We start from the raw sequence: 60,948 nt of genomic DNA on the forward strand, positions 1-60,948 counted from the left end.
GGGCGTAGACTGACATGGCAAAATCGACTGAGAATTTTATACTGATCAACACTTTATGGGGTCGCAAATGATTACCCGCCATTTACCTCCAACTTAAAATTCAACAAGTAAAAGCTGCGTTAATTTCTGTCGGGCCAAATTTGGTATACCTCAGAATTGTATTGAAGTAGAATGGAAAAAAATGCCTTTCATTTATCAAAAGCTGCATTAATTTCGATCGGGCAAAATTTTGTATACCTCCGAATTGTATGGAAGTAGAATGGAAAAAAATTTCCTTTCATTTCTCTGCCACGTTAGGGCTTATTCGTACAGTCTACTAGCCTCCTGTTTTTATACCCTACACCACACTGTGGTAAAAGGGTATTATGTCTTTGTGCATTTGTATGTAACATAAGAAAATTTTCATAGTTAAAAAATTTTTCCACAAATACACATTTTCATTCTCTTCCCATATTACAGGCTTTTCCTCCCCCGATAGGACATGTAAGCATGGTTTAATTAAAAAGGTTAGCTAAAGCTATCTGTCAGTTTAAATTTTTTCTTTCGAGTGTTCCTAAATAGGGATACGTAAAATCGATTTCGGTTAATCGATTAATCGATTATTATAGATTATTCTTAATCGACTTTCGAAAGACGGAGTCAACTATTATTCGTAGTCGAGCATTAGTCATATTCCATTATTATTCGTTGTCGACTATTAATCGTGGACGACTATTAGTCATAGTTCACTATTGGATGTACTAAAACCGCGTAATGGGCCGCACTTTTTATACATATAAGGTGTGTACGATAACTTTCCCAGCAATAATTACTCAGTCAGTTCCAGCAACCTCTCTCAGTGAATTTTAGCAAGAAAAATTGCAGAAAGTTATCGAACAGCATTTTGCAAAAACTTGCAAGAAAATCAGCTGTTTCCGAAAATGTATGAAAATTGTTTTTGTTTCTTTTGATATTTTAAACCAAACGGAACAAAAACATAAATTTTAAAATTGCAGTTTACTTATTTAATGCTTTAATCCTATCCACAACGCTTTAGAATCTAAAAAAATGTGCAATTGTGAAATTTTCTTGGTCAAAAATGTTAAAATTTCGAATTGTTTACATTGAACAGGTGATTAAAAGTCAGCTGATCAGACTTGCAAATTTTTGCGGGACAAATTTTCCCAGCAAAAATTTGCAAGTTCTCAGTCACAAAACTCTCCAAAAATCCCTCCAAACTCGCTCTCTTTTGATGGATAATTTTGTTATCGAACAGCATTCAGTAAAAATTTGTACGAATTTGTACAAATTATTGGGTTATCGTACACACCTATATACATCATGGTCGTTTATAGTCGTTTATAATCGAAAATCGAGTTTTAAGTTTTTCACGAAAACCGTATAATCGAAAAACCGATTATTGCATTTCACTGCGTATCCCTATTCCTAAAACTTCAAAATTATATACACAATAGCTTTGTTCCCGTACTTTCTAATAGTAAAACTCGTAAAAGAGAGAAAAATTGTTGTCACACAAAAGTTTTTTGAAAAAGTTCGTGAACGCAAAAATGGAAAAAACGTCAAAAAAGCTGGAACAAATGTAAAGGTCTGCGTACCAGCCAATCAGACGCCGGCATCCATGTTACTATTTTTTACACGCTCAAATTTGTCGAGTAAAAAGTTTTTAAAGAGAGCGTCATTCAGCGTCATTTTTGTTTAAAGAGAAGTGAACACTTTGCAACTTTTTTGTGTATGGGAACGGGTTTTCGGGTAAAATGTGCAAAAGTCGTAAAAATTGTAAACACTTTTTAGTTCTGGAACAAAGCTAATCTGTGTATGTGTGTGTGCTGTTTGAAAAAGATGTCAAACAATTTTAAAAGCAATAGAATTCAATGATTTTTAAAATTGTTTTTAGAACTTTTGTATGGAAGAAATTCTTCAGCTTTGCATTGAAACAATAATTTCGTCATATCCACAATGTGGAGAAACTTTGACACTTCATTCATTTTTCGCGTTTTTATAAAATGCTCAAAAAATGTATTGTAAACAAACCCACTTGTTGCTTTTATGTTTAGTAATTTTGACGTTTTTTTCGAAAAAAAAACGAAAGAAAAGAAAAACAAACCCCTCTAAAGTTGACGAACCCCGCAAACGTTTTAAGGACCATGATCTGCGAATCTGCACCTGGAATGTTCGCACTCTTTATGGAGAAGGTGCAGTCTTCGCATTGGTAAACGTACTTGAAAAGTACAAGGCCGATATTACTGCCATACAGGAAATACGATGGATTGGGAAAGGCGTCACAACAACACCTAAAGGTGACGCACTGTATTATAGCTGCCATGACGTAAAGCATGAGTTTGGTTGCGGATTCGTAGTCAATCGGAGACTAAAACATCTGGTATCCAGCTTCACCCCAGTGAATGAAAGACTTGCTGCAATTCGAATAAAAGCTAAATTCTTCAACATCAGCTTTATTTGCGCTCATGCTCCCACTGAAGAAAAGGACGAACAGACCAAAGATATATTTTACGAGCGCTTAGAAGAAACATATGACCGTTGCCCTGCCCATGACATTAAAATCATTCTAGGCGATTTTAATGCCAAAATTGGAAAGGAGAATATCTTTGGCCCAACAGTCGGGAAATTCAGTCTCCACAGTGAAACATCTGACAATGGTATGAGGCTGATAGACTTTGCAGCTGCAAACAACATGGTAGTTAGCAGTACCAGATTTAATCATCTCGATATTCATAAGGGCACCTGGCTGTCCCCAGATCAAAGAACAAGTAATCAAATTGATCATGTTGTGATAGATGGAAGACATTCATCCAGCGTGTTGGATGTACGATCGTTCCGAGGCGCAAACATTGATTCGGACCACTATCTTGTTGCAGCAAAGGTACGTACCCGTCTAAACGTTGCAAATAAAGCACGAACAGACACAACGCTGAAGTTGGACCTCGATAGGCTGCAAACACAACAGATAGCCACAGCATATTCCACTCAACTAGCTTAACGCGAGCACTCCTTGTCCCGATAACATAACAACACAATGGCAAAATATTGCCCACTCCATGCAAACAGCCGCAAAATCCATACTTGGATTCCAGAGGAATTCACCACAAACGAATTCATGGTATGACCAGGAGTGTCGTGCTGCTACCGAAGATAAAAATGCGGCATATAGAGCTACTTTACAATCAGTAGCAACGCGTAGCGCACGAGAGAGATATCGGGAGAAAAGGAGAGAAGAGAAACGTCTTTTCCGCAAGAAAAAGAGAGAAATGGAAAAGCGGGAGTGTGAACAAATAGAGATGTACAGGAGCCAGAATGAAGTCCGAAAATTCTACCAAAGAGTGAAGCATCAAACAGATGGCTTTGGTACAGGCACATCCTCCTGTAGAGACCAGCAAGGTAATCTGGTATGGAATGTATACCACCCGGCCAAGATGAGGTAAAAACAGCAATCAACCGGCTGAAGAATAATAAAGCAGCAGGAGCCGATGGCTTACCAGCCGAGCTGTTTAAAACCGGAGGCGACGCGCTGATAAGGTGTATGCATCAGCTAGTTAGCACCATCTGGCAGGAAGAACGCGTACCCGACGATTGGAACCTGAGCATCCTATGTCCCGTCCACAAAAAAGGAGATAAGACTGTATGCTCCAACTATAGGGGCATAAGGTCATGTTTATATTATAGCCTTTTGCAGGGTTAACCTTCTTTATGAGGATTTATTTGAAATATAAGCAATGGAATTGACATTTTAAACCCAGTGGGTTTGTTAAATCCGGTTATATATAAACGTACTATAAGTCTACTCCCTATTGCCTATAAGATAGTGTCAGGGATACTGTGCGAACGAATAAAGCCTATGGTCAACGAGATAATTGGACCATACCAATGTGGCTTTAGACCTGGCAAGTCCACCATTGACCAGATATTTACCCTGTGGCAAATCCTAGAGAAGACCCAAGAGATGCAGATCGACACATTTCATCTTTTTGTCGATTATAAAGCAGCATTCGACAGTCCCCTCCGATCAAAGGTATTCCATGCAATGTCCGAATTTGGTATTCCCGCAAAGCTCATCCGGCTTTGTAAGATGACTCTAACTGATACTAGGTCCTCAGTTAAAATTGGAAAGAACCTCTCCGAAGAATTTTGTACCAAAAGAGGTTTCAGACAAGGAGACAGCCTTTCGTGTGACCTATTCAACATTTTGCTGGAAAAGGTAATACGAGATGCAAATGTCAAAAGAAATGGCACAATTTACACCAATAGCCACATGTTACTTGCCTATGCTGATGACATAGACATCATGGGACGATCAGTAAAGGAAGTAACTGATACCTTTAGGAAGGTCGAAGCAGAATCTGCGAAAGTGGGTCTGGCGGTAAACGGCGAAAAGACCAAATTGATGGTGTCGACGCGCAAAGCGTCCATAGAGCTCGGACCAACCGTAGAAGTTGGTACCTACAATTTTGAGGTAGTATAAGACTTCGTCTACCTTGGCACTGCCATAAACACAACAAACAACATCAGTTGTGAAATAAGAAGAAGAATTGTATTGGCCAACAGATGCTACTATGGATTAAGTAAGCAATTTAAAAACAAAGCCACATCTCGTCAAACAAAAATAACACTATACAAAACGCTGATACTACCCGTGCTAATGTATGGCTCCGAAGCATGGGTACTTGCGCAAGCAGATAAGGCAGTGCTTGGTGTGTTTGAGAGGAAAATTCTTCGAAAGATCTACGGGCCGATTTGCGTTGACGGTAAATATCGACGTCGTATGAACCACGAGCTATATAAGCTATACAAAGACATGCATATAGTTAAACGTATCGAGATGCAACGATTGCGTTGGCTAGGCCATATCATGAGAATGAGCGATGATGAACCCGCTAAAAAGGCGTATGAATACATGCCACATGGCGGTGCACGCAGAATCGGCAGGCCTAAGCTTCGATGGAGTACACAAGTGGATGAAGAAATGGAAAGGCGCGGTATTCCAAAAAGTCAAGCGAAAAACAGAGAGGAATGGAGATCTTTTCTTAGTTCGGTCTATGGAACAAATGTTCTGTAATGGGCCAACTAAGTAAGTAAGTAATTTTGACGTTTTAGGATTTCAGGAAATTCATTTAGATCTACCTCTTTACTTATACCATACATGTAAGCCTTACATAATTTACTTAATTTTCTTCTATTGATCTCATTTTCCAACTTTATAAAAATATTACAGGTGATTTGAAAGAAATTAACACGGATTTTTGCAATTTAAATAAAGTGTTTTATTTATATGTCAATTTAAAATCAGCACTGCTTTTACAAAATATTCAATGCTTCGCTTTCAACTGTCAATTCCTTTACGTATACGTCAAATAAAAACTCATTCGAAATCCATTGGATTTCATTTGACGTTTAAGCAATGGAATTGACAGTTGAAATCGAGTGGATTTCGTAAATGTAAACCAAGCATAACGATAAATAACCCAGCAAAAAGTTTGCATCCGCGGATGCAGTTGAATCACTACAAGTGTACAGTACAAGTGCCGTTGGAGTACATCTTTTTCTATTAATTCCATGGTTTAATAAGAAAGGTTAGCCAAAGCTTTCCCAGCAAAAAGTTTGCATCCACGGATGCAGTTGAATCACTACAAGTGTACGGTACATTTGCCGTTGGAGTACATCTTTTCCTATGAATTCACTTATGAATTTTACAAGAGAGCGCGCAGCTAGGATGCACTCCGTTTCGCTTCTACAGCACACAGCTAGGATGCACTCCATTTTCGATCCAAATCACAACTTAAGATGCAGTGCTTTGGATTGAATTTATATGCATTCTTCGGATTGCATTTTTAAACAGTCTAAAGATGCAATTAAAATGCAAGCCTTTGCGAAATATCCCAAAATAAAATGCATTTATTATTTGTGTAAAACAAGAACACAAAGAAATTTATTATATAACACACAAATTAAAAAAAGTTTCCATTATATTCAATCACATTTGAGCTTACTTCCTCCGTTCTCGATTTAATCCAAGTGCATCTGATTTTCATTCATCATCCTAAAGTTTTTTTATGTTGCCTTCCCATCACTAGTTCAGCTTTCGACATGGACTCCAACTCCACTCCATTAAGAATGTCCGTTTCCAACCCCACTCCATCTCGTGAATTACCGCAAAAATGTTCGCAACTTAAGTTGTTATTTTTTATTTTATAACAAATTCTTCGAAATGTATAGACTCTTGTTTATTTTTTGAAGAAATGTGTAGGGATCAACCAACTGTTTTTTCTGTAGGGATCTCTACAGCAACTGCTTTAAAATGTGCATGGGTATGGATGCACCCAGCAAAAAATTTTGGAAGTTGTGCAATTGGAGTTATGATTTCACAACATCTTTCGACGTAGTCCAACAGAGTTATGAAAAAAGCACTTCGTTCGATACATTTTAAAAGCAGTTGCTGTAGAGATCCCTACAGAAAAAATCAGTTGGTTGATCCCTACACATTTCTTTAAAAGACAAGCAAGAGTGCATGGTACAAATACACAGGTAGCCGCATCGGCAATTGTTGGTAACATAAGGTGTCAAAATTTGACATCAATTCAATGCAGTTGACACATTATGTTACCATTAGCTGGCATGATAATGATTATTGTACCATGCAAGAGTGTATATATTTCGAAGAATTAGTTATAAAATAAAGAAATAACAACTTCCCAGCAAAAAATTTGGAAGTAGTGCAATGCAGAGTTATGATTTCAATACATCTTTCGATGTAGTCCACACGGAGTTATGAAAATGCACTGCGCTCGATACATTTTGGAAGCACTCGCTTAATAATCCCTAGCCAAGCAAGCCAATTTTTTGATCCCTACAGTCGCAGTCTTTTTTTTTAAATTCTAATGCCGGGCATACACTATGGGCATGCAGGACAGCATTTGTAATAGTATTAGTAAATTTTGAAGTTTTTGTCAATGTATTTGGGAGTAGTTTTGGCAGGATTGAAATCAAAATAGTTTTGATTTTGTAAATGAACCCCTTTCAATCCGATGAATTTTGTTTATTTTCCAAGTAACCAACAAATAATTTTTGAAAACAACAAATATTATTTGTGAGGAAATTAAAAATTTGGAAAACTTCAACCCAAAATCGAGTTCTAGAGGAAATTTCATCATTTTTGCAATATGGATTGAAGGAATGCCACACACTATTCAATCACACACTTACACAAGGGTTCATCGGTTGCTGTCCTGCATGCCCATAGTGTATGCCCGGCATAAGAATTTGTTTTATAAAAAATAAAAAAATACAAACTAAAGTTATGAACATTGCTGTGATTCACGAGCCGCAAATTATTTTTGAAGTGGAGTTGGAGTTTTTCGGAAATCTTAGCTTAAGTAGGAGGAAAAATGAAAAACCATTTGGATGATGAAGCAATATCATTTTCGATGTCATAAAAAGCAGAGTAGAGGAAGTAAACTTAGTTACGATCAAATTTAATGGAGAATTTTTATAATTTGTGTTAATGTAATAAAGTTAATATTCTTGTTTTACACGAATATGCAATGTATTGTATTTATTTTGGGATATTTGCAATGGCTTGCATTTTATAACATCTTTAGACTGCATTTAAATTTAATCCAAAACACTACATCAAAGGCTGTGATTCGGATCGAAAATGAAGTGCATCCTAGCTGTGTGCCGTGGAAGCAAAATGGAGTGCATCCTATCTGCGCGCTCTCTTGTAAAATTCATAGGTGAATACATAGGAAAAGATGTACTCCAGCGGCAATTGTTCTAGTGATTTAACTGCATCCGCAGATGCAAACTTTTTGCTGGGTTAAGTTGAGAAAATTTTTGCGGTAATTCACGAGACGGAAATTTCTATTGGATTGGAGTTGGAGTCCATGTCGAAAGCTGAACTAGTGATGGGAAGGCAACATAAAAAACATTAGGATGATGAAAGAAGATCAGATGCGCTTGGATTAAATCGAGAACGGAGGAAGTAAGCTCAAATGTGATTGAATTTAATGGAAACTTTTTTTAAATTTGTGTTTATATAATAAAGTTCTTTGTGTTCATGTTTTACACAAATAATGAATGCATTTTATTTATTTTGGGATATTTCGCAATGGCTTGCATTTTAATTGCATCTTTAGACTGATTAGACTTTAAATTCAACCCAAAACACTACATTAAAAGCTGTGATTTGGATCGAAAATGGAGTGCATCCTAGCTGTGTGCTGTGGAAGCAAAATGGAGTGCATCCTAGCTGCGCGCTCACTTGTAAAATTCATAAGTGAATTCATAGGAAAAGATGTACTCCAACGGCAAATGTACCATACACTTATAGTGATTCAACTGCATCCGCGGATGCAAACTTTTTGCTGGGTGTATTTAAGAATTCCTCATTTTAAAGTCAGCGCTCTACATTTGCGCTAAGCAAGTAAATCGATCTGCAAAATTTGACAATTCGTTTGAATAGAATAACATTTTTTGCAAACACAGAGTTAAACTTCTTTATGAGAATTTATTTGAAATATAAGCAATGGAATTGACATTTGAAACCCAGTGGGTTTGTTAAATCCGGTTATACCCCGGTTACACTTAACCGGATTAACCCAGTGGGTTTGGATTTCAAATGTCAATTCCATGGTGGAATAAGAAGGTGTTACATCAAATCATGTCAAACGTCAAATTTGCTCACAATAATGCATTACTGTGAATTGCTTGTTTACATTTTGTATGTGATTTTATTCACAATAACGCATTTTGACAACTGGTATGAAGATCAGCTGTTTTTGGAGTTACACCTTATTATTCCACCATGGTCAATTCCATAGCGCAAACGTCAAATAAATCCTCTAGTGTAACCGTACTATGTCCTAATTTACATTAGGCGAGTTTACTTGCGGCAAGTCTCAGTTTGTAGGACAGACACGTAAGGGGTATGGAAGTGAAACAGAATTGCCTTTATAAACGCAAGAGGCAAGTTTAAAGGAAAATCACAAGGAAAATCGTTTAATGTAAATCGGGACTATTATATATAAATGTACTATAAGTGTACATTTACACTGAAGCTTCAAACACCTGTTTTAGGAATTCAAGGTAGTATGTAAATGCGTTATAACACATAATATACTGTACATTACTATAACTTCGTTCCAGAACTAAAAAGTTTTTACACATTTAACACATTTTGCACATTTTTTCCCAAAATGCGTTCCGGTACACCAAAAAAGTTGCAAAATCTTCACTTCTCTTTGAACAAAAATGGCGCTGAATAGCTTTCTCTTTAGAAACTTTTTATACGACAAATTTGGGCGAGCGAAAATGTGCAACATGTTTGCCGGCTTCTGATTGGTTGATTCGCCGACTTTGACATTTGTTCCATTACGTTCCGTACATTTCGGAAAAATGTGTATGTGGAACTCATTTTCAACAGTTTGCTCTTTTGACACTTTTATCATTAAAAAAGTACTGGAACGAAGCTTATAACTTTATGTACTGTATCGACATATGACATGCGTTGCACTCAAGTTTTGTTTACAAAATTTTCTAAAATATAACGGTAAATAGAATTACAAAAAAAGAGGAAATGTCAAATAGCTTTCTTACAAATCTTTTATATTGTAAATTACACTTTGATGAACATATATAATATTTTGAAATAAATGGAAATCTTCGTATCTTCCAAATGGAGTTACGAAGTTCACGTAAACGCAATGAATATAAGGAACTGCAACTGACCCTCAATGGTAAGTTTCAATTGAGATGTTTCCGTTTTCCCACTTTCTTATTATGCCCTTATCAATAGGTATGGGTTTCTATGAAGAGGGCATGGAATTGCAGGAAATGCGTCAAATATTAGATGCTCTACATCAGTCTGTGACAGATGGAGAAACGCGATTTTTTGATGACGTTGATATGGAAAGGGCTTTAAGAGTGAGATTACCATATTTTGGAGATTACAGAGTTCTAATAATACATTCGTTTTTCCCATTATTTCTTTTTATAGGAGAGTGAAATGGATTTCATGCCATCGAACAATGGAGGATTGTGGAATTCCACTATGTTAAGGTAGGCAATAATGGAAATGACCACTTAAATGACCTGTTTTATTTATATTTTATATTGTTCATTCCCTTTGTATTTTTTTTTTTCCTCATAGATCCAATCGTGGCCCTTCACCTTGTAGTAGTCCGGAAATACCATCCCAACAAATTATTGTACATGCTGAGGTTCATCATCCATTCGATTGGAGTCCACAACGTCCAGAACAAGATCGTTTACGTCGCAAACGTTTGGCATCAACACCTGAAAAACGCGATGGTGAAGTTCTTCAATTCCTCGAAAATTATAATGAAGTGCTACAACCAATTGTTAAAAGGCTAAATCAAAATGAATTAAACTCACCAGCTAACTCAAACGAACCTGACGAAAAAGCTAATGAAGAAATGCAAGGAATGGAAGAACTATCATATGCATCGGCAACTTCTTCACCGCATCGCCCTATTGCAGTTGTGGGTCCAATATCTATGAGAGGGCCTTGCAATGATTCTGGTGTCAATTCACCACATGAGGTCAGTAATACGTCGTCGCCTTCCAGCAGTAACCACAATCATGATAATGATACAATGCCAAATGTTTCGAACTCTTCGTCTTCATCACAATCTTCCAATTATAGTCACATAATTGTGGGTCCAATTTCTGCACGCCGTCCAATAAATGATTCTGGTATAATATTAAATCATGAAAATGACAACGCGGACTCTTCAACATCATGGAATTTCAATGATAATTCTAATGAAGCAAGAGTAAATGAATATTTCCAAAATAATTCTTCCTTACAGTTTAGAAATGTTTACAATGATGATGATGAAGATTTGGAACATTCTGAGCCTTCAATGTAATTAGCAGTTGCATTTGCTTTTATTTTCTTTTGAATTTGTTGTTGTACATTATTTAAATTTATACATTTATTAAAGATTTTTTCAATATACATATAAAAGATCTGTAGTGTAATTACACTGTGCAACATTTTTAAGGTGATCATGTGCAAACAATTCGAACTGAGGATTTTTTGACACTACAGACCCAAACGACAAGAAACCCAAGTTGGGTTTTGTTATGTCAGATCCAGCTCGGATTTAATGGCCCCATCTAAATATGGTTAAATATTGAGTTTTTAAAGAAATTCGGGGTTATATCTCTGAAACCAATGCGAATCTTCTTCTGACCTCTGAAGCAAATTTGTAGGTAAGGACAAGAATAAAATATTTGGAGAAATAATGAGCTCGAAAAACTACATTCATTGTCTCAAATTTCAAAATATATGCAAAAATGACACAATTTTTATGCATTTCGCACCGTATCTCCAAAACCAATAATTTTTTCTGAATATTTTGTTTTGAAAAAATATTCCCTGGAATGTAATACACAACCCTTGAGAACATATCATTGTTGTAAAATGCCTCTCTCCCGTTATTTTCAGTACATTTTTCAACGACGACTTAATAAAAATGTCAATGCGAGAATAAACTGTTGGTGTGAAGTGTGTTTGAAATACGTGCTGTAAAAGATATGATGCAAAATACCGCTGAAACAACATGAAGTAAGCATTTTAGAGTTTCAGAATGTTCTAAGGAATTGTAGAGAACTTTATTTGGAAGATTTTTGCGAAGGATTACTTGGTTCAACTCCCAATAGTTTAGCCGATACTGACCAGAATTTCAGCAATTATGTAAATTTTTCTATATTTTATAGAGTTTGATGCCCTAGATGGAGTTTTTCTTATGTAGTTTTTTCAAAAGATAAGTTCTACTAGTTTAGGGGTACAATACTGCTAAAGACAGCAAGGCCAAATTCCTATTCGTTTCTGAGATAAAGGCCTGATAAATTCAAAAAAATGTAGATTTAGCCCGGTTTAGATGAGGCCATAAAATCCGATCTGGATCTGACAGGGCAAAACCCTACTAGGGTTTTTGTAGTCTAAATATGTACTTTCAAAAACTGCATACTAGAAGTTGTTTGCATTTTCAGTATTGCATAGTGTTATCTAACTTTATTTTTGAGTTAACAAAAAAATCGGTAAAATTAAAATGCTTATAAATTCGGTAATTAACGATATTATTCGGTAACTTATGTACTGCAAGAATCTACTAACTTTTACTATATTCTTCGATAACATAGACGAAAAATTGTTATCTTACCCCCTGTTCCCGTACTTTATAAATTGGTAAAAGTCGTAAAAGTTGTAAAAGTCGTAAACGATTTTCATATAAATTTTGTGTACGGGAACGCAAAATGTGTAAAAGTGGTAAAAATTGTAAAAACTTTTTAGTTCTGGAACAGAGCTATAGTAAAAAATTTTTGGGTTTTAATATTACCGATTTTTGTCGGTAATTTAAAAATGTGTTAAAGAATCGCCGTACAGTTAAATTAGTATTTAATAGTTTGTACAAACTTTTACAAACTGCTGTTCGATAAAAAACTTGTTCAGTTAAAGAGAAATGCAAGTAGTTGCAAGAACTTACAAGTACGTTTTACTTACGAATTTATCAAACAGGCTTAATATTTGTACTGGATTTATTAAATCCAGTTGAGCTATAATTTCATTTTATGTAAACGCAGCCTTATAAAAGGCACATCCAGTAATGTAAATACGCCTTTAATGCATGCCGATGTTTACGAATGAGAGATGGTGGATTACTATGAAAATTGTATAGAATAAGAATAGAAGGAAGAAAAATTGTTGTTAAAGAAAAGAAATTGATTTATTTTTCCTTTCCATAAAATGTTATTTGATGAAAAATTAATAGAACTTGTGGAGAAAAATGATATACTATACAACAAGAATAACAAATGCTACCTAAGTATTTCACTGAAGAGAAAAGTCTGGGAGAAAATAGCCAAACAAATGAAGACCCCACGTAAGTCACAATCGGTCAATTTTCAAAATTTTCCAGACTGACAAACTCAATTTTACATTTCAGAGGAAGATGTTATAAAACGCTATCGTGAACTGCGGGATCGTTATGTACGCTCTAAACGTGTTGAACTTATTACTGGGGGAAAACAGCCAGTTGCTCCTATTGTTCAGCGAATGAACTTCTTGGAACCGCATATTTTTAATAAACAGTAAGATATTTTTAACTTAAGATATTGAATTAGACCAACTATTCCCTATATCTTGTCCCCAAATTTACAGGAGCGATACAAAAGTAACATGGAATGGTGATGTTCCAGTTACAACTCCTGCTCTACAAAGATCACAAGAAGCTTCAAAGCCGCAAATGTTTGAGGAAACTTCCTCCAATAGCTTATTTGATACTTCATGTTCATCATCGAAAACAAATGGATATGGTAACAAAAATGCTGGAAGTAATATTAAAAAGGAATCAACAGATTGGAATGGCGAAGAAGAAGACCATACACTTAGCGATGATGAAAGTGAATATGATTATTTAAATAATTCCGAGTCCGACGATGATGACGATGGTACATTCTATCAAGCAGTACATACATTTAAAGATTTATGTAAAACACAAGAACAATCTAGCGGTAATAGTGCAGCTATTGATGGTTTCTTACACATGATAATGTCAATCATAGAGAATATGAGCCCGAAGAAACGTACAAAAGCCATGCTTAAAGTAATAGAAGTTTTAATGCAAATAAAACAAGAAGATGACTAGAATAGAAGCGGATTTAATTATTCTTTTTATCGAAAACTCCAAAACAATATGGATGTGTTGGGTTTGTATTACGTTACATAATGCTGAGAACTTCTGAATTTAAAGTTCCAATAATTGCAACCACAGACGCATGTTGCTGTACCAACATTTGATAATACATCTTTCATGCAATTAAATTCCAAAGGACTCCGAGGTAAGATTGAGTAGACTGTGTTGAATATAATCTATTTTGTTTAAACAAGATTCTAGTGACATGTATGGCATACAGCGTGAAAACAAAAAGTAATGATGAATAATTCATTTAATTATATCGGTCTAGGGAGTATTATTTAGAAGGAAAGCAAGCAAACATTGTATCGGTGTCGGAACCATTTGGAAATAGATTTTCCCCATTCTATTTTTCAGTTATTTCGCTTTGCAGAGCGGAATAAAAGCTTCTAGCATTACTTGATGCATGAGGATACCCCAGCCAGATTAAGTCGAGAATGTTACAGTTCGCCAGACATTACCATCGTGTTACCTGCTCTGATAGACGATATTACCCGTCCTCTGCTGCGATATACGGCGGATGTTCTCCGAGGACCGCATTCACACTATAGTTGTTTATGGCATCTGCGACTGCATCCGTGTGAATGCTATTTAAACCTGCTTGATAGGCTTGTTGATCTCGCGTGAAAAAAGGGGTAAAAACACTCAAATAGGAGTTCAGCCTTTCACAAATGACATCAATTTCAATGCCTGCTGGAGGGGATGGAATGTTGGAGAGGTAGAGGTTAAACAGTTCCGGAGATATCACCCAACCTTGGGGCTTCTTGTTCCTGAATTCCACGTACGGCTGATGTCCAAACATATAATTGATTATCCAACTTTTCAAACTTTGCCGGAGGGTAGTCTGCTCGATGTCCTCAAACAGCGTGGAGTGCTTTACAGTAACAAAGTATTTTGATAAGTCAAGCACCACCATCACTGTTCTATTACACGGCTTGCTCTGGTTGAGTCCTCGGCTAATATGTGCGTAGATGGCATGCAGCGCTGTTGTTGTGCAGTACTACTTACGGAACCCATGCTGATGATCGGCAACTAAATATCTATTTCTGACGATGAGGCAACAAAAGCGAAATCGGCCAGTACGATACACATTTACTGGCATCCTTACCTGGGTCCAGTAGCGGGACCATCTTGCCCATTTTGGACACCCCTTCGGGTGTCGCAAGCGTGATTGAGGTCCTATCTTCATTTTTCCCGGGTTCGAGGATGACTTAACCGTTGCCCACAATTCACTCATTCCGGCTCCAATGTTGGAACCCTTCAGACGATTTAATCACTTGTTCAGTTTATGCTTGCAAACCGACTAGGGCCATCTCCCTGACTGTAGGGTCACTGGGGTTGCCGCGACAAAACTCATCACTATCATTTGCTAATCCTGTCGCCTCTGCTGGGAAGTTTGATATCACTTAGAGTATTCGACCAGCAGTGATCTCGGAACGTCCTTTATGCTACCTGATCATCAGAAGGTTTGGGCAGATCTCTGAAGCGGTGATTAGTGAATTTGTTCACATGTCTGTACTGCTCGGATCTACAGCTACGCTGTGACAATCGGCCGATGCCAGATGGAATGTCGTCCTGGGTTTCAGGGATGTATCCTCGGATGTCCTAGTGGTGGGAGTACTTTGACTGATGACAAGCATGAAGGTCATGTACGGAACCAATTTGCCTTGCAATTTCTAGATTTCGTCAAAATATTTATTGGGGTTATTCTGAACGAAAATTCCCCGTCATTTTTTTCACATTCTTCCTTAAGTTGAAACGGCGGAAAAATAAAAACTCGCGGGGAATTTTCTTTCAGAATAACCCCGTACTTTTGTTGGGAAAGGGAAGGATGTGGTTGAAAGTGACACTTTGGATTTCTGGACAGTGAGAATAGTCCATATTTCTATTCGAAAAATGGGTGCTAAAAACTTCATGTTTTGTATTTTCCTTTCATTAAGGTATCTTTGAACTTAAGACGAGATTCCCCGGCTACCAGATTATTCAAATACCAGGTTTTTTAGTTGATTGTGTATTTATTATATTTCTGTTGTCATAAACCTATACCTCAAGCATTTCCGGTTGAATCTCTGCATGTCCTTCACGATAAAAATGTTCAACCAAAATATTTCTCAAATCATTTGCCGCTTGACTTGATTCACCACCATATTCACTTATAGATTCTAAATGTGAACGATATTGTACCGTATCGACATTAATCCATTCGGTATTTTCATCCACATTATGTGGGAGTTCAGCATTTACTGTTCCATCAGCATTATTCCAACGATCACCACCATTTAACATAACAAAATTATACAGGACTATACTAGCCATAACAATTGATTCACAATTTAGAGGTGATAAATCGAAAGTCGTCAGCAATACCTTCCACATTGAGCTAAGCATTATGAAGGTGTTTTCCATAATACTTTGACAGAGAGATAAACGATAATTAAAGTATACCTCTTTATCATTTGATGTATTTGTTGTGCTACTGTCGAAGGGACACATTAAATTCGTTCTCAACGGGAATGATGTACTACCAATATAGTAATAAGGAAAATCCGTGGATCCATCATCTGGTAATGGAAAATTGGGTGGCAAAGGTAGAGTATTATTCATAATACCTTTGGCAAATGTCGATTGATGAGGTTCAACTGTAATAAATAGTGATTTTTATATTAACAAATTTATGCTTGCAAATTATTTAATTGCTATAATACCCGTTACAGTTGCCGAGCGTATAATATGATTGGCATCACAGGCTGCCATTACTACCAAACTATTCATATTGGTATAATTTAGTTCTTCAAGAACAGTTCTTCTTGGCTTTTTTAGGACAATGTGTTTGCCATCAACAACACCAATACTGAAAAAAAGAAAGCAATTTACCCAAAAATTTACAAGGGTAATATCAACTCCTTACCAATTGGGTACTTGTCTTGATGCATTGAATTCTTGAGCAATTTGAACATATTCCTCAGATGTGGGTTCCCTCAAATAAATTGGACTGAGATTTTGATACAGTATGTCACATGTTTCTAGCACCAAATTGCGCACCGTTGTTTTACCTAATTTGTATTGTTTGGCAATAACATCAAATGGTGTTCCATGAGCTAAATATCTAGACAATAAAGTATTAATTAGTAGTTTCTAAAAAATTTCTATTCTTATTGGAGAAAACTTACAACAATGTTATGGACAATCTCTCTTCGGGATATATGTGTTGTGCCCTTTTGCACATTGCCTTAAATGTCATTTTTAATAACTTCTCAAAAATGTCCTTATTCATTCGTGTCAGTATAAGAAATTGTTCCTCATTGTGCCTCTTCATTTCAAGAAAAACACGCCCAAAGAAACCCTCTTGATGGCGATTTAAGTTTTCGGGTCTAACTTTAAAGAGGCGAGTTCGAGGTCGTTTCTCTTTGCTGGCTTCATCTTCTTCAGTTTCGACGACATTTTGCCCTCTTCTTTTGCGGCGACGTTGCTTCTTTGTAGCGTCTTGTATCTCTGTGGCATTTTCTGCTGGATATTCTTCGATTTCTTCTGCATTTACTTCATAGCAAATTTCAATACCATCTTCACACGCATCTTCAACAAATTCCTCTGCAGTTTCCAACAATACCTCATGCTCTTGTCCTTCGGGACATACATCGTAATAAATTTCCGCACCATTATTTGAAATTGCTGCCGGGGATTCATAGGTGCTATCAACATTCTGCGTTTCGACGGCCGTCGTCTGTTCAGTTTCTTCTTCGCCTCCCAATACAACATGACGTTGTTCACCATTCACTTCAAAAGAAATTGCATACTGATATTCTTGTCCTTGCTCAACATAGGTTTCATTTTCAATCATTAGTGGTTTTTGCTCTATGACCAAATGTTCGTCCTGCAAATATTGACTTTCCCCATCTGAAAGTCTATCCGTTGCTTCGATTAATTCATCAAATTGTTGTTGCTCTTCGTGTGGATCATTTGCATAGGTTTGAAATTCTTCATGGTTAATTTCAATAATCCCTGCAGTTTCATGAGAGTTGTCTTCTTGTTGCTCCTTTACCTCTTTAAGCTCTTTAATGCCGGTATTTTGTAGTTTTTGACTTGACAACACTATATTGTTTTCCTGTCGTTTTCTTTTCAGTCTTCGATATGCTTTGCATAGCTTTAAGAAACTTAAAACGACAAATAAATCATCAACCTCTGTATCCATTCTCTATACAGGAAGAGATTTTAATTATTTTTTCTTGAATTCCGCAAAAGTAAATAATTAACTAAAGCCAACCAGGTTTCGAGGAATGGTTTGTTTTGGGAAATTATGTGATGTAAAAACGGCCATATTACTAACAATTTGTAGCTACAACTTAAACAACGACGCAAACTATTTGGCGTAGGGCATTATGAAATTATAAGGTGGCGTAAAACGGCCAGCTGATTGGTTTCAATCTGTCAAATATTTTGCTATTGTGAATAAATTGTATGAAAACGTAAACAAACATTTTGACATATTGAAGAATTTTCGGCCAAAATAGAGTTGTTGTTGTGCTACTTACGTGACCTGTTAAATAAATCTTGGCGTAGGGTAAATATTTATCTTATGGCATGTTTACATTAAAACTTTTTCTTCATAAGCTTATGATATGAAGATTTATTTCGCGTTATTCAATGGAACTGACAAATAAAATCCATTGGATATGTTCCTAAAAGGATTTGTTAAGGGTGAAATTTAAGTAACGAAAAAGTTGATCCTAAAACTTCGATATTTTTTATTAAACCGCCAAAAAACAACTAAAGCCAAGCAGTCTTTTGAGGAATGGTTTGCCCTTGGTCACACTAGAGTGTTTCATTGAAACAATTTCATGAAAACAAGGGTTCCTAGGTCGAGTTCCACAGTAGGATGATATCATGAGCTTTGTTCCTTTACTTTTTTAATGGTAAGAGTGGTAGGTTAGGTTTAGGATGCGCAGCTGCCGTGTCGGCAGCCACTCCACTCGGAGACCTTAAGGTCCATTGTGATCATCCTGACTATTGTGTTGTAAATGGTGATGATTTGAAGGGGTTGTAAGTCGTCTATGAATGAAATAATTGCGGATCCGGCTATATGGTGATGTGTGCAAGTAAATGGTGATGATGTGGAGTAGAAGTGTGATGTTGTGCTTTTTGCCTGCAGATGGTGATACATGATGATGATGAAGTGTGCTGTATGGGAGAAGATGGTGTATTATGTTGGAAAAACGGGAAAGGAGGGAGGTGGAGAGTGATGAGACGAGAGAGAGAGAAATAAAAAGAATGAGTGATTGTAGAGGGGAATAAAAAGAATGAGTGATTGTAGAGGAAATTACCAAATTTAGAAGAGGATTGATTTTAAAAGGAGTATATATAAGACTACTCGGAGCCTATGTTGATCTGCCCCAGAGCCAATTTAAGCTCTTGCAGTAAACTAACAGGACTGTAGGGTCAATGGTGGAGAAGAAAGAGAGAGATTCAATCACATGCGCACCAAAAAGTTTATGTCTTTTGACCATTAGTCTAGGACACCTACACAGAAGGTGCTCGATTGTCTCAGTCTCCTCCTCATCCTCGCATAACCTACAATACTCAATGTTGTTGTCATCCCACTTACAAGTCATAGATCTTATTCGGCAATGGCCAGTTATGACCCCTGTAACGATTCTGATTTCTGACTTGCAAAGTGAAAGAAGGGACGCAGTTCTACGCCCTGAGATTGCCGGCCAGATTGACTTAGATACCCTGCATCTAGGTGTGTCTTGCCAAATTCTTACGGTTTTCTCTGCGTAGAGCTGCCTGAGTTTGCCGAGGAAGTAGCAGAGCGGTGGCTTTACACAGTCCTCTACCCGTAGGTCCGAGGATTGGGAGCCACGCCTCGCCAATTCATCAGCTATCTCATTACCCTCAACATCACAATGCCCTGGTACCCAACAAAAATTGACGTTCAAATTGCTTGTTTTAAGAAGAGACCTGCAGTTTTGAACAATCCTAGATTTGATGGTGCAAGATCCAAGCGCCTTCAAGGCAGCTTGGCTGTCCACGTAAATGGTTGCTGTTATATCTGCATTGTGTGTCATTTCTGCTAGTAGCTCTAAAGCTTTTAAAACAGCAAAAACCTCGGCCTGAAAGACACTGCAGTCGTCGCTAAGTTTATATGAGCGGCTAATATTCAACTCTTCACAGTACACACCAGCTCCCGTACCATCTTCCATTTTTGAACCATCGGTAAAAATGGGTAGACGCTCGGGCAGTGGTCTGTCCTGTTCCCAAGCACTTCTGTCAGGGATAAACACGTTCACTTTGTGAAAGTCCAGGAATGGTGAAATATAGTCAGTATCACCCCCTCTGTCACATAGTCCAATCTGGCTGTTTATCCGTTTCAGAATACTAGCATGTCCAAGCTCTGACCAACGCCACTGATTTATCTCCTTAAGCCTCAAGGCACTCCTGGATGCTTGGTACTGTGTCAGAATGTCCAGTGTTTGGAAATTCAGAACAGCATTCAGGGCTGCCTGAGGGGTGCTTTTTGCTGCCCCAGTTATGAGAACTGATGCAGCCCGTTGCACTGAAGATATCCTAGACAGGTTGGCGTTAATGTTCAGGGCTTGCCACCAGACAAGACATCCATAGGTCAGAATGGGGCAGACCACTGCCCTATACAGCCAATGTATTACATGTGGCCTTAAGCCCCAGCTCTTACCTATGGAGTTCTTGCAAGAATAAAGTGCAATTAGACCCCTCTTAGTACGCTCCTCCGTGTTCCTTTTCCATTTTAACCGATGGTCAAGGATCACTCCCAGGTATTTCGCCTCAGTAGAGAGGGTCAATCGCACCCCATCTAGCGTAGGTGGTGTGAATTCATTTATTTTCCTCTTCTTGGTGAATAGTACCAACTCTGTCTTTGCTGGGTTCACACCAAGACCATTGCTGTATGCCCAGCGTGAGAGTTTGACCAGAGCACCTTGCATAAGCTCAGACAGTGTAGATAAATATTTCCCACTTATTAGGATTACTACATCATCTGCATATGCAACTACCCGAGTTCCTAGTCTTTCAAATTCCTTAAGTATCCCGTTAACCACCAGAAGCCAAAGTAGGGGAGATAGAACTCCCCCCTGTGGAGTGCCTCTGGTGACCGACTTCCTAACGGAACTCTTCCCAATACTTGAATTTATAAGCCTACTTTCCAGCATGCTATCAATCCAATTAGTAAGGATAGAGGGGACACCCAGTGACTCTAGAGCAGAATGAATGGATTCGAGTTTCACGTTATTAAAGGCACCTTCGATATCTAGGAAGGCAGCTAGGGTGGAACTCGAACCATCCAGATTCTTTTCTATACAACTCACAACGTTATGCAGCGCTGTTTCTGTCGATTTCCCCTTGGTATAAGCATGTTGTGAACTGCTTATGATGTCATCATTCATGTATGATCTAATTTCCAAGTCTAGTAACCTTTCCAAAGTTTTTAGAAGAAAGGAAGAAAGGCTTATCGGCCTATAGTCCTTAGGTAACGAATGACTTGGCTTCCCTGCTTTGGGAATGTAGGTCACAGTTACCTCTTTCCATAGTGCCGGTATGTGCGAAAGTAGAATGCAGGCCCTAAAGATCCTTCGCAGTATGGTAACCAAACTAGTCGGTGCATTCTGAAGCATCGCTGGAATTATACCATCAGGTCCAGGAGACTTGTAGGGCTGAAAAGTACTAATCGCCCACGAAACTCTGTGATCACTTATTAGCTCGTCAACAAGGACCGAATCCTCCAAGGTGTAAGTCCTGCTCAAAGCCACCCTATGCGGGCCCGGATTGGCATCCTTACACCCTGGGAAGTGGGTCTCTGCTAACAGGTCAAGAGTCTCCGAAGCGGAGTTAGTCCAGGGGACCTATTCTGTAACTTTTTAACAACTTTACTCATTGTTTATTCTACAACAATTTCATTTGTTTGTTTTGTAGTTGTTACAAAAACAAAAGAAATTTTAACAACTTTTCAATCGATAAAAGTTACAGAATTCCTATACAGGTACCGTCGTTTCGCATAATGCTCCCAATGGGTTTGGGGTCCTTTGAGATCACCTTGCGGAACCTCGCTGCTGCACTAACCTCCTCTACGGCCTCGCTAAAGTTTATCCATGAGTTTCTTTTGGCCTTCCTAATCTCACTCTTGTACTTGTTGAAGGCATCTCTGTAAAGATCCCAATCGGTACTGAGTTTTGATTTACTAGCCTTGTTATAAGTTTTCCTACTGTTCTTCCTAAGTTTGGCCAAATCTTTGTTCCACCAAACTGGTTGAGTTCTCCTACCAGGATATGTTAATGGGCAGGTCTTCTCATAGCAACCTCGAAGAATGCCTGTGAGACCTTCAACCTGTCTATCAATTTCCTCCGCTGTGTGGGGCTCAGGAAGCTCACTCAGCCTTGAAGAAACGAGAGAGTTGTAGTTTTCCCAGTTGGCTCTTCTTGGATTGCGATGAGGCGTTTGCCTTTTACTACTATAGCAGACTCGAAAGTGTATCGCTCTGTGGTCCGAGAAGGAACACTCCTTCGATACTCTCCAGTCTGCTATAAAAGTATCTTCCAAATTTGTAAGGGTAATATCAATGACTTCCTCCCTTACCCTATTCTGGAAGGTGGCAGTGTTTCCCCTATTACATACTCGCAAATTATTAACTAAAATAAAGTCGAATATGGACTCACCTCGCACATTGGTGTCACTGCTTCCCCAGTGGAAGTGATGAGCATTTGCATCACAGCCCATCACAAGTTTGCAACTGCCCATGGTCTCCTCCACCAGTTTACGTACCAGTCTGTTCGGCGGGTCAGGTGTCTCATACGGCATGTAGACCGAGGCTAGCACTAAGGCCCTTCCGGTATCCTCCTCTAGCCTCACTACAGTCGTATCGCCATCGCTGTAATTGTAGAGTTGAATAGGATTAAGACTTTTCTTGGCTACAATACAGGTTCTTACCTTATCCTCACTGGATGCAAAGAAGACAGAGTAGCGACCATCGTTTAGTCCAGAGACCCTATTTTTGTATAAATAGGGTTCCTGGACTAAAGCGATGTCTATTTCGGTTTCTGTGAGGGAGAGCAGGAGTTCGGCAGCCGCAGCCTTGCAGTGATGCAAATTAATTTGCACCACACGAAGGCCATGCTGCCTAACCTCCTTACTGCAACTGCGGAATCCGGAACCGAAGTCCTCCAGATCCGAAGTACAGTACTCCCTCACAGTTCCTAATATAGCTCGCGCTCTCATTATCCATCGTGAATTTCATCACGGTTCCTCCACCATTTTTGAAGGACTTCACCAGCCTCCAGCTGTCCGTCAGAAGACCTCTGTTCTGCTTCCTGATCATTTTCAGGACATCCGCCAAGTCTGATTCCGGCGGTGGCACCCATGTCGTGGCTGCGATCCTGCGAGGTATCTCGCCCACAGGAACCGCGGCTAGCCTACAGCCGTCCCATAGTGCACCAGAGTCCTTAATTGTTTGGATGAGGAATTTCTTAGATTCCTCATCCTGACAATTCAGGATCCTGACGCCCATATGGACGACTGCCCTGCCAAAGCCGGTATTCCTGGCATCTACCTCGTCTGAGGTAATCACCTTCCTCAGAAGAGTTTCCACCAGGAGCCAGTGGTCGTCGTCGATCATGCCGTCCGGATCAGATCTATCGATGATCGCAACCTGGAGGTCATCCGGGGCGATCATCTTAGCGGATCTTGTTGGATCCCGCGTCCTCCCACCTGAAGGTTGTGGGGGTTTCAAACCCTGGCCGACTTGGGTGGTCTTCCCTGTTTGAGCCCCTTGAACCGTCTGGTGAGCGGCCACTTCAGCAAAGGAGGCCGAGTGATTGTTCGCCCGATTTTCCGCCGTCCTTTTAGCAGTCGGGTGTGGGTCCTCAGAAGATCTAACCCTCTTTACGCATTCCTGCGCAGATGTCTTCGATTTCCCACCCTGCTTCGAGGTCGATGGACCATCGGACGTACCAGTCACTATCCTCCTGGCTGTACCAACGCCTTTCCTCACAGCGACAGAAGGGCAAGATTTACCAGGGGCAGGCAATCCTACAGTGGTCTGTGAGCCAGTCCTCTGTACAATCGGAGCTCCTGATAACTCTCCGCTCTTCTTTGCCCCTGCAGATCCAGAGGCAGACGCCGACGAACCAGCCGAAGTAGGAGACACCCTGTGCGGTTGGTTGGTTTGCGTCTGTCTCTCTTTCCGCGCCAAATTCGAATCGGCTTTTGACCGATCCGACATCCTAGGGGCCGAGGGTATCGGATCGCTTGACCCTACCGCAGACACCAAGGTTGTCCGCAAAGGGTTCGAGCTGCCCGAAACTCCCGGTTTTTCTTTATTGCCTGGAGACGCTGCCTTCATCACAGCCGTTGGGCTGGAGACTGCTTCGTTTCCAGGGGTTGGAAGCTGGTCGATCGGAAGGAAGATCTTCTCGACGTGAGGATATTTGCGCTCAAAACGCCTCACGAATCGAAGCTTCAATCCGATCTCCCGAAATTGCGCTTGAGTTACCTCAGCGGGATTCACGCCTATGAAGCGCTTGCAGTAGAAGATAGCCCTTTTATAATTATACTTGTCTTTCCTCTGTCTGGGCCCGCTCTTCTTGGCTGCTGAGGATAAGGAGTCTGATGACAGTTCCTCCTCTTCATCCCCTTTCACCAAGGCATCTTGCCTAGACAGGGAGGGCTTGTCGGTAACGACCGACGCTTTTTCCCCTGAGGGAGTAGGTCTCTCGACTGCTGGAACTATACCCCCTTGAGTGGCTGAAGGAGTTACCTCCTTGGACGATTGAGATGGAATGATTGTGACATCCATCTCGTCGTCCGTCAGAGGGAAGTCCTCCCAGTCCCACGGCGGGGGGCTCTCCTGACTCAGTCTGAAAGTCTCATTCTCCTCCAGGAGACCGAGCAATTCCCTGCTCTGAGTATGTATGGCGTCGCTGACTACGTCCATTGTCAGAGTCGTCGTTCTGTCGTCCCCGCCCATGGATGGGGTCATTACTGCACTGGGTGCATCATTGTCAGTTGTCGTAGCCGGGGTCGATATCGAGGGTTGATTGAGGTTTGTTGTTTTTTGGGGGTTTGTTTTAAAATTTGAATTATCCATAGAAAAATTTGATTAATGGGGGAGATGAGGACAGTCATGGCATAGCCCTCCTCTACCATGACTAGGGCGCTGACTACTCGCTGAGGTGCCCAGGTATCAGCGAGGCTCCGTACTAATACAGTTGGTACCCTAACTGCAAACCATAGGAACACCGATGGGCACGAGGTCGCGTAACACCCCGGTGTTAGGGGATCTCACAATTACTTTGGTAGGAGATCGCTACCAAATATATGTCACTCAACTTGGAGATACACTTGGGTTCCAGTGCACTAAGTTGTTGCGTGACAGAGAGTGGATAACCTTTGGTCGATCACAGCCTCCCAGTTCAACACTACAAGAAGTTAAATGAGAAGATTGTGACGTCTAGCCCCCGCATCGCTTCAAGATTGTTATCCCCGGCGGGGGTAAGAGTGGTAAAAGAGAAAAGTGTCAAAATTGCTCTCTCATGAACATGTTTACCAGAAAAGTAAAGGAACGGAAAAATTGTAGATCTGGCAGCAATGTCAAAGAAACATAAAAAATCAAATTTCGTCTTTTATTTCACAGTTTTTAATTTAGTTCATGGTTTAATAAGAAAGGTTAGCCAAAGCTTTATGTCAATTTAAATTTTTTCATTCGAGTATGCCTAAAACTTCAAAACAATATAAACAAACTGTGTATGTGTGTGTGGTGTTTGAATAATATGCCAAACAATTTTAAAAACAATCGAATTCAATGATTTTTAAAATTGTTTTTAGAACATTTTTATGGAAGAAATTGGTGAGATTTACATTGAAACAATCAGTTTATCATATTCACAACTCGATTATGTGGAGAAAACTTAACTCTTCATTCATTTTCGCGTTTTTTATAAAATGCTCAAAAATGCATTGTAAACAAACCCACTTGTTGCTTTTATTTTGAAGTTTTAGGAATTCAAGAAAAACAAGGGTTCTATAAATTTTTTTCATTTAAATCTACCTCTTTACTTATACCATGATTTAGTTTTGTCAGCGTTCGACTTTTTCTTCTGTTTTTCGTCCATTTTCTTTTTCATTGTGAAATAATCGTCAAACAAAAGTCGAAAAATCAGTTCTGCCATTTTTTACCTGCAGAAATTTTGCTCCACTCTCACTCTCTTAAAAATTGCTTCCAGTTTTGCCACTTTTCGGGGTTAAGGAACCTCAGGTAAGTAAAGGAACACAGCTATGAAGTTGCTGTAGCGGGGAACTCGATCTATAAATACCTAAAATTTCAATGAAAACACTCTAGTGCAATGTTAATCACCACTGGGCTCGCGAGCCGTGTCTGTGTGAACACACACAATCTCAATTGTGGTGAGTTTGAACGTTGCTCTCACCACCGATCATCTACTTTGTTTTAGCAATGAATTAACGCACACGATGTTTATCTAGAGAGGGAAAGATAATCTCGTGTGTGTGCCCAACACAAACGTAGCGATTGAATTTGTTGTTGCTGGTGAACACTGCTCTAGTGTGACCTTCGACTTTGTTTCGGGAAATTATACGGTGTAGAAACGGTCGCATTACTAACAATCATGACACAATATCATGGGAATGTATAATATTCTTGGGGACGGATCCGGTTACACGGTTATTGGACCCGAAAGTCCGGATACAAAACCAGGGTTAGACCCGGCTCTACTGAACCGATTGCTACAAAATGGGTATCATTGGAAAATTTAGAACTTTAAATTTTTCCATAGACACCTATAATGCAAAGAAATGAGCCCAGCCACACAGAACCGAGTTCTCAAGATTCTAAGGGCCATATCTCTGGTTCCTGAGAAGGTATCATTTTGGAAAGTGCAAGCTATAATCTGACATACATTAAGCGGCCGCCCATAATGGGCCCATTTTCGACTTTCGAAGGTTTTATGGAAAAATCCGGGTCCAAAAATCAGTTTTTGGGTTATATCACCTGACCACGTGAAACTGTACCCATCATATGACCAATTGTTAGATAGGTATTTCCATAAGCTTTCCAATGATACCTATTTTGTACCCGGCAATCGCACACTTGTCGTGATTATCCACGTCGAAAGTTATGAAAAATTATCGGACGAAAATGTTCACATTTTTTTTTTTGCAAAGTGATTTTTAAGTCACTGTAAACAACCCAACACATGGTCATATGTCAATCTGAGTACGCTTAGGCTAAAAACTGTCAAACTTCTAAAACAAATTTGAGTGACCCTCGTATAACTCGCTGTTCTAGCTCTAGACTCACTCCTTTGACCTCCTATATGTACTGAAGTTTGCACGTTGAACACCTCTGCACGGCAGTTTTACGCTTGACTTCTGGGCTTTCCCTTCTGAATCTTTTGCAGGATATTATCATTTATTTTCTTTACAGAACCCAATTAATTTTGTAATTATAATTAGATAATATTGGCCTATAATATGTCTATAGCTGTTACACTTTTTTAAATTGTGCTCTGATTACGATTAGTGTCATATATTTTTTAGAAAAATAACGTTTTATACATACATATATATTTGTACAAGCAACTTTTATATTTCAAAAACTTCATTCGATGCCTCAACTGCAGACCCATCATGATAGAAATAATCCGCCAATGTATTTCTTAACTCCAATACACCGCCGTTCACTGAATCACCACCAAATTTAGAAATACACGGCATTGAAGGATGAAAGTGAACATTTTCAGCACTAACCCATGATGTATGTTCATCATAATTTTGTGGGATCTCAACATTTATAGTACCATTAGAATTATGCCACCGATCTCCTTCATTTTCCATTACATAATTATATAAAACAATACTAGCCAATACAATTGATTCACAATTTATGGGTGATGTGTCGAATGTGGTACGTAATACTTTCCACATTGAGGTTAGTATGAGAAATGTATTCTCCATTAGTGTGTGCCCCAGAGATAACTTATAGTTATAGAACATTTCTTTATCATCCACAGATGACATATCATAAGGTGTCATTACATTTGATTTTAGTGGAAATGTTGTATCGCCAATAAAATAGTAGGGAAAATCAATTGATGAATCTTCGTTCAAGGGAGCATTTGGTGGTAAGGGTAAAGTGCTATTCATTATCCCCTTGACAAATTTTGACTGATGGGGTTCCACTGTAAAATTAAAGAAAATGTTATTAAAAATATGTTATAATTATTTAGTGAAAATCCGAATTTACATTAAGCAATTTCAGTCTAATAAGGACTGAAATACACTTGCTGCTAGGAAAATTGCATATTGTAAACCTGGACTATACAGAATTACCTGTTACAGTAGCCGATCGAAATATATGCTTTGCATCACACGATGTCATTATAACCAAACTATTTAGATTTGTGAGGTTATATTGTTCCAATATTGTACTTCTTGGTTTCTTAATGTGAACGTGTTTGCCGGCAACAACTCCAACACTGTGGATTGTATTAAAATTTTACATTTAATATTTTTCTGATTTCTGAGTTTCTTACCAATTAGGCAATTTCCATATATTACTGAAATCCTCAGCAATTTCTAAATAATTCTCAGATGTGGGTTCTTTTAAATACAACGATCCAAGAAATCCATTTATAACTTCACATGTTTCTAATATGGCACAACGTATTGTAGTCTTGCCCAATTTATAATGTTTGGCAATCACATCCATTGGAGTACCATGGGCTAGATGTCTGAAAGTAAGATAATAGAATTACAACAAAATTGAAATCATATAATTTGGATTTATGGCAAGTTTCACTGAGACGATTCGCGGCCAATTTTAATTACTATCAAAAATATTTGATTCACTGTTTAGAGAAACAGACCACAAACAGGGATAAATCAGTCACACGATGCTGAGAAATTTGCAATCTACTGTCCAATAACATTTTTAACATGTACAGCATGTCCAAAGGAAATGTGAATTTTTATATTCTTAAAAAATGTTTACTTACATCAGTGTAAATGAAAGCTTCTCCTCGGGAAATATATTCACTTTAAGTCTGTTCAAAGCTCTAAACATGATTTTCACTAGCTTATCAAATGTGGTCCTCTTCATTCTTGTAAGCAATTGAAATTGTTCCTCATTATCAGCTTTCAATTTCAGAAAAACTCTTCTATAGAAACCTTCTTCTTGGCGATTTAAATTTTCGGCCTTAGCTCTACACGTTCTTATGCGTGGCTTTTTCTCTTTGTGTTGTTGTTCTGTTTCTTCAGTTTTATCATTTGGTGCACGTCTTTTACGACGTCGAGGTGTTTTAGTTATCCCTTGATTACAGTTTTCGTATTTTTGGTCAGTTGTATTTTCTGGGTAAATTATAAATTGATTTTCTATATGTTGATCTTCTTCTATGTGAGAATCGTGTGGATCAATTTCGTAGCCAATTTCACCATGTTCACTATATAAAACATTTCCATGTATCTCTTCTGTACTTTCGATTATATATTCTTGCCCTTCGGAACATAATTCGTATCGTAGTTCATTTGTTCCACCACCTCCTTCTTGGTATTCATATTTCGTATTTGCATCACAGCCAGTTTCTACAACAATATGTTCTCCATTTACTTCATATGATATCTCATAAGGGCAATTTTGTTCTATAATACAATTGCCAACGATCTCCTCTGTAGCTGTGGTTTCTTCCACAATGGCAGGTTTCTCTTCTTGTTGTTCTATAATACAATTGCCAACGTTCTCCTCTGTAGCTGTGGTTTCTTCCATAATGGCAGCTTTCTCTTCATGTGGGACAGTTGGTTTCTCCTCAACACAAGACATTAGATATTCTACTTCATTACATTGATTATCATCATTATCATTATGATCATCACCATGTTTATTATCAGCTAATTGTATAATATGCTCATAAAATGCATCATCTTCTTGTTGCTCTTTATCACTTGGATCTGCTTTAACATCTTGTGGTTGAGATTTTGGGCTCTTTTTAATTGAGGAGTGTTCAACTGGAACTTCCTTGGATTTTTCTTGTCGTAATGGTATTTGAGTCTTTTGGTACTTGTTTGCTTTGATTCGTTTGCAACATCTTGCTTTGATCTTTTTTGTTCTTAATCTTTTATACATCTTATAAAGTTTCATAAAATTAAGAAGAATATACATGTCATCTAGTACTTCACTCATTTTGCTTGGGTTTTTCTCAATTCTTTTACATATTTTTTATTTGTTAAATTGTTTGTAACACGATTATTTTTGTTTACAATTTAATTATTGTGTAAACACGGCTCAATAACACTCACGGCTAATTCACACGATGGCAATAAGTTAGACCTCTGTCACACAATTGTTCTGTTCCTTTACATTTGAAAATGGTAAAACCGGCAAAAGTAGTAAAAGTTGTAAACTGGACTCTAAAGTAAATGAACGGGTTTCGAGTAAAACCTGAGGATTCTTGCACGTAAAGAGACATAGCTATTATGTGTGTCCCCGTACTTTTTGTTTCTAAAAGTGGTAAAAGAGCGAACTGTGAAAATTGAGATACACACACAACTTAATTCAAAAAGTACGGGAACGGAAATTAGAAAAACGTTAAAAAACTGCAAAAAATGTCAAAGTCAGCCTATCAAAATTTGTCAAGTCTGTCGTGTAAAAAGTTTTTACGAGATGACGTCATTTCTTGCTCTCCATTTTTTCTTCAATCATATTTTTTTTTGTATGCAGGTTTGCATTTTTGTGTCAATCGTAATTTTTTACCTTTTCCACTTTATTTTCACATCCTGACAACATGTACGAGTAAACATCAAAACGGGGACCTCGAATTATTTTATTTTTGACGACACTGTGATCTTTCTAAACGCCTTTTAGGCTATACAATTATACTATGATTTTGTCCATTATTTCGATTTATTTGACATATATTGTATGAAAATGACAACAATCCACTGCACTGTGGGCCAAAGTCAAGGTTTTGAGGCAAAAAATCACTGGAGCAAGTTAGACCTTTAGATATTTATAATCAGCCTTGAAATGAATCTGCCAAGTTTGTTTGATATTGTTTCATATATGGACATTGCACTCATATGCCAAGTTTACACTTGCGCTCCAAAATCCAATGGATTTCACGAAATCCTGAAATACACCCCGGTTTTTACACTTATTTTTTGTAGATTTCAAACATATCACATCGAACATGAATTTTATTAACAAGTTGTTGTAAATTGTATTAGTAATTTTTGACAATTCGCTCCTTTTTTTAACATTACCATTAAAAAAGCACTGGAACACAATGAAAAGTAGCATTGTGACAAAGTAATTTAATATTTTTTTACATTGTTTACAAATTTTTTTTACCATCTACCTTGTTTTGTAATACGTGAAAAGTGTTGCAACATTTGGTCCTTTTTTAAGCAAAAACAGGGTTGTATATCATGTTAACTGTGATTTCGATGTTGATTTCGCTGAAATCACGAAATGAGATGATTTCATTTTTGTATGCGAAATCATGATAAATTTTGCTTGATTCCGAGCGAAATCACGAAACGCCTTCGAAATCGCGTAACGACGCCGAATGTAAACCAAACAATATATATAATTGTTGGACCAACACAAATTCTGTCCAATTATGATGAAATTTGGACAATGCTACCGAATTCTCACTATAAATAAGTTTACCAAATTGTATTGAAATCGGTTCAAAATTGAATATAGCTCCCATATATTCGCCCGATTTTAGGTAGTTGGTGCTACAATCACGCTATGTCTGCCCAATTTTGATGCAATTTGGAATGTGTGACTGAATTTGCAATAGAAAAAAGCTTGACAAATTATATAGAAATCGGTTCCGATTGGTTATAGCTCCCATATATAAATATTCGTTCGATTTGAGGTATTCGGTGCACCAAATACGCAAATGATGTCTAATTTTGATGCAAATTGGGAAATGTCGCGGAATTCGGACAATAAATAAGTTTGCCAAGTTATATCTAAATCGGTTCAGAATATATCCCCAATATACAATGTTTATGTACAGTAAATTCGGAAAAATAAGTCCGATCCGTAATAAATTCTGGCAGAAATCAGCCAAGAGTAGAGTCTGTCAATTTTTGTTATATTCGACTCAAATTGTAGGGTAATCAGCTTTAGGGCCATATAGCAAATTTCTCATTTTGTTTAATTTGCTGGATGGGCTTATTGACCTGTTTATCGATACAGAGTCGGCGGAAAAGGGAACTGATGAAGTTGTTTGGTGACAACTGAAACTATAGTATTCCCTACCCTCCGCCCGCAACTAATCAATTTCATATCCACTGTAAAACATTTTGTTGTTATTCAAATACTTGAATACAACAAAATATGGACTAAAGCTGAAATAAACACAAAGATGAAAATATATACATATAATATCAACAGACAGGTTTTGGCGGCAATATACCTAAATTTTTTAATTACGAATAAATGGTAAAAATAGACATAAGAAAAATTATGACATTTTTGACAGCTCGGCATGTCGTCGTGGGCCGTGACGGATTGTAATTTTTTGCTTTTGGAGGTTTGAAAGTGTTAAGAATATAATTCTGTTATAATTTGATTTCAATCACTGACTTGAAAAAATTACTTTTTGCCTCAAAAACCTGTCATTGACCCCATTGTGCACTGGATTAGCTGGATTAGCTGTACTGTAATTAAGGGCATTATCTCGATTTAAGTGCTTAATCCACCAAAATCCACCCTGATTTACCATACAAAATTAAATCAACTCAAAACTTGGCTTTGGCCATGTTTATATTGTAGCCTTTTGCAGGGTTAATCTTCTTAATGAGGATTTATTAGACGTATACGCAAAGGAATTGGCATTTAAAACCCAGTGGGTTTGTTAAATCCGCTTATATATAAACGCACTATAAGTTTTAAATCAAATGTTAAATCGAAATATTTTGATATACAACCCTGCTTTTTGCTTCTAAAAATGCAACTATTACAGTCTGTACCAATATTGGCAACTATGTTCATGTGTCGTTTATTTACTAGGGTTATGACTTTATGACTTTTTTTCTAAAAAATGATTTCCTGTAGCGAGAGTGAATGAACTTTTGCCTATTAATGCCAAAAATAACGTTCATTCCATTTAATTATTAAAAAGGTCACGCACAAACCACTTTGACAATTTGTTTTTTGGAAAATCCTATGAAATGGAAAAAAGATTTTTTCTTCCAAACTTTTTTTTTCCTGTTGCACGAATAAATGACATTTTGCCTATTAATGACTAAAATAATTTGTATCCATTTAAATATTGAAAAAAGTCCTGCACAAACCACTTTCAATTTATGTGATACATGCAATAAAGCTATATAGGATATAAAATGATATATGTATATGTAATAATATGACGATAAAATTGGTGAGAAACAAAAGCTTATGTCATTCTGGATATGTCGTGTGGCTTTAACGATTGTTTTGAGTTATTTATGTGCTTAAAGTGACTCCAAAATTTTTCCTCTCATCTCATCTATAAAAACTTTAAAAGCTTTTTGTGAGTGAGCTTTTTTCTATTGAATCACCTTGTAATTAAGATTTTATCTAATCTTATGCAAAAGCTCATCCAAATATGACACAGGGATATGAGGTTGTAAAAAAGTCATAACCCTATTATTTACATTAATATTAAATAATAATAAAATGGATGTAGCTTTAATTTAGTGTAAATTGTAAACAACATATTTAATAGCAATTTGTCAGATTATTTTTTGCAGTATTCCATTCCATTTTTAATTTTCAAGCAATTCTTTTTGCAAATTCGCGTATGTATGTATACGTAAACAAAAATCAGCTGAATGGCATCTTATATCATTTTAGACTAGTCTAAACAACTAGGATTTGAAACTTGGATTTAGAAATCGAGTCGATTTAAAATGACTAGTCTAAACGGGCTATAAGGTAGAAACACAATAGCTCTGTTCCTTTACGTGCAAGAATCTTCAAGTTTTACAACTTTTTACTCGAAAAGCGTTCAGACACCATACAATTCATATGGAAGCAGATTGCAACTTTTGCCGGTTTTACCATTTTCAAAAGTAAAGGAACAGACCAAATGGAATACGCCGCCTTTTTAATGCTTGGTATACATTTACGAAATCCACTCGATTTCAACTGTCAAATCCATAAGTCCCGGTCCACACTAGAGTGATTTCATTGAAAAAATTGCATGAAATTATGCGTCTCTAGATCGACTTCCATAGTAGAGTAAAATCGTAAAATTGCTGTAGTGTGGAATTCGATTTAAGAACTCCTAATTTCAGGAAATTTTTTAATGAAATTCACGCTAGTGTGGACCGGGACTAGGCTAAACGTCAAATGAAATCCAGATGAGATTTCATTTGACGTTTAAACTTTAAAACTTTATTTTGAAAATTATTGTAATATGTATATATCGTTTTAATTGTGTATAGTACTAACAAATGAAAAAAAAACGCAATGAAAAATAGCATTGCAACAAAGTCGATGGTCAGACTAGCAAGGTTTCTTGAAACAAATTTCGTTAAAGTTTCGTTAGTGTCAACACTCGTTAACGTGAAATTGCCGGTTTAACCAACTTCATGAGGATTTATTTGAGATTAGCGCTATGGAATTGGCATTTGAAACCCAAACTCACTGAGTTAATCCGGTTAAGTGTAACCGGGGTATAGAATATACTGGATTTACCAAATCCAGTCAATTTAAGTTGTCATTTCCATACAATATATGTCAAATAAATCGAGATAATGCGGTTTATCATGTTATAAGTGTATAGTCTAACTGGCGTTTGTGCAAATTACTAATTTAGTTGACAGATGTTCAATAGAACTGACAGCATAAAAAAATTGTTTGATGTAAATGCAGCTTTAGCATATGGTTTCACAAAGTTATGACCATGGTACAATAATTCATAGGTAGGCCAGGTATGAGAATCGCCAAAAAATACAACCCTGTCGCTATGGCTTAAAACGTCAAAATTGTTTTGATGAATGATAACGGATGACTTAACAAAGAAGAAGAAGAACGAAATGTTGAAATTAAAACAAAACAGAGTTGAATTTTTTGATCAATAATAAATATCAACTCTGCATAATGCGGTTTATCATGTTATAAGTGTATAGTCTAACTGGCGTTTGTGCAAATTACTAATTTAGTTGACAGATGTTCAATAGAACTGACAGCATAAAAAATTGTTTGATGTAAATGCAGCTTTAGCATATGGTTTCACAAAGTTATGACATTAAACAACGCAGCGTGTTCGTGTCTAGCCCACAATACTTGTCCAATAATTTAAATAAGACAACAGCTGGTTTATTTTGATGTAAACAAAACTTCATTGTTGTTGTGGCGTTATCTGGAAATTGACCAAGATTTAACTCCCGAAATCGAAATTCGAAAAAAAACTTCATTGAATTGGTGAAATAGCCAGCGAAAAAAATATCTAAAATTGTTGGTTTAATTTAATAATTGAGCGAAATTCAACTACCTTTTGTGTTTATTTATAAATAAGTAAAGGATGTATGACGATGCCAAACTTCTTGACTTGTTAAAAGCCAATGATGTGCTTTACAATAAAAGTCATCCTCTGGCCAAAAGTGAACATAAGAAAGTTGTTTGGGAAGAAATTGCAGATGAGATGGGCATGCCCGGTAAGTAGTCGAATCGAAACCAGCACAAAATATCGTCTGCTCCGTCGGAAAAGGTAGTAAGTCGACTTTTGGCTTAAGATGAGTTTAAGCATTAAGCTCGGATCGATACCAAGTTTTTTCCACAGGTAGGCCTCGTTACCCTGATCACAAATATATATAACATTTTTTGCGGAAGTCCATACTTCTCGAGATATGGGCCTCAGAAATTCCGAAAATTCCCTTGTTAAATGTCGGCTACTTAGAGAAAAATTTTAATTTAAAAGAAAATGTTGCTCCCGTTCCCTAGATTGGCTCCTGTCCATAGCAGAAAGTCTTAAAACCCCGGCCGAAGATCGGCTATATAAAAAAAATTATAATTTTTTCCGAGCTTAATGCTTAAACTCAACTTGCTCCGAAAATGGTAGTATGACGCGTTTTTCTATATGTTTTGCCCTTGTCGGAAAAGGTCGTAAGTCCACAGGAAACTGTATACTTTAAAAGAATACTACAGCTAATGTAGTTCAGATATTATGTTTAACGTCATCCATGGTTGGGGTACAATGTACACCTTTGGATGATATTTGGCGGAGCCTGTGGACCAAACTTTTGAACAAAAATGTGATAATTTCTATATTACAACGAAAATTTACATTCGAAATCTATTATCCCCTATAAGCGAACTGATTATGAAAGATGGATTTCTGGCCTTTTCATTAATACAAATTGGGATGCTATATGTGTTCAAATACCCCATATATTGAAACATTTGTAAAAAAAATCGAAATTTTTACTGTCGTATATCTTACTTAACTAACTGGTAATTTGTGGTTTCTCTAGGGACATTTGTTCACATAACGAGATTAGTTTGTATTCTGAATTCTAATGGACGGCTAAGATGAAGCTATAGCTATCGATATGTTGCCTTCTAATCTAAACACTTACTTTTCAATAAGACCAAAGCTTCGTTATGCATAACATCTGGTATTTCCATTGATTTGTAGCATATTTAAGAAAGTGGAAGTGGTCGGGTTTTAGACTAAACTATGTACCCAGGATCGGGGAAACGGACACGTTCGTAAGTTTTACATATATAGCACATTTAAAAAAATAGGGCGCTCCGAAATTCAACAAAATATATAGCCTACTTCCACCAAGGGACATCCCTCTTCATAATCTGAAAATTACATGGAATAAGTACACAGAGTCGGAGATTCAACAACTGTTGCCTCGCATATTAATTTTCTGACTGATACTTTCATAACTTTTGCAAAAAAGCGTTTTTTAAAAAAATAGGTCCTGCTTCTGCCCTCGCTCCCTCCGGAATTCAGAAATATATGAAGCCTATTTTCACCTCGGTTGTTCCTTGAAATTTTCAAAAAAAATCGGTCCAGCCGGTTTTGAGTCTATGCGGAACATACACACATTGTCTTTTATATGTAAGATTTCACCCAAAAGTTTTGGTCCATTAAACCCGCTAATAATTATCTCATCACCATGTTAAATTGCAAGCTTATTCTTCGCTTAAACTCAAATCATTATTAAAATTTCGCTGGGATCGGAATATTAATGCGATATACAGGATAGCTACAAAGACAGGTAAAAATTGTGGGTTTGGTCCATTTCACACCTTTCGATCATAACCAACATCTAACGGGGTCACTTCTGGTCGGAAGCCGACCTCTCCACAAAATTTCTTGACGATCGGTCCAAAATTGAGGCCTGGAGTTTTAATACAATTGTTAATGGATGGAGGGACACACATAGCTTAATCGCTTTATCTCGTCAAGATATGAAAAAATGGCAAGGGGAGGGGTCTACGACGAATACTTCTCGATGTTACACGAATATTGGACAAAACAAACTTATAATACCCTTTCCACATTGTTTTGTAAAGTATAAAGATTTTATTTTAAAAACGTCCGTAAATTGTAGGAAAATGTCGTAAGTCCTTACAAAAATACAAAACTGTACAAGGAAAAGGTCGTAAGTAAAGACATCCAATTATCTCCCAAACGCGACGGAATTTTATCAAACATAGCCAGGTATTGACGCGGAATAAATAGACGAAGAATACTGTCTTTACCATCATAAAAAAATCTTTAATACAGAAAGCACTGGAATGTTTTTTTTTTTTCCTCCTGAAAAATTTATTTAGATAGTCTTACGACCTTTTCCAACGGAGCAGACGATATGTTAACTAAACACAAGCTTACGCCCTTTTACTAGCACAGTTGATCGTGTCATAAAACGATATCGGGCGTTGCGTGATCGATTTGTAAGATATAAGCGTTCAATACTTACAAAAGGTCCGGAAAATAATTACGATCATGCTATAATGGAGAAAATGGAATTCTTAACACCATTTATATTTATAAAGTAAGTAAAGTATTGTTTACGAGAATATGTTCAATACACTGATAAACAAATTATCATTCCAATTACAGATCAAATGGTGGCAAAATAACTTGGGAAGGTTCTGAGGTTAATTTATGTATATCATCCGAACCTTATAAAATGTCGGTTGCTGCATCTACAGTAGATGATGAAATATCCGATGAAGATAATTACAGTTATAATCGTCGAACACGTCGATCAAAACGTAAACAGAAAGCAAATTCTCCATTTGATAGTCACGATGATGAGGATGTGGAGTATATTCCGCATGCAAAGAACCCAAAAATAAAAAATGAAGAAACTACAAAAACTAACAAAACTATTAGACGTCCTCCAAAACAAAAGTTCAATGAATCGACCGTGCTCAATAAGACAACAAAAATTGAATCATCTGATGATATTGATTATAATGAAGATTCAGATGATGCTTTCTGTGATGCTGTTAAAAGTTTTACCGCTATCTGTAAAACTGGTGATAAGTTAAAAGAGAATAAAGCATTACATGGATTCTGTCAAATGATTATAGCAACTATATCGGAGATGAGTATACCAAAACAATCGAAGGCAATGACATTGGTAACACAGGCAGTAATGGAAATGAAAATGGAGGATGAACTTTGATAGTGGACTTAATATTATAATGGAATTATTAGCAATTAATCTTTATGTTTTAAGAAATAAAATATAAGCCCTGAATTAAAATTATTTATCTCTTTTAAACAATTCTACGCTAAAAAGTTTTGTTTATACATAACTTTGAGAAATTCATCAAATCTTGGGGAAGTTTTCAGAAAGAAATGCCCTATTGGGAATCATTCCCGGATTCGACGAGAAACAAGAGTGACAAACAATCCCACGGCAGCGGAACCATAGTGTTTCGGCCAGCGGCTGCCAACCCAGCATCTCAAACCTATACTTCTACGTAGGTTTTTATGCTGCTACATCAACATAAATTGGGAGAAGAAAATATTTTAAGGATCTGTATACTCACCAGTGAACGAAACGGTTTTGTCATTTAATATTGGATAAGCTATCTTTATACAGGAAATGGAAAGAATGATAATAACAAAGCAAGAAAAAAATAGTCTTTCCTATGTACGGAAGATTCAATACCAAAATGAATATTCCTTTCCATCTCACTGGAAGAATGCCGTACAAGTAACAAGGAAGATTTCGAGAAAACGAAAAACTCTAAAAATCTTCATCATCCTTTTACTTTCGTGACAGGCAGAAAACACTGGATTCATAGCTCGAAACCAAACAGCAAAAAATATAGTGGACCTTAGACCCTCTTTACCCCATAAAGCAAGTTAGTGAGAAGTTCTTATTAAATATTTACAATGGACTTTAAAATCAAAGTATACTGTTAAATGTAATGAAAACAAAGCGTTTTATTAAATATAAGGCATTACTTACTGCCGAAATTGTATAAAATCATATATCCAAGTATAACTCAGCATGCTCACGATAGTGCAACTTGATGTATACAAACTGTAAATGTGTATCCAAAACTATTTGTACTTTATATTTATTCGTTTATTCTAAAAGAATATTGCTTAGTGCTATTCATAAGATCTTGCAAGAACTCTATTCTTCTGGTTCCATTTTAATCTGTAACACTGCCTCAGTTACCCGCAACATTGCTTTTGTCTGTTTAGTTTCACTCATATCGGCCAAAGTAGATATAATCATTTGACGAAAACCATGTAGGGCACCATCCTTTTGTCGTTCTTCTTTTGTTTTGCATAGACGATGGAAACTTTGAATTGCCTCACTAAATTCTTGATCAAGTTTTCTAAAATTGCTATCACTTGATTTCTTTTTGTGTGAATGAGATGTTTTGCTATCAAATTTTCTTTTAAGGCGACAAGATGAGTTATTACTAATGGTTTTTGTTTTATTGACTTCGTATGATTTTCCGGGCATTGAAAGTGGAATATCGATGGCTGTCTCTGATTCATCTTCACATTGTAATGGATCCATTGAATCTTCGTCATCATGATCATTTTGTTGAAGTTGTTCGTTTTGTTCTGGGGTGCTACTTTGAGGTCTGGTTCTGTAAGAAATAGACAACTTTAATGCTTCTATTATGGTTTGTCTTAATTTGTAGTATTTACGTACGTATTTTCATAGTTGGAACTTGATTCAACATCACTTTGTACTCTGGTAAATTGTTTACGTCTCATTCTGGAATATAAGAGGTTGGTTAGGAATTAAAGTGTTTACGTACATCATATGGAATATCTAAAATAGGCTTACTTTCTGCTAAATATGTGAGGGTTGAGAAATTCCATTTTGTCCATTACTGGAAGATAACATCTTGACTCACCAGTGGTCTCCATCACTCGTTTGTGTCGCGTATAACGATCTCGCAGATTATGATAACGTCTTGTTATAAAGTCGACATCTAGATGGGAATAATTAAGATACAAACAATTTAAAAACAAATTTATAAACTATTGGAAATCAATATATTAAGATGTAGTTTCAATACAATGAACAAAATATGAACAAGCAAGGTGCTGTATTTAACACACAAGTCATTAAAACCAAACATAGTTTTAAGGGTTCTGTATAACACTGTTCAAAATTTTGCATGTATATGTTGAAAAAGGAAAAGACTCAATAAATTTGAATTGAATTGGAAATCAATTGAAATGTTTAATACTATTCACGAACCTGGTATATTCAATTCTTCAGCTATTTCAGCAAATGCTTCCTCCTTCTTGTTAAAATCCTTGTAATGAGGATGGAATCTGTTGTAGATCACATCTCGTTCCTCTACCAGTTTCATTAATTTTTCATCATCCATAACGGAATTTAGTCACTTTACTCTAGATTTTGAATTGGAAACGTAATGAAATGCGCCAATTTCTTTTTAATATTTTACAAACAACGTCAGACTAATCAATTTTCACGTATTTTTTCGCTACTTAATTTGACAGAAACGAGACGATACGTATTTTTCGTGTGTATTTGTGGGAATCAGCTGTGTGGTTACGCGTTGATACGTTTTTATTGTTGCTTACAACGTCGTTCACATTTACGTGTACAGTACAGTGCACAACACGACGCTTTACGATTTCAATACGCTCCCTATAACACAGTTGTGTGTGATTAGGCAACGTGTGGTAGAAAATAGGTGTGTACGATAACTTTCCCAGCAATAATTACTCAGTCAGTTCCAGCAACCTCTCTCAGTGAATTTTACTCTCTCAAGCAAGAAAAATTGCAGAAAGTTATCGAACAGCATTTTGCAAAAACTTGCAAAAAAGTCAGCTGTTTCCGAAAATGTATGAAATTTGTTTTTGTTTCTTTTGATATTTTAAACCAAACGGAACAAAAACATAAATTTTAAAATTGCACTTTACTTATTTAATGCTTTAATCCATCCACAACGCTTTAGAATCTAAAAAAAATGTGCAATCGTGAAATTTTCTTGGTCGAAAATCTTAACGTTTCGATTTGTTTACATTGAACATGTGATTAAAAGTCAGCTGATCAGACTTGCAAATTTTTGCGGGACAAATTTTCCCAGCAAAAATTTGCAAGTTCTCAGTCACAAAACTCTCCAAAAATCTCTCCAAACTCGCTCTCTTTTGCTGGATAATTTTGTTATGTCTTGTGCCAGACTATGAAAATTTTCATGAAAATGTTTTGAGCTTATGGGTAAGAAGGGAGAAAGGGAGCTCCTTCATCTCCGCTCTCTCCTAAAAGCTAAAAAATTTTCATGTGTTATTTTCAGTGTCTGACACAAGAGTATCAAACAGCATTCAGCAATAATTTGTACGAATTTGTACAAATTATTGGGTTATCGTACACACCTATGCTCTGTTCCAGAACCTGCAAGAAGCTACTACTTTTTACTACGATAACAATTTTTCCTTTACGTTATCGAAAAAAATAGTTAAAATTAGTAGATTCTTGCAGTACTGGAACAGACCACTAATTTGTCCACCAATAAAGGAAGCAAACACGTTGTATTTTATTAAAAATAAAAAAGAAAATGAAACAAAAAAGTATTTTTCCACTTTGTAAATTTGTTCTCCATAAAACAATACAATTAGAATACGTTTTTTCCACAATAAAATTGTTTTTAATTTTCGCAAACATAAATCAACAAAAAACTAAAAACAGATGATTGACTGTTTTCAGGAAGAAGAAGAGTGCAAGTGCTTGCTAGAAGAAATTTGTCCAGCAAGAATTTGCAAGCTCTCAGTGAAAGAACTGTCAAAATGTCTCTCTCGAATCGCTCTTTTGCTGGTTTTTGGTGTTAACAGACGACTTCCAGCAACAATTGGTACAAATTGTTGCAAATTTTAGGGTAACCAGACAGAGCTAAACATAGAACAAGGTCAAAGAAGCAAAAAAGGAACAACGAATTATTAGAACTCTTCGAGATGCAAGCAATCCAGCAATCCCCTTGAGGTGCCGGAATGTTTATAAGTATATTAATAAAAAACTACGAATACTGTTTATGCTAATTGATTTCCAGACTTCAAAACTATTATAGAGTAAATAAACCAGCATTTAGATACTTGTTGGAAACCTTAACTTCCAACATTCAAGGTAATATATACTTCATACATTTACAGTAATTTGCCAAGCAACTGACGAAACGGAAGTCAGCCTAATTTCATAATATATGGTAACATGGGGCGCCTTCGCCATGTTTTTGTTCAAAATGTTCTCATACCGACACCGTTAAAGTTTTTTCAAATATTATTTTTGGTACAAATATTAGCATATCTTGACTATAAGTTTTGATATATAAATGGTTATAATTTTGTTTTTAAAATATTATTTTTGAGAATTTACAAAATGTGAAAAAAGTGGCGAAGCCTCCCCACCCATGGGGCAGCTTCGCCATATATATTGAACATTCTCAAACGGACTCTAAAACTGTAATTTACCTTACTTATATCTTAAATATCAACATTATGCAAAAAAGGAACATGTTTTCTATTGAATAATCAAAAATTATTTTAAAATTCACAAAAAGTAACCGATCTTAGCGGTTAATTGAAGTAGGTGCCTTAAATTAAGTTACAAAAATCATAATATAAGTAAAACAAGATACGTTTAGGATAATATTTGATTTTAACTTCATATTATAGTGTGGTATATCTATGGTATAAATAATTTAAGTTGAACATGACAAATTTCGAACATTAACCCACCACGCCACTATCATGGCGTAGGCGCCCCATCCCTTACATCTTTCATAATATTAATATATTGACATTTGCAATTGTTTTGTTCATGCGAATTATTAGGATTTATATTCTTCTGTAGTTGTCTTCTAACGGTATAAAATGTGTTTTTGATATCACAAAAGGTAAAGGATATATCACAAAAAATACCCACCATAATTATTTTTCCCAATACCCTGAAAACACAAAACCGCGTGCATCCGCTATCATACCTATGACACAACTGCCAACTTTTGAGAGATGATAGATCTTCATTAAACTCACAATTTTGCTTTTAACGGATTTTCTCTAGCACTTATATTTTGCGAGAAAATCGGCGCTGGCGAAGCCGCCCCAGTGGCGAAGGCGCCCCATGTTACCATATATACATACAGTAATATACATATATATCTATATATATATATATATATAAATGGTGTAAAAAATGTATAGTAATTCATAAAATGAGAACGGCTAGGCCGATTTCTGTAAAATTTTTTGTCAGTTACTCGTATTTTCGAGGAGAAGGTCTTTACAGAAGAAAATTTTGGAAAATCTCTCTGGAAAAGTCGGAAAATTGGAAAAATCGAAAATTGAGTTTTTGTATGAAATTTTATTCCTTAATAGTTCGCCGGGCCCGCTAGTATACAATTAAATTAATAGCTGAACGTTCATAACACTGATATTGAACGAATTTGATAAAATTTTATGTCGTTTCACTCAATTTAATTGTATGATTTTCTCATCTGGAAACGCGAAACAAATTTCCTTTACCGACCCTTCGTAGAAAAAAATCCTTTAAATCTCAAGTCTCCTAAGCAGGCGGTTTCGTGGTTTCTTGGAATATTCTGGAAGTTTTGACCAACAATGTATCATATATCCGCTTTAGACCATAATTAAAGCGTGAGTCAGTAAAACTATGTACCAAAATTGTGGCATGAATACAGCTGGATTCTTGCCTGGGAAGCATCTTAAAACTGTAACTAGGATTAGAGCATAAACTTTAGTTAAAAACGAAACAAACATTATCTTAAAAGTCCATTTTATTTATATTAAGTTACACTAATGTTTACCTAACACTAAATAATAAAATCGTGAAATATATCAATTCATTTCAAACCCGTTGGGACATTCTTACAGAATAGCTCAAACATTCTTAAATATTAAATAGTTCACGTCTAAAATGTATCATATTTGATATATGTACATATGTAAGTAGTAGAATCAGATTCAATCTTCTTCCTCCATTCGAATACGCATTACCAATTCCGTTACGCGCATCATAGCTTTGGTCTGTTTACTAGCACTCATTCCGGCAATTGTTGCCATAATCATTTGTCCAAAACCATGTAAAGCCTCGTTTTCTTGTCTTTCTTCGCGGGCTTTACACATTTTCTTGAATGTGCTTAGGGCTTCGCGAAAAGCTTCATCAGCCTCTGTGTTGCTGTTATAGTTACTGTGGGTATTTGTCGGGCTGTCGCGGCTAGTCATTGGTGTGCTATTGTTAGCTTTTCGCTTAACACCAGAAGTTTGGGGATTGTTTGGCCGCTCCGGAGATGATGAATATGGCATTTCTATGTACGTATCAGCTTCATCGGGAACTGGTGATATGGAAGATACTATTACTTGACTGGTAGATGCGTTATTAGTTTCCTCTTTTGCCGGAGCTGTCCATGTAATTTTTTCACCATTTGAACTGAAATCAAATTACACCATTAGAGATACTATATGGAATATAAATATTTATAATTTTACCTCTTAACAAAAACATGCGGTGTCAAGAATTCCATTCTATCAACAATTGGCGAACGATATTTATTTTCCGAACCAGTCAACATCTCCACACGTTTGTAGCGTACAAAACGATCTCTTAGCACACGATAGCGTTTAACCAAGTCATCCACTGTAAACAAAACATTGAATAGGCATGTTTCCATTGTCCATAATTAAGAAATAGTAGACGTTCTTACCTGGTGCACCCATTTCAGCGGCAATTTTATTCCAAACTCTTCTCTTTCGTTCATAGCTGTGATTGTATGGATGTGCCTTGTTGTAGATAATATCATTGGCCTCAACCAATTCCAACAACTTGTCGTCACTCATGCCACCATCGAAAAACATTGTTGTTTTTCCAATTTAATTGTTTATTATGAAACTTCAATTAACGTTATTTTACTTCCTTACAAGAAGTTATTGCAAGGCGCCAAAACCAATGTATCCTAGAACGGACGTTTTTACTAACCACGAATTTGGTTTGGTACAGTTAATAATTAATTTGTGTATAAAAATTCAGAAACTGACGCTACGCTACGTCGGTCTAATTCGTCTTTGAGATACACACGATGTGAATAATCGTTTCATAATCGATTGATATTTGCCTCACGACATATACGTCACGAGAATGGGTAATTGACAATCGCCGTAAAGCGTATAGCGTATACACATGAGCGTAAGGCCACATTTACATCAAGAGTGTTGTAATAAAATGCATATTTATATGGTGTTCCCGTACTTTTTTAATGATAAAAGTAGTAAAAGAGCGAACTGTGAAGAATGAGATACACACAAATCATTATTCAAAAAGTACGGGAACGGAAAAATGGAAAAACGTCAAAAAACTGGAACAAATTTCCAAGTCGGTCCACCAGCCAATCAGAAGGCGGCAACCATTTTACTATTTTTTTACTCGCCCAAATTTGTCGTGTAAAAAGTTTTTAAAGAGAGCGTCATTCAGCGTTCCCGAACTATTTCAAAAAACTTGTGTGTGAGAACAAATTTTTTGCAGTTCTCTCTTTTACGAGTTTTACCATTAAAAAGTACGGGAACGAACCTTAAATCTTTTCCGGCAAACTTCTTCTTTGCCAAATCAGCTGACTTCTTGCAAGTGATTGTAAATTGTTGTTCGATAACATTCTGCAAATATTTAGCTTAGAGAGAGTAAAATTCTTTGAGAGAAGTTACTGAGAACTTGCTGAGTACCTGCAAGTACTTTTTACTTGCGAAGTTATCGAACAGCACTGCTGGGTTAACCTTCTTTATGAAGATTTATTTGAAATATAAGCAATGGAATTGACATTAGAAATCCAGTGGGTTTTTTAAATCCGGTTATATGTAAACGTATTATAAGAGTATTTTCTCAATAAAAAACCAAGGGATTGGCGGAGCAAGTTGAGTTTAAGCATTAAGCTCGGATAAAATTATATTTTTTTCTGTATAGCTGGCCTTCGGCCGGGTATTTAAGACTTTCTGCTATGGACAGGAGCCAATCTAGGGAACGGGAACAACATTTTCTTTTAAATTAAAATTTTCTCTAAGTAGCCGACATTTAACAAGGGAATTTTCCGAACTTCGGAGGCCCATATCTCGGGAAGTATGGACTTCCGCAAAAAATGTTATATTTGTGATCAGGGTAACGAGACCTGCCTGTGGAAAAAATTTGGTCCCGATCCGAGCTTAATGCTTAAACTCATCTTAAGGGGGATTGGCATATAAGAATACACCTATATTACGCTCCAAAATTTTTGGCACTTTTAAAAGAAGGCCCGATTTTAGAGAAAAAAGTTATTTTATAGAAAATGCTTAGAAATTCTCAAAAATATCATTTTCATGTACAATTTTAAGTTTTTTTGCAAAAAAATTTCGGCGCTAAGTGGGCTAAAATGCGTATGTAAATAAGGCTTATGCTAAGTTTACATTTACGAAATCCACTCGATTTCAACTGTCAATTCCATTGCTCAAACGTCAAATGAAATCTCATCTGGATTTCATTTGACGTTTAACCTATGGATTTGACAGTTGAAATCGAGTGGATTTCGTAAATGTAAACCAAGCATAAATTAGGTTTGCTTAAAAAGGCTGCGATGCGTCGCACGTTATACGTTACGCTTGTAAGTTCATTTTTAATTGTCAGTGTGTTATTAATCCATGTGATATTATCGATTTTCTTTTGTGCCCTTATTCTAGTTGCTGTTTCCTTATCTTCATATCTTTGTTTGGAAAATAAAGTTTATGAAAAAAATATTAACCCCAGCTAAGAACAAAACAATTTTATAACACTAGGACAATCATTAGCCGCCTCCACATTGATTTAAAAAAAAAACAAAACAAAATGAATTGGCCTCATGGCGTACAATTACAGATCATCCAACAACAATTAAACCAGGAAATTTGGAATATGCCTTCACCACCGTATCAAAAACGTGTAACAGATGCAATTGTTGTGGAAGAAAGTGATGATGAAGATGATGAAGGACAAAGAACATTGTTTGTGGCCAATTTGGACGAGAAAGTCACAGAAGAGTTGCTGTATGAAGTGTTTTTACAAGCTGGACCCATAGAAAGAGCAAGAATACCAAAAGACAACAATGGACGCCAAAGAACATTTGGTTTCGTTACTTATACCTCCAAGTGTACGGCTCCCTATGCTATGCATTTGTATCAGGGACTAACGCTGTATCGTAAGTCTTTGACCATAAAATATAAAGGACGTGCTGTACCGCCACCATTGAAAACACCTAACCTGGGGGGTAGTGGTAACAACAACAGCGGCGGAAATAACCCTGGCAAAAACAGTCGTAACAGTTATGACAATTCTGCCCTAAGGAGCGGTAATTTTTCATCATATAATGATAATTCACGTATGATGGATAGCAATACCTCTCCCTCTGGTTCTTCTAGGCATCAGGAACGTGGTGGTATATCAAAACATGCCTCGAATCAAATGAGACCGCACTCAAATTCAAGTCCATATCAACGTAATTCAAACAATAATTGGAGACAAAATAATAACCACAATAACAATAGCAACCAGAAAAATGGAAATAATAGATATTCCGATTCAAATAACAGTAATAATAATAATCATAACAATAACAACAATAAGAATGGCAATAATCGTAGTGGTGGAAAATATCGTAGATAACAGTTTGGCAGCATAAAATTATTTCATTCTTCTATATTAGAGCAGAAATTATTGTCCATGTTATATTGTATCAAATTTTATCGAGAATGTACTTTAATATAAGGGTTTCCTTTAAAATATAACATACTTTTAATTTCTGAACGTAGTCAGGCAAGGGTGTTATGAACTCAGTTGCTCCCAAGGAGTTCATTATAACCCTGATAAAATCAAATAATGTGTTACTATGTAAAATTGCATTTCTATAATACAAAAATACTTGTATAAAATTTGTTTAAATTTTGATTTCAATTATACATAATAATACATTGTAATCTTGTTTATTATGATTTTTTTTTGTATTAATTTCTAAGCAGTCTATGGATCCATTTACTTAACTATGAAACATTTCAAATTAATTATCAGTTGTTTTGCCACTATAAATCTTGCATGTGTACACTAAGGCTGACTTCCAAAACTAAAAAAAGCTCTGTTCTGATCAGTTTCATGCTATTAAAAACTTTCCTTATTGACGTCTATTTTGCGACAATGTTTCACATTCTTTTTGTATCACTGCGATATGGATGCTTGGACATGACATCGACAAAGCAATAGATGTTTTTGGAATTCAGTCTAAGATATAACTTTTTGTTCTCAATAATATACTCACAGACACAGACCATATTATTGCTGCCAAAATCTTTAATGTTAGTTTGTTCGTTTGTAAGGCGTTAGATATATACCATCACTCGAACATCATGATTTATATTAATATTTAAATTTAAGTATTTATATATATATATTTAATTTGTATTTTATTGTTTAAATACTTAGTTTTTAATTTGTAAACAATAATATGAACATTATGATAGAGAACATAATTGATGAGGCATTTTTATTTAAAGGTTTATTTTTTTTTTTGTTTTGGTTTTTGTTACATTAATTTTGAGACGAGAAAATTCAGTCTAGGAACATCATGACGAAAACATATCAAAACGGTGTAGATGTTTATATGATTTCCCCGCCAATGAAATTTGCATGCCCAAAGTAGTAGCGTTGGACAAGGCAATAATTAGTTAAAAAAAACAACGAAACTGTTGTTTTATAATTAGCCTTTTTTGTTTTCTTTAGAGTTTTACTACATTAAACCCCATTATTACATATCTTCTTTTGTTATAGTTTGGATTTACCGAACAGATTTATAGCGTTCCGGTTAACTTAAAGTTAAAAGTGATGATTGAATTCCAAGAGGGAGCTTCTCGCTATTAACTTTCAATTAATTTCCCCCGCCGGGGATAACAATCTTGGCGCGATGCGGGGGCTTGACGCCACAATCTGCTCATTCAATTTCCTTAGTGTTGAACTGGGGGTTGTGACTGACCAAAGGTTATCCACTCCTTGTCGAAGACCTACACAATACACTGAAATCCTACAGTGTACTTTTGGGGTGAGTGACATATATTTGGTACTGATCTCCTACCAAAATAATTCGAGATCCCCTAACACCGGGGTGTTAAGCGACCACGTGCCTATCGGTGTTCAAGGTTTGCAGTCAGGGTACCGACTGTATTATAACGGAGCCTCGTTGATACCTGGGCACCTCAACGAGTAGCAGGCTTAGTTGTCAAGTTCCAATCATGGTAGTGGAGGGCTATGCCATGGTTGTACTCAGTTCCCCCATCTAAAAATCTTTCTATGGATGATAACACTAAAAATAAAACAACAAAAACCCAAACCCCTTTGATAACGACCCCTGCTATGACCACGGACACTGCTGCACCTAGTGCAATTAACTTAAATTTGGGCGGGGACGACTGTTCCACACCGACCCTGGACAGAGTTAGCGACTCAATAAACTCGCAGAGCAGGGAATTGCTCAATCTCCTGAGGGAAAGTGCGTCCCTTCACTTGAGTCGGGAAAGTTCTCCCATAAGCAACTGGGAGGACATCCCCCTGTCTGATGATGAGATGGATACTACGGTCATCCCATCTCAGAAGGACAAGGAGATGTCCCCCTCAGCTGCTTCTGGGAGCACAAAACCGGATGGGAAGGGAGTAACTCCGTCAGGGGATGTTACGTCGGTCGCGACCGATAGACCCGCTCTTCCCAGGCAGGACGCCTTGGTGGATGAGGCTATGGATGAGGAGAATGGAAATTCTCTCACCTCCCCATCCATCAAGAGTAGTAAGGCCCGGGAAAGAAAAGATAAACATGGCTACAAAAGAGCAGTTAACTACTGCTCTAGATTTGTAGACAAGTCTCCAGGTGAGGTCTCCACGGCGGAATTCCGGGAGATTAGGTTGAAGCTTCGCTTCTTGAGGCGTATTGAGAGGAAGTACCCTCATTTTGAGAAGCTTCCACTTCCAATCGACCGGATTCCGAGGCCGGATTCGGAGGTAGGCGCCAGCCCAACGACTGGCTTGACTTCCCCGGAACCAGCCGCAGTACAAAAACCAGCAGTGCCGGCCTGTTCGGACCCTTTGCGGACCCCTAATGTGTCTGCGGTAGGGGAAGACACCCGGACCACACTGGCCCCACCGACACGGTCCTCGAAGTCGGAGAAGCGAATTGGGAATTCACGGGAGGAGTTGCCACATCAGCCTTCAGCTACTGTGACAACCCCGCCGGTGAATGCCACAAGAGCTGCTGGGGAAGACATAGGCGGGAAATGTTCCAAGGTCGCTGATTTGCGGAAGCCTGTTGAACAGGCATCTGCGGTATCAGTGACGAGGAACAAATCCAGCACCTCGGGGAATAATAAAATTGGCCCGAAAGGGAATATCGGCTCTGCTGGAGGTCGGACGATTGATGGGACTGACGGCCCTTCAACCTCAAAGCTGGCTAGCGGTCAGAAGACTACTTCTTCATTACCACCTGGTATGAAGAGAGTGAGGTCTTCTGAGGATCCGCATCCAGATGCTAAGAGGCTGGGTGGTCGCCAGTCCGACAATCGACCGGCATCATATGCTAAAATGGCCGCCCGACAGACGGTTAAGGGAGTTCAGCCAGGGAGGGCCTGTAAAGGCAGCCCGGGCCAAAAACTTCCTAAACCTGCTGGAGAGAAGCCATATGAGCCACACAGGCCTGCAAGAATGACGGCCCCAGATGACCTTCTGGTGGCAATCATTGATAGAACTGACCCTGAAGGTAGGATCAGTGATGATCACTGGTTGCTGGTGGAAGGTCTTCTGAGGAATGTCATTACTTCCGATGATGTGGATGAGAGGAAGACCGGCTTTGGCAGGGCATCCGTATACAAGGGTGTCAAAGTTATCAACTGTAAGGATGAGGAATCGCGTGATTTCCTCACCCATACAGTTAATAACTCTGGCGCTCTGTGGGACGGCTGCAGGCTGGCTGCGATTCCCATCGCCGAGATCCCATCAAGGGTAGCGGCTACAACATGGGTGCCACCTCCTGCTTCGGATGTGGCACAGGTGTTGAAGCTGATCCGGAAGCAAAACAGGCCCATCCAGACTGATAGCTGGAAACTGGTGAGGTCCTACCCAGAAGGCGAAGGCACGGTGATGAAGTTCACCATGGACAGTTCAAGCGCGGAGTTCATCAAGAATAGTAAGGGAGAGCTGGACTTCGGGTTGGGTTGGCTTCGGTTCCGCTTCTCGCAGCCCCAGTAAGGAGTTCGGGCAGCAGGGCCTTCACGTGGTGCAGATTAATCTGCATCACTGCAAGGCGGCGGCTGCAGAACTCCTACTCTCCCTTACAAATTCGGTGATTGACATCGCTTTGGTCCAGGAACCCTATCTCCACAAAAATAGGGTTTCTGGACTAAACGATGGGCGGTACTCCCTGTTCTATTCGTCGAATGGGGAGAAGGTAAGATCTTGTATTATAGTGAAGAAATGTTTAAATCCCATTCATCTCTATAATTACAGTGATGGCGACACGGCGGTAGTGAGGCTGGAAGTAGGCTCCGGAAGGGCCTTGGTGCTAGCCTCGGTCTACATGCCGTACGAGGTACCTGACCCACCTAGTCGATTGGTGCGTAAGCTAGTGGATGAGATCTCGGGCACTTGTAATCTCATAATGGGCTGCGATGCAAATGCCCATCACTTCCACTGGGGCAGCAGTGACACTAATTCGAGAGGTGAGTCCATATTCGATTTTATTTTAACTAATAATCTACGAGTGTGTAATAGGGGAAATACGGCCACCTTCCAGAATAGGGTAAGGGAGGAGGTAATAGACCTCACCCTTACAAATATGGAGGATACTTCCATAACGGACTGGAGAGTATCGGAGGAATGTTCCTTTTCGGACCATAGGACGATACACTTTCGAGTCCCGAGTGGAAGTAAACGGCAACAACCTCATAGGAATCCCAGGAGAACTAATTGGGAGAAATTCAACTCCATGGCCTCTTCAAGACTGTGTGAAATATCTGAACCTCACACAGAGAGGGAAGTGGACAGACGGGTTGAGGATCTCACAAATGTCCTCAGGGATTGCTATGAAAAGACATGCCCATTAACTTACCCAGGTAGGAGAACACAGCCCGCCTGGTGGAACAAAGATCTAGCTAACCTTAGGAAGGTTAGCAGGAGAGCGTACAACAAAGCGAACAGGACCAAACTTAGTACGGATTGGGATCTGTATAAGAACAGTTTCAATAAGTACAAAAGTGAGGTCAGGAAAGCTAAGAGAAACTCCTGGATTAACTTTAGTGAATCGATAGAGGGAGTAAACGAGGCGGCAAGATTTCGTAAGGTAATCTCAAAGGACCCCAAACCTATTGGGAGCATCAAACGAAATGATGGCACGTGGACGAACTCTGCTCTAGAGACTCTTGATCTATTGGCAGAGACTCATTTCCCGGGATGCAAGGACGCTGTTTCGTATCCGAGCTCGGAAACGAACAGAACCTATACACCCGATGAGAGGTTCTTCGTCAATAGGTTGATAAGTGACTCAAGGATCTCTTGGGCGATCAGCACTTTTCAACCCTACAAATCTCCTGGTCCAGATGGCGTCATTCCGGCGATGCTTCAGAACGCACCACCGGTATTGATCACCATACTGAAGGTTATTTTTAGGGCTTGCTTATTGCTGTCGCACGTACCGGCACTGTGGAAAGAGGTAACAGTGACTTATATCCCCAAGGCTGGGAAGCCAAGCCACGCGTTGCCGAAGGACTACAGACCGATAAGTCTTTCCTCCTTTCTATTAAAAACCTTAGAAAGGCTGCTCGACTTGGAGATCAGATCGTACATAAATTGTGACCTTATAAGCAGCTCCCAGCATGCTTATATGAAAGGGAAATCGACGGAAACAGCGCTACATGAGGTAGTGAGTTATATAGAGAAGAACATGGATAACTTGGATCACACATTGGCCGCTTTTCTAGACATAGAGGGAGCGTTCAATAATGTGAAGCTTGAATCCATTCATTCTTCTCTAGAGCTTCTGAGTGTCCCCTCTATCTTAATCAACTGGATTGACAGAATGCTGGAAAGCAGACTGATCAATTCCAGTATTGGAGAGAGTTCCGTAAGGAAGTCAGTCACTAGGGGCACCCCACAAGGTGGAGTCTTATCTCCATTGCTGTGGCTTCTAGTGGTGAATGGGATACTCAAGGAGTTTGAGAGACTAGGGACAAAAGTTGTAGCATACGCTGACGACGTTGTCCTTCTAATCAGTGGAAAATTCTTGTCGACGCTGTCGGAACTGATGCAGGGTGCGCTGGTTAAGCTCTCTCGCTGGGCTCACCACAATGGTCTTGGGGTGAACCCTGCGAAGACTGAGCTGGTACTATTCACCAGGAAAAGAAATATTGCCGAATTTGTGCCGCCAACGCTGGATGGAGTGCGATTGGACCTCTCTACGGAGGCGAAATACCTGGGAGTGATCCTGGACCATCGGCTAAGATGGAATAGGAACACGGAGGAGCGCACCAAGAGGGGTTTAATCGCGCTTTATTCCTGCAAGAACTCCATAGGCAAGAGCTGGGGCCTCAGACCATATGTAATACACTGGCTGTATAGGACAGTGGTCAGTCCCATTCTGACCTATGGTTGTCTCGTTTGGTGGCATGCCCTAGGTAATAATTCCAATCTGTCCAAACTAGCTACTGTGCAAAGAGCTGCGTCAGTACTCATTACTGGAGCAGCAAGAAGCACCCCTCAGGCCGCATTGAATGCCATACTGAACGTCCAACCTTTGGACATACTTGTACAGTATCGAGCTTCACGATCTGCCTTGAGGCTTAAAGAGCTAAATCTGTGGCGTGGTTCACATCTTGGACATGCTAGTGTTCTACAGCGGACTTGTAGCCAGATTGGACTAAGAGCCAGGGGAGATGAGACTGACTACATCTCATCAAGCCTGGACTTTGACACAGCTGACGTACTAATCCCCGACAGGAGTGAGTGGACACGAGGCAGACCACTTCCCGATAGCCTGTCGATCTTCACCGATGGATCGAAGATGGAGGAAGGCACGGGATCTGGTGTGTTCTGTGAAGAATTAGACATCAGGAACTCATATAAGCTTAATGACAACTGTAGTGTTTTTCAGGCAGAAGTTTTTGCGGTTTTGAAAGCCTTGGAATTAATAGTGGGAATGACGGACCTTATAGATAAGGCAGTCACTGTTTACGTGGACAGTCAGACTGCCCTAAAAGCGTTAGGGTCATACAGTATTAAATCCAGGATTGTTCAAAGATGCAGGTCTCTCTTAAAAACATGTAACATAGTTGTTAGGTTTTGTTGGGTTCCAGGGCATTGCAATGTTGAGGGAAACGAGATAGTTGATGAACTGGCTAGAAGAGGATCCCAATCCTCGGACCTCACGGTAGAGGATAGTGTCAAGCCACCTCTCTGCTTCTTCCTCGACAAACTCAGTAAGCTCTACGCAGAGGAAACCGTTAAAGTTTGGCAGGATGTGCCTGGTTGTAAGGTATCTAAGTCAATCTGGCCGGTTATCTCATGGCGTAGAACTTCGTCCCTCCTCTCGCTGTGCAAATCAGAAATCAGAACCGCTGTGGGGGTAATAACCGGTCACTGCGGAATAAGATCCATGACTTGCAAGTGGGATGGCAACAACATTGAGTACTGTAGGTTATGTGAGGATGAGGAGGAAACGGAGACAATCGAGCACCTTCTATGCAGATGTCCTAGACTGATGGTCAAAAGACATAGACTATTTGGTGAACATGTGATTGAATCTCTTTCCTACTTCGCCTCTATTGACCCCACAGTGTTGGTGGTTTACTGCAAGAGCCTTAAGATGCTCTGGGGCAGGCCAACACAGACCTAAAACCGTTAGTAACTAAATCGTAGTTAGCTACTAAACCATCTTCCCTCTTTAAATAACCTGACTTCTCCAATACAGTCACTAATCATTCTAATTATTCTTACTCTTCTCTCTCTCTTCCGCTTCCCTTCCTGTCCAACCTTTCCAACCTAATCACTTTCCTCCCACACAGCACATCACACCAACAGACACACATCATCATCCACAGCTCTATCCACAACAGGCACCTCATCACTTGTCATCCACATCACCAATACCTAACACATCTCCTTGTCATCACCTGAATGCACAAAATCACCATATAACCAGCAGCTACACATCACCACCATCTATGAGCACAGCACATCAACAGACTTATATCATCACCCACAGTCACATAGCATCACATAGCTCTATCCACAACAGGCACCCCATCACTTGCCCTCAACACCACCTTTATTTTCACATCAGTTACATATCATCACCACCTACAACTCAACCAACATCAACACACACAGCCATATCCAGCATCTACAATCAAATAGCCCAAACCACACAACACACATCACACATCAATACAACATCTTCCACCTCTACAACACACATAATTTAATAGTTTGGATGATCACAATGGACCTCAAGGTCTCCGAGTGGAGTAGCTGTCAACATGGCAGCTGCACATCCTGAACCTAACCTAACCTAACCTTCAATTAATTTAATTTAAAAATTATATTTTTTATGCCTCCAAATTGGTTTATTTTGCGTTTTCAAATTCATCAGATAGTAAAAGAACACATATAATAATGTCCCTAAATATAACACAGATAAGCCTTGTAGTGCTGATCATGGAAGTCCATACTTCCCGAACATGCGAAAAACGCATACGATACGATGGAAAACTTGTCAAATATTAATCACTACGATGGTTTCTGGTCACAATACAACGATTGTTCTCTATGCCACAGCCACATAAATTAGCCGTGGTCTGATCCACGGAAGGCGTTTCCACGAACTTCGGGCTTTTTATTCGGAACGAGAAAGAAATAAATCGACTAATGTTTTAACGGTATCTGGATCAAATGTCCGTTTTCTCCCAGACCAGAAACTTTTCTCTTCATTTCGAACAATTAACATATGCATATTTTCTCTTTTAATTTTAATTTCTTAGCTTATTTCCTGGAAATATATTCCGAGGCAAGGTCAACAAAAACAGCCTGTAACTTTCGCGAATTCGTTGCAAATGACCCCAAATTCTCTTGTCCGATAGGTACAAAAAATATAAACATAAAATTAACGAGTTTATAAAGAAAAACCAAAAATTGCAATAGTGTCAAAAGTTCCTAATATGCTCCGAAATGGCGCGATTTGAGATCAAATTGGTCCAGAACGCTCTGATAATGATTTTAAATTAGATTACAAAAAAATAAAAATTCTGATGAAAAGCAAATATGTTGTTATAACAGATAAAATTAAAAAATGCATTTCTGAACTTCCATGCATTTGGTGCGGAAACTTTTTTCGCGATAGAGAAAAATTGGCACCGTATTTCATAATAGTTTTCCATACTCTACACGGCTATGTGGTGGTATTTTTTTGGTTATAGCCCTACTTTACAGTCGGCAGGGTGGTCCCGTTACTGAAGCCAGACAAGGATGTCAGTATCGAAGATCCTAGAGGAACTTCTCCTCCCCATGATGAGAAACAGTTTCCCAGTTGCCTAACATCAGTATGAATTTAGGAAAATGCAGAGTGCCGCAAGAGCATTACACGCCGTATCCACACATATTAGAAAATGGCTTAACGTCCGAAAAGTCATAGTGGCTCTATCGAACGTCTTCGATTCCTTCAATAATGCTAAGAAATCATCTCATGTGCCAGAAATGGAGAACAAAGTACTCCGGGCATTAAAACTCGTTATTCCATCAGGAAAAATTCCAAATTTGAGCCCCAATTTCCCAATACCTGCAGTCTGTCTAGCTTCACAACTTTTACGGCAGACTACAACAGATTACCTTACAATCCCACGGGCTCTTTGTACCGGATTGACCCGACATCAAAGGCGTTTCGGCCAGCGGCCCAGCATCAAACCTATGCTGCCACAACAACAAGATGACCCTACTACCCAGCCTTCACAGAGGAAATAAATAACCTCGTAAACCAGCACCGCATAGAACTACAGATGAGGCATCTTCCTAATTTCGACGATGGTTCGCACAAGATGTGGGCCACAATTAAGAGTATATCGGGAGCGAAAACTAATAACGGAAATATCGCTGTAAATTTCGGTGGAGCTGACATACATATGTATCGGATGCCAAGAAATACACGATTAAGTTCTGTCAGCAATTCGTGTTTCACCCAACGGAACAGAACAGGGGCAGTCCCCAGGAGAACTAAAAGACAACTTAATAAGGAAGCTCCCATTTAGATCACGCCAAAGGACAAGTAAGCGCAGCAATAATGAAGACTAAGCCATCCAAAGCCTTAGCGGCTGATGGCATCTCGATGCTTATGCTAAAGAATATTAGTACTACAGCAAAGTGCCACCTTGCATATACATACATATTCTGACACTCTCAATCAACCAGTCAGGGATCCCGGAGGTAAACCAGACAAGACCGCCAGCCGAGGCGAATCATACCGGCCAATCTACTTTCTATCCAAAACATTTGACACGGTTGATAATGCGATACTTATTGGCGACATCCTGGACTCTATATTGTCGAACATAACCAAGAGATACTTATGGAACTATATTAGTATCGGGCACCGTCATAACCCTGCCAGTGAGTTTCTCACTCCCTCGCCTAAGACGTCACACCGGAAACACGCTAAGGAAGATAAAAGACGATCGTTGTTGAATTACACAAACAATGTCTATAGCACTATTATGATTGTCTTTTATCGCGTGTGCAGACACTTCTAAGTGACGTCTGAGGAACTTAAAAGGCGATTGTTTACATTTATTTGAATAAATATGATACATTTTTCTATCTGATGATTATATGACTTGGTGGTGCAGTGGTAAGCAAGCTCGCTTTGCACTCTGAAGGTCCGGGTTCGATTTCCAAGCCAGGCAACAAAACAAAATCACATTTTTAAAATGACAAAATTAATATTGGCAGAAATTCCTAATTCTCTAAAAGCGTACTTTAAAAAGAAATAAATAGGAAAAAAATAAGAAAAAAATAAGTCGAAAAAATAATTTTTTTTATTAATTCCAAGAACTATCGCGGAAATGATCTTCTAGAAGCGTCGCCGAAGTGACTTCCAAGAAGAGACGAGGGTGTGGTTATTTCCTTCACAACGGAGGTCACTTCAGGGTAACTTCCGCGACTGTTTTCATCGCCCTGGGCCTAATTCCGCGATAGTTGTTGCTTGCAGGGAAGTAAAGACTAAACAGAACAGTATGTTTGTATTGTGTTAAACAACAAAAAATGCCTCAACCGAAGCAAGGCACGCGATGTTGCTGTATTGGACTATATTTGGTTTGTCTTTTTACTTACTAAATGTTGCTGAAACATTTTTTTCAGCAACTTTTGCTTTATACAACTGTCAAAATCTGCAACATTAGTAATAATTATTACTAATTATCACGCATGGTAGAACAAGAAAAGGTAGCAGCAATACCCAGCTGACTGAACTGGGTTGTAGTGTTAGTGTCAAATTCCATACGACATTTTATGTATTTATTTCTATGTTCGATGTATATTAGGGATATATATATCTTGAAAAACAAATTTATTCATCAGAAAAAAAGCTATTTCCCATAAAGACGGCTTCATATCATTGACATGTAACCTCCTCCAGGTCCGAACGACATGCCGCACACTAAAACACCGCTTATAGAGGCGGTACAATATTTGTTAATATGTGTGGTCTTTTGTTAAACTTGAAAAGAATAAAGCCCTAATAAACATGTGCTTTTTTGTTTTCAAAAGCAAATAATTGAAACAGCTTCTCTTTTTTCAACGAATTACCAGCGACCCGAAACATTTTTGCAAGTATTCTACTTTCTGCGATAAATTATGCATTTAGTGGAATGATATGGAAACAATCAAATTGAAAATCTAACGAGTTTTCATTCATGTTTTCCAAAATATTCAATCAAATGTGAAAAATTATTAGTTTTTTAAATTCCAATAATTTATAGACATTTCCTTATTTTGTTTACATTTACGTTGACACTAAGGTTTACAAACAAAAACAAATTTCAATGTGGTTGTTGTTGAGTTGTATTTGTTGTAGTATTAACTTTACCTTGTATTTGTTCTACCATGATTATCACGTAAAAAGACACTGCTATTAACGGCAGGCAATCGAAGGGTCATAAATTAAAAATGAGTGTTCCACAAGGCAGTGTCATCTCGCCTCTACTCTTCAAATGCTATTTATTCAAATTCCCTGTTCCTACAGAAGGCACTAAACTCATCGCGTATGCAGACGATTTTTCCATACAAGTGCACTTGAAGCCCAGACCAACAGCTACTTGAACACAGGGACCAATTTTCTTCAGGGGAGAAATTTTGCAGCTCTCGCCACAAAAAATAAATAAATTAATGAATGATTGAAAATTCCTCTGCAACGATATTTACTTCATGGACTAAGGAAGTGAAGCAGCTACTCAAGATCGGAGATGGGACAATTCCAACCATTCAAAACCTAAAAATTCTTGGCGTTACCTTCGATTGCCTGCTCACATTCACCAGGTATACGTCAGTCCAAAGTCCAGAAACGGAACAAGGTGCTCAAAGCCATCTCGGGTACCAGATGGGGTAAAGTTAAGGAGATCCTTCTGGCTACCTATAAAGCAGTCAGTCAATCAATCTTTAATTTCCCCAGCAAAATTAAATGGAAGTGATTCCATGTGAAATCATGATTTCACTGTTTCGTTTGCATGAGTGCAAAAGGAGTCGTGAAAGATACGACATTTTTCATCGAATTTTCATGAGTGCAATTGAAGTCGTGAATGATCCGATCTTTTTCATCGAATTTTCGTGAGTGCAATTGAAGTCGTGAAAGATCCGATCTTTTTCATCGAATTTTCATGAGTGAAATTGAAGTGGTGAAAGATCCGATCTTTGTCATAAGTTTAAATAAATTGATAAGTACCCGCACAATAAATTATCAAATACTCATGTACCCGAATAATTGTGTACTCGCAAAAGTAATTGTTAAAATGAAAATAAAAGTCAGATGAAAGTGATCGATAGTGGCAAAATTTATATACTTAAATTAAAAGTTGAAGTTGAAGTTGGAATTTATTGAGTCTTTTTACGAGTCATTAAAGCAAAATACAAACATTATTGGACATACTTAAAACTATAGTGTATTGTTTTAATAACGGTAGAGGAGATTCAACTCGTGTTTTTAGTGATACGATAGACAATTTTTTAAATTGGAAAATAAAGGGTAACACGCTTGCTCATAGCGTTAACATCGCAGGGAGAGAAAACTCCGATGTTTGGACTTAAAACTAGTACTTACAAACTAAGACTTAAAACTAAAACCTAAAACTAAGTACAAAAAAAAAGTTCTAGTGGGAAATCAACCCCTATGAGAAATACTTAAAGATTTTGTATAAAAATTTGGAATTCCTGAAAGGAAATTTGCAACTAAATCACTTTCACTGAAGCCTAACGGTGAAATGTAGTAAGTGTTTGACCAGTTAAAATTGGATTGGTTCGCTAAAATATTTTCAATTAAAGGATTAGGGGAGGTAGCTAATCGGAATAAAAAAAACAGATATTCGAATTAACGCATAAGTGGGCAGGGGCGTAATGTTTGCTAAATCGTATATGTACCAATTTGGGAATC

General features: G+C 37.8%; 8 protein-coding genes across 9 annotated transcripts; 4 read left to right on the forward strand and 4 right to left on the reverse strand.

The window, feature by feature from the left end:
* The first annotated feature begins 9,590 nt into the window (after positions 1-9,590).
* Positions 9,591-10,901, forward strand: LOC141392448 (uncharacterized). The gene is made up of 4 exons (XM_073965388.1): positions 9,591-9,746; positions 9,806-9,933; positions 10,007-10,068; positions 10,160-10,901. The coding sequence occupies exons 1-4, from the start codon at positions 9,686-9,688 to the stop codon at positions 10,899-10,901; spliced, it is 993 nt and encodes a 330-aa protein (XP_073821489.1). The 5' UTR covers positions 9,591-9,685.
* A 1,790-nt stretch (positions 10,902-12,691) lies between these two features.
* LOC141393175 (uncharacterized) lies at positions 12,692-13,729 on the forward strand. The gene is made up of 3 exons (XM_073966128.1): positions 12,692-12,920; positions 12,984-13,128; positions 13,199-13,729. Exons 1-3 carry the CDS (start codon positions 12,785-12,787, stop codon positions 13,683-13,685), a joined length of 768 nt encoding a protein of 255 aa, XP_073822229.1. The 5' UTR covers positions 12,692-12,784; the 3' UTR covers positions 13,686-13,729.
* Positions 13,730-15,728: 1,999 nt separating this feature from the next.
* On the reverse strand, positions 15,729-18,054 carry LOC141393176 (uncharacterized). Its single transcript, XM_073966130.1, has 4 exons — positions 16,904-18,054; positions 16,642-16,839; positions 16,439-16,584; positions 15,729-16,372 (listed from the first exon to the last, which is right to left on the reverse strand). Exons 1-4 carry the CDS (start codon positions 17,920-17,922, stop codon positions 15,774-15,776), a joined length of 1,962 nt encoding a protein of 653 aa, XP_073822231.1. The 5' UTR covers positions 17,923-18,054; the 3' UTR covers positions 15,729-15,773.
* A 9,256-nt stretch (positions 18,055-27,310) lies between these two features.
* Positions 27,311-30,081, reverse strand: LOC141394847 (uncharacterized). Its single transcript, XM_073969863.1, has 4 exons — positions 28,763-30,081; positions 28,301-28,498; positions 28,098-28,243; positions 27,311-27,946 (listed from the first exon to the last, which is right to left on the reverse strand). Exons 1-4 carry the CDS (start codon positions 29,941-29,943, stop codon positions 27,351-27,353), a joined length of 2,121 nt encoding a protein of 706 aa, XP_073825964.1. The 5' UTR covers positions 29,944-30,081; the 3' UTR covers positions 27,311-27,350.
* Positions 30,082-35,106: 5,025 nt separating this feature from the next.
* Positions 35,107-38,495, forward strand: LOC141393177 (uncharacterized). The gene is made up of 3 exons (XM_073966131.1): positions 35,107-35,420; positions 37,631-37,775; positions 37,844-38,495. Exons 1-3 carry the CDS (start codon positions 35,288-35,290, stop codon positions 38,412-38,414), a joined length of 849 nt encoding a protein of 282 aa, XP_073822232.1. The 5' UTR covers positions 35,107-35,287; the 3' UTR covers positions 38,415-38,495.
* Positions 38,496-39,159: 664 nt separating this feature from the next.
* LOC141393178 (uncharacterized) lies at positions 39,160-40,769 on the reverse strand. Its single transcript, XM_073966132.1, has 4 exons — positions 40,473-40,769; positions 40,053-40,200; positions 39,915-39,980; positions 39,160-39,849 (listed from the first exon to the last, which is right to left on the reverse strand). Exons 1-4 carry the CDS (start codon positions 40,603-40,605, stop codon positions 39,381-39,383), a joined length of 816 nt encoding a protein of 271 aa, XP_073822233.1. The 5' UTR covers positions 40,606-40,769; the 3' UTR covers positions 39,160-39,380.
* Positions 40,770-44,010: 3,241 nt separating this feature from the next.
* Positions 44,011-45,331, reverse strand: LOC141393179 (uncharacterized). Its single transcript, XM_073966133.1, has 3 exons — positions 44,956-45,331; positions 44,741-44,888; positions 44,011-44,681 (listed from the first exon to the last, which is right to left on the reverse strand). Exons 1-3 carry the CDS (start codon positions 45,104-45,106, stop codon positions 44,216-44,218), a joined length of 765 nt encoding a protein of 254 aa, XP_073822234.1. The 5' UTR covers positions 45,107-45,331; the 3' UTR covers positions 44,011-44,215.
* Positions 45,332-46,948: 1,617 nt separating this feature from the next.
* On the forward strand, positions 46,949-48,753 carry LOC141393180 (uncharacterized). 2 transcript variants are annotated; one of them, XM_073966135.1, is made up of 2 exons: positions 46,949-47,592; positions 47,663-47,800. In XM_073966135.1, exons 1-2 carry the CDS (start codon positions 47,094-47,096, stop codon positions 47,707-47,709), a joined length of 546 nt encoding a protein of 181 aa, XP_073822236.1. In that variant the 5' UTR covers positions 46,949-47,093; the 3' UTR covers positions 47,710-47,800. The 2 variants fall into 2 exon arrangements, with proteins under 2 accessions (XP_073822236.1, XP_073822235.1); XM_073966134.1 differs by having other exon boundaries at positions 46,949-48,753.
* The last annotated feature ends 12,195 nt before the right edge of the window (positions 48,754-60,948 follow it).

This window comes from Musca autumnalis, unplaced genomic scaffold (assembly GCF_047663935.1).
Source record: "Musca autumnalis isolate F117 unplaced genomic scaffold, ASM4766393v1 scaffold_2, whole genome shotgun sequence".
NCBI lineage: Eukaryota > Metazoa > Arthropoda > Insecta > Diptera > Muscidae > Musca > Musca autumnalis.

Bases quoted from the DNA above. Each gene is read 5' to 3' on its own strand.
- LOC141392448 (XM_073965388.1), top strand. From the start codon at position 9,686: ATGGAGTTACGAAGTTCACGTAAACGCAATGAATATAAGGAACTGCAA. The intron at 9,934-10,006 runs GTGAGATTACCA...TTCTTTTTATAG, and splicing joins ATATGGAAAGGGCTTTAAGA to GAGAGTGAAATGGATTTCAT. The intron at 10,069-10,159 runs GTAGGCAATAAT...TTTTCCTCATAG, and splicing joins TGGAATTCCACTATGTTAAG to ATCCAATCGTGGCCCTTCAC.
- LOC141393175 (XM_073966128.1), top strand. From the start codon at position 12,785: ATGTTATTTGATGAAAAATTAATAGAACTTGTGGAGAAAAATGATATA. The intron at 12,921-12,983 runs GTAAGTCACAAT...TTTACATTTCAG, and splicing joins CAAACAAATGAAGACCCCAC to AGGAAGATGTTATAAAACGC. The intron at 13,129-13,198 runs GTAAGATATTTT...CCAAATTTACAG, and splicing joins CCGCATATTTTTAATAAACA to GAGCGATACAAAAGTAACAT.
- LOC141393176 (XM_073966130.1), bottom strand. From the start codon at position 17,922: ATGGATACAGAGGTTGATGATTTATTTGTCGTTTTAAGTTTCTTAAAG. The intron at 16,840-16,903 runs GTAAGTTTTCTC...TTTATTGTCTAG, and splicing joins AGATTGTCCATAACATTGTT to ATATTTAGCTCATGGAACAC. The intron at 16,373-16,438 runs GTATTATAGCAA...TATTTATTACAG, and splicing joins ACGCTCGGCAACTGTAACGG to TTGAACCTCATCAATCGACA.
- LOC141394847 (XM_073969863.1), bottom strand. From the start codon at position 29,943: ATGAGTGAAGTACTAGATGACATGTATATTCTTCTTAATTTTATGAAA. The intron at 28,499-28,762 runs GTAAGTAAACAT...TCTTACTTTCAG, and splicing joins AAGCTTTCATTTACACTGAT to ACATCTAGCCCATGGTACTC. The intron at 27,947-28,097 runs GTAATTCTGTAT...TTAATTTTACAG, and splicing joins TCGATCGGCTACTGTAACAG to TGGAACCCCATCAGTCAAAA.
- LOC141393177 (XM_073966131.1), top strand. From the start codon at position 35,288: ATGTATGACGATGCCAAACTTCTTGACTTGTTAAAAGCCAATGATGTG. The intron at 35,421-37,630 runs GTAAGTAGTCGA...TTACTAGCACAG, and splicing joins AGATGAGATGGGCATGCCCG to TTGATCGTGTCATAAAACGA. The intron at 37,776-37,843 runs GTAAGTAAAGTA...TTCCAATTACAG, and splicing joins ACACCATTTATATTTATAAA to ATCAAATGGTGGCAAAATAA.
- LOC141393178 (XM_073966132.1), bottom strand. From the start codon at position 40,605: ATGGATGATGAAAAATTAATGAAACTGGTAGAGGAACGAGATGTGATC. The intron at 40,201-40,472 runs GTTCGTGAATAG...ATTCCCATCTAG, and splicing joins TGAAGAATTGAATATACCAG to ATGTCGACTTTATAACAAGA. The intron at 39,850-39,914 runs GTACGTAAATAC...TATTTCTTACAG, and splicing joins AGTTCCAACTATGAAAATAC to AACCAGACCTCAAAGTAGCA.
- LOC141393179 (XM_073966133.1), bottom strand. From the start codon at position 45,106: ATGTTTTTCGATGGTGGCATGAGTGACGACAAGTTGTTGGAATTGGTT. The intron at 44,889-44,955 runs GTAAGAACGTCT...TTTTGTTTACAG, and splicing joins CGCTGAAATGGGTGCACCAG to TGGATGACTTGGTTAAACGC. The intron at 44,682-44,740 runs GTAAAATTATAA...ATTTGATTTCAG, and splicing joins CCGCATGTTTTTGTTAAGAG to TTCAAATGGTGAAAAAATTA.
- LOC141393180 (XM_073966134.1), top strand. From the start codon at position 47,094: ATGAATTGGCCTCATGGCGTACAATTACAGATCATCCAACAACAATTA.